We start from the raw sequence: 69,413 nt of genomic DNA on the forward strand, positions 1-69,413 counted from the left end.
TGAGACTCCATCAAAAAAAGAAAAGAAAGAAGAAAGAAAGAAAAAGAAAGAAAGAAAAAGAAAGAGAGAAAGAAAAGAAAGAAATGAATACACCTTAAACGCCACCAGCTTCATCATGAAGTTCTGTTGCTGAAGTCCCTGCCATGTGTCTCAGTTGTCCCCTCTGCCATCCAAATGCCCAGACAGGCTCTTTGGGCCTCTCAGTATCCACCCTCATTGCCTTCTCCCACATCTTCCTCTGCTCCAGTCCAGACAAACTGCTCACCATCCCTTCCCCAAGATGTGCATTTACCGCCTGCGGACCTCCTTCCCTCAAAGTCCTGCCTGAAGTTCCTTCCTTTTTGACCTCCCTTTAAAAAGCATGAGTGGGCCTCACACAGAGGCGCACGACTGACATCCTCGTGCTTTAGGAGGCTGAGGAAGGAGGTTTAAGGCCAGGAGTTTGAGACCAGCCTGGGCAACATAGCAAGACCTTATCTCTACAAAAAAAAATTAAAAATTAGCCTGGCATGGTACACACTTATAGTCCCAGCTGCTCAGGAGGCTGAGGTGGAAGGATCACTTGAGTTCAGGAGTTTGAGACTACAGTGAGCGATAATTATGCCACTGCACTCCAGCCTGTGTAACAGAGCAAGACCTTGTCTCTGAAAAAAATAAAAAAAAATAAAAAAGCATGAGAGTGTGTGTGTGTGTGTGTGTGTGGTGTGTGTGTATGAGAGAGAGAGTGATAGCACTTTGGACCTATGGAGGATTTCTATTTGGAAAGAAAAAGGCTTTTACATACACAATATTATTTAATAGTAAAATTGGCCATGCAGGTATTTTACAATTGTACATATTAGGAAACTTATGCTCAGAGAAGTTACATTTGTAATTTTCAAACTGGGGATTGTGACTTATGTGTGGACCCATGAAAGCAGTTTGATTCATTGACCTCTATTAAAAATAGAAAGAGGGCTGGGCATGGTGGCTCACATCTATAATCTCAACACTTTGTGAGGCCAAGGTGGGAGGACGGCTTAAGCCCTGGAGTTCGAGACCAACCTGAGCAACATAACAAGACCCCATCTCTACAGTAAACTTAAAAGTTAGTTTGGTGTAGTGATGCACAAGTGTAGTCCCAGCTACTCAGGAGGCTGAGGTGGGAGGATCACTTAAGCCTGGGAGGTGGAGGCTGCAGTGAGCCACGATTGTGCCACTGCACTGTAGCCTGGGTGACATAGTGAGACCCCCATCTCTACAAAAAAGAGAAGAAAGAGTGAGAGAAAGAAAGAGGGAAGGAAAGGAAGGAGGAAAGGAGGGAGGGAGGAAGAGTAGAAAATATGAGTATGCGGTCGGGCGGGGTGGCTCACGCCTGTAATCCCAGCACTTTGGGAGGCCGAGGCGGGTGGATCACCAGGTCATGAGATCGAGACCATCCTGGCTAACATGGTGAAACCCCGTCTCTACTAAAAAATACAAAAAAATTAGCCAGGCGTGGTGGCACACGCCTGTAGTCCCAGCTACTCAGGAGGCTGAGGCAGGAGAATGGCGTGAACCCGGGAGGCGGAGCTTGCAGTGAGCCAAGATCGCGCCACTGCACTCCAGCCTGGGCGACAGAACGAGACTCCGTCTCAAAAAAAAAAGAAAAAAAAAAAGAAGAAAATATGAGTATGCTACCCATACTAAGCAGTGTTTACAAAACTTGCTGTGTATTTGAGTGTATATGTTCATGCACACATGTCCAACTAGCTTGTGATATAAAATATATTTCTTCCTATGGGTCATGGTCAAAGTGACAGGATTATATGAAATGCTGAAAGCTAACTAGTAGAGCTCATGCATTACTTATTAGAGTAAAGCTGAGACCGACCAGAGAAATAGAGGTGCAACCCATCAGATCATGGGAGGCACCACAGAAATCTCAACGGTGCCAGGGTGGGGCCCAGGGAGGCCGGTGTTCTGGGAAAACCAACTGTTGTATGCTGGTTGTATGAGGTGCTGTGTTGTTGTTGTGGGTTGTGTGCTGGTTGTATGAGGTGCTGTGTTGTTGTTGTGGGTTGTGTGCTGGTTGTATGAGGTGCTGTGTTGTTGTTGTGGGTTGTGTGTTGGTTGTATGAGGTGCTGTGTCATTGTTGTTGATTGTGTTGGTTGTATGAGGTGCTGTGTCATTGTTGTTGATTGTGTGTTGGTTGTATGAGGTGCTGTGTTGCTCTGGAGACGTCAACTATGGCACCCTTTGTGTGGAGGAACTGAAGGCCCTGCTGGGTGGTTGGGAGCTCCAGGTTGGAAAATAAGCTGTGTGGGGACGAGTTTACCAATTGGTATATGGCTGTGTACCAGTCCTACGTGGCCTACAGCAGTCGTTCTAGGAGTGTAGTTCTCAGGCCAGCAGCACAGCGTCACCTGGACACTTGTTAGAAATGCACATTCTCAGGTCCCACCCCAGACTTCCTGAATCACACACTCTTGGGGTGGGGCCTGGCAATCTGGAGGTAGCAAGCCCTCCTGGTGACTCTGAGGCATAAAGTGTGAGGAGCACTCCCCTAGGGATGCCTGTTCGGCATTCCGTGTTTGGTGTGTCTTTGCACAAGCAGGCAGGGTCTGGTCTCAAAGCCGTCTTGCTGGGAAGCAGAAGTGCTGGGCCTCCGATGCAGCGTTTCTTCTGTCACCCACTCAGCCTCACAGCCTACCCAGCACATGCACCCACAGCACTTAAGTGTGAAAGAATGCTGCACGTTTCCCCCATTCCCTGTGCCTTCCACACTGCTGACTCCACCCATACTACATTAGCAACACGGTAGAGTTGTGTATACTCTTTGAAAATGTGCCCCGTTGCATGTGAATATGAGCGTGCCAACTTGCATGATGTGTCTGTTTTGCCTTCTCTGCTAGACAAGGTGCTCCTCCAGCAGAATCTCCCCTCTGGCTGCTGCAGTACTCAGTACACAAACACCTGATCCAAGCACTAGACTCACTCTAACCCTGGCCACACAACCCGCCCCAGGCTGACGTTCCCAAGCTCATTCGTGGCCCCCATAACCTTGTGGTAACCTTGATGTGCCTACCCAGCACCTGCAGCCCATTTCCTCCCTGCAGGACTCTACCTGTTTCCTAACGAGAGGGGAGCTGTGCGTGGGTGCAGGCTGCCGGCAATGACAGCGTTTACCACCCCACTTCCTGTGTTGACTTGTAATGGGGTGTTGGGTCCCTGCTGCCTGAGTGAGCTGTGAACATTCATGCTACTTCCCATTACTGTCTGAAGCTTGGTTTCCGCATCTGCAGTGTGGTAATAAAAATACCTAACACTTTGCCGGACGCGGCGGCTCATGCCTGTGATCCCAGCACTTTGGGAGGCCAAGGGAGGTGGATCACGAGGTCAGGAGATTGAGACCATCCTGGCCAACATGGTGAAACCCCGTCTCTACTAAAAATACAAAAAATTAGCTGGGCATAGCAGCACGTGCCTATAATCCCAGCTACTCAGGAGGCTGAGGCAGGAGAATTGCTTGAACCAGGGAGTCAGAGGTTGCAGTGAGCCGAGATAGCGCCACCACATTCCAGCCTGGCGACAGAGCGAGACTCCGTCTCAAAAACAAAACAAAACAAAAAACCCAACACTCAAAGACGGTTCAGGGGATGAAAAGAAATGATGTGTGAAAAACCTACCGTAGTTCATGGCACATAGAAAGTACCTGATGAGGAGCCCTTGCAGGATTTAGCCATAGTTTTCCCCTTAGCCAGCCGGGTAAGTGCCTGTCCTTTGCAAAATGGCACCTCTGAGAGAAGGGCCGTGTGGTCTTGTGGAGGGAGCCCTGGATTTGTTGCCTACAGGGCTCACTTCAGGCTCTGACTCTGCAATGAACCCTCCCTGCAATCACGAGCAAGAAAATGAGACTCTGTTTCCTTATCTCCCAAAATACAGCCAGGAGTGATGCCAATCCCTCCTGCACAAGCCGCTTCAAGGACTACATATAATTAAATGTGAAGATTAAGTGAAATATAAAGATTAAGTAACATTAAATTTAAACTTTCATGGGACTGTGTAGACCGGTGACTGCTGTGCAAGTCTGTGGCGAGTTTCCTTCAGTGCTGAGAGGTATACCCTACTCTTCCTGAGGCTGATGAGGTGGGGACCTGGGAGCTCTGTTCTCAGCTGTTGGAAAAGACCCAGAGAAAGAAGAGAACAAGGTCTTTGGCCAGGTCAGAGAGGGAGAGAGTCCCAGGTTAATAGAAGGGGAAACCCCAGCCTGTTCCCTGCAGCAGCACCCCAAAAATGTGTGGAACAGCTTACTTTTTCTGTGGAATATGGAAAATGAACTCCAAGACAAGTGATTGTATCTAATCTCTGGAACAAATAGAAATTTAATATAATCCATGGACTATAAGGTATAATTACTGAGAAAAATACACCTGAGCTGATGTAAGCAGACACCCTTGCCTAAACCAGACACAAACCCAGTCTTGGCGGATGCATCAGTAGTCTTTTTGTCTTTTTTTTTTTTTTTTTTTTGAGATAGGATCTTGCTTTGTCATCCAGGCTGGAGTGCAGTGGTGCAATCTCAGCTCGCTGCAACCTCAACCTCCCGGGCCCAAGCAATCCTCTCAACTCGACCTTCTGAGTAGCTAGAACCACTAGTGTGCACCACCAGCTAATATTTTTATTTTTTGTAGAGACGGGGTATCCTATGTTGCCCAGGCTGGTCTCGAACTCCTGGGCTCAAGTGATCCTCCCCTCTTGGCCTCCCAAAATGCTGGGATTACAGAAGTGAGCTACCATGTTCAGCCTCCAGTGGTCATTTTGACGAGAAGGCTAGAAAACAATTTAGCCTCAGTTAGACTGCCTGTGGGGTGGGGATTGGGATCCTGCATAGGTGAAATGTAAACAAGTTGCAAACTGAAATAAAACCTGGGCTGCCTGACCTGGAAGGGTCCTCTCCCATCTGATTGTCACACACAGATGGAACCTCTGACATCTCCTCTTCAAAGGCAAAGGATCACAGCTTAAGCATTGCCCTCTCTATCCTAGGGAGCTAGTCTGACTTTATGTGTGTGAAGATTGTAAGATCATGGTTTCTAGTAGAGTCAGTAACTCTCTGAGCCTTCTCAAAGCAATATTAGAACTCATGGTTGCTGGGCATGGTGGCTCACGCCTGTAATCCCAGCACTTTGGGAGTCTGAGGCAGGCGGATCGGTTGAGCCTACGAGTTCAAGACCAGCTTGGGCAACACGGTGAAACTCTGTCTTGACAAAAAACATAAAATTAGCCAGTTGAGGTGGCACATGCCTGTAGTCCCAGCAACTCGGGAGGCTGAGGCAGGAAGATGGCTTGAGCTCAGGAGGTCCAGGCTGCAGTGAGCCATGATCGTACCACTGCACTCCAGCCTGGGTGACGAAGTGAGATCCTGTCTCAAAAAAGAAAAAAAAACCTCAAGGTCAGAAGGTATTTACCACTGGGGGCAAACTGAGTTGACTATCAAAGGTCAGTGGCTAACACAAGTAGACCCTGGGAAGCTGTAGTGTGTTCACCATCTGGAGAGAAGGATGGGATCTCTGAATAGGCCCAAAAAGTCAAAGACTTCAGGTGACAGTCACAGATGTGTCTAATGTGTGACACCTGGGTCAGCCACAGAGAAGCTGGTAGGCTACCTCTCTGCTGCCCAAACCTTCATAGCTGAAACTACTGGCCAGAGCCTGCTGCTATGGCACCTGAGAAGCAGTCTTTTTTTTTTTTTTTTTTTTTTTTTTTTTTGAGATGGAGTCTCGCTCTGTCGCCCAGGCTGGAGTGCAGTGGCACGATCTCGGCTCACTGCAAGCTCCGCCTCCCAGGTTCACGCCATTCTCCTGCCTCAGCCTCTCCGAGTAGCTGGGACTACAGGCGCCCGCCACCACGCCCAGCTAATTTTTTTGTATTTTTAGTAGAGACGGGGTTTCACCGTGGTCTCGATCTCCTGACCTCGTGATCCGCCTGCCTCGGCCTCCCAAAGTGCTGGGATTACAAGCGTGAGCCACCGCACCCAGCCCTGAGAAGCAGTCTTACGCCTCCCCCAAAACTCTTCTTCTAGGCCTACAGCACATGTGGAAAATATAGAGAACTGTGGAAAGAGTAGGAGAGGAGAAGGCCATAAGAGCAGCTCCTACCTTGTCCAGTACATGCTCCAATCACCTCCTCGCTCCTCCCCCTGCCCTATCTCATCATCATCATCACCATCATCATCATTGCCATAGCCACACCACCATACACAGAGTGCCCATGATGTGCCAGGCACAAGGTAATTCTTTTTTTTTTTTTTTTTGAGACGGAGTCTCTGTCACCAGGCTGGAGTGCAGTGGTGCCGTCTCGGCTCACTATAGCCTCTGCCTCTCAGGTTCAAGCGACTCTTCTGCCTCAGCCTCCTGAGTAGCTGGGACTACAGGGGCCCACCACCACACCTGGCTAATTTCTGTATTTTTAGTAGAGACGGGGTTTCACCATGTTAGCCAGGATGGTCTCAATCCCTTGACCTCGTGATCTGCCCACCTCGGCCTCCCAAAGTGCTGGATTACAGGCGTGAGCCACCACACCCAGCCCCAGGTAATTCTTTCTTTATCTTATTTTATTTATTTATTTATTGAGATGGAGTCTCGCTCCGTCACCAAGCTGTAGTGCAGTGGCGCAATCTCTGCTCACTGCAAGCTCCGCCTCCCGGGTTCACGCCATTCTCCTGCCTCAGCCTCCTGAGTAGCTGGGACTACAGACGCCCGCCACCACGCCTGGCTAATATTTTGTGCATTTAGTAGAGACGGGGTTTCACCATGTTAGCCAGGATGGTCTCGATCTCCTGACCTCATGATCAACCCGCCTCGGCCTCCCAAAGTGCTGGGATTACAAGCGTGAGCCACCGCGTCCGGCCAGGTAATTCTTTCTACACATTTTTTCCAAGCAGTTCTCATCATGTCCCACACTGTCCACCCTGTCCCCGTCTCCAGGCACACCAAACCTTCACTCTCTCCAAGCCTCCAGTGGCCAAGACTTCCATGAAGTCTTTCCTGACCTTTGGGTATAGTAAGTCTCTAATGGCATGAAGCAGGGTTCTGGTTTTGGCTTCATCCTGTCAATATTTGCCACCAGGACTTGGATAGACCCAAGGATGACTTATCTGTGTTATTATCACATCACCAGATGACAGAATTGGGATCAGAAAAAATTCCCTTTATAGGTTGCAGCAATGGCCCAGAACCTTCAAAATGAAATCCATTAGGCACGTTATTAAGAGGAGTGGCACCCTGCAGGAAAGTCCAATTGTATTGTAGTTACATAGTTATAGAAGTATGGAACTTTTTTTTTTTTTTTTTTTTTTTTTAAGAGTGCCGGCTGGGCGCGGTGGCTCACGCTTGTAATCCCAGCACTTTGGGAGGCCGAGGCGGGCGGATCACGAGGTCAGGAGATCGAGACCACAGTGAAACCCCGTCTCTACTAAAAATACAAAAAAATTAGCCGGGCATGGTAGCGGGCGCCTGTAGTCCCAGCTACTCGGAGAGGCTGAGGCAGGAGAATGGCGTGAACCCGGGAGGCGGAGCTTGCAGTGAGCCGAGATTGCGCCACTGCACTCCAGCCTGGGCGACAGAGCGAGACTCCGTCTCAAAAAAAAAAAAAAAAAAAAAAAAAAAAGAATGTCACCAAGGCTAGAGGGCAGTGGTGTGATCACGGCTCATTGCAGCCTCAACCTCCTGGGCTCAAGCGATCCGCCTATCTCAGCCTCCTGAGTAACTGGGACTACAGGTGTGTGCCACCATGCCCAGCTAATTTTTGAATTTTTTGTAGAGACGGGGCTTCACCATGTTGCCCAGGCTAGTCTCAAACTCCTGGGCTCAAAGGATTCTCCCATCTTGACGTCCCAAAGTGCTGGGATTACAGGCATGAGCCACCACGCCCTGCCAAGTATGGAGTCTTGAACAAGGAAATGTATATTATCCTATATTTTTTCCTAGTCAGATAATATCTAGACCATTAACCAGAAATCACCGAGAGGTCAAAAAACAGGGAGTCAAAGGACCCACGAACCAAGTCTTTGAATAACGACTGAAGACACTGTGGAAGTGTGTTTTGGAGACAAGACTCTCGGGATGTGCTGGCTGTCTTCAGAGGATGCTTATTGGAAGAGGAGTTAGACAGTCCAGACAGAAGGCACAGCCAGGACCTCTGGGGAGGAGTTACAGGAAGACATATTTTGACTCATCATAAGGAATAAGTTTCTAATCATGAAACCATCCTCCACTGAAACATGATCTATTGAAAGGAGCAAATGTCTCACCTTCATTGATGTTTGTATTCATTGATTCTGGGTGATCATCTGATAACGATGCAGTGACAAGAATCTTGCATTTGCTGGGGGTGGGGGTGTGGTTGAGGATAGTCTGGTTTATCTTACAAAGTTCCTTTCAATTCCTCTAAGATTCTATACACTATACTCCTTCCTAATCAATGTCCCTAGCCAGGGTGGCCAAGGCTAAGTCAAGTATGCTAAGGGATTGGAGGGGCAGGGATATTGAGAATAGGGTGAATGGAAGGATGAGGAGTTCCCAGCAAGCTTGGGACACAGGAAACCTTGGGGCAGCTTCCTCCTGGAGGTTTCAGGACTGGAAGTGCTAGAGAAGAAGTGTGATGCCTTGTCCTGAAAGCCGTCTTCTTTGAAAGCAGCTTCTAAAGGCAGTGAATGGAGAAGAGCGAGGAAACGACCCCAATACCACCAACAGAGGCTGGAAACTCCTCAGGCTGTTTAATCCTAAGAATGATGCATCTGTTGGGCAGGCGTGGTGGTTCACATCTGTAATCCTAGCACTTTGGGAGGCCAAGGCAGGCAGATCACCTTAGGTCGGGAATTCAAGACCAGCCTGACCAACATGGAGAAACCCCATTTCTACTAAAAATACAAGATTAGCCGGGCGTGGTAGCGCATGCCTGTAATCCCAGCTACTCGGGAGGCTGAAGCAGGAGAATTGCTTGAACCCGGGAGGTGGAGGTTGTGGTGAGCTGAGATCTCACCATTGCACTCCAGCCTGGGCAACAAGAGCGAAATTCTGTCTCAAAATAAATAAATAAATAAAAATACAAAATTAGCCAGGCATGGTGGTGCATGCCTGTAATCCCAGATGCTCGGGAGGCTGAGGCAGGAGAATCGCTTGAACCTGGGAGGTGGAGGTTGTGGTGAGCCAAGATCATGCCATTGCACTCCAGCCTGGGCAAGAAGAGCAAAACTCTGTCTCAAAAAAAAAAAGAATGATGCATCTGTTGGGGATGCAGTGGGGTAAGCATCTTCAGTAAGCAAGGTGTGAAGAGGGGAAAGAGGGAAGGTGAATATGGAAGAGAGGGTGAAGGAGGGCACTGGAAAGGGTAGGATCCCAGCAAAGGGAGATTTGGCTGAAAGGGAGTGTGATAACAAGGGTGGGGGTGGGGCCAAGAAACAGCCACCATGTGTGGGTGCCTCTGTGTGTGCAGTCATTGTTTTCACATCATTGTGGATCAAGAGAGGAAATGCCCACTTGTGGAAGAAAAAGCCACAAAATGAGACTTGGAAGGGAAATTGATCAACATCTACAATAGGGCTTCTTAAAGGAAGCGGCCTTCAGACAGGACAGAGTTGAGGGAAAGGACAGAGGTTATGAGTGCCTGCAAGAGTGGCAGCCTGGAGTAGAGCAAACACTAAAGGTGGAATCAAAAGACCTGAGTTCAAGTCCCAGCTCTGCCACTGGTTAGCTGTGGGATCTTGGGTAAGTTGCTCTCCCTCTCGGCCTCACAGACCTCCTGAATAAAAATTGAGGGTTAGACTGGATGATTTCTGAAGTCCTCTCTAGCTTGGTAGTCTACGCGGTTAATAATTTATGAGCAAACCAAGTTAATTTATAGATAGAACATCATTATTTGTGAGTCAGAAAATGACTCTGTAACTATGTACTTTTCTTGGTGGTTTCACTTTTTTTTTTCTTTTAGAAACAGGGTCTTGCTATGTTGCCCAGGCTGGTATCCAACTTCTGGCCTCAAGCGGTCCTCCTGCTTCGGCCTTCCAAAGTTGATTTCACTTTTGTCTTCCAGTATTGTTTTCCTGCTGTTCCCTTTGAAAAATTCTAACCTATCTTTTCTGAACTTGAGCTGAGAAGGGAAGGGGTTTTGCCCCTGTTGGGCAAAAGGATGGTGGCAAGTAGTTTGACCAAGTGCCCTAATTTGCCAGGACTTAGGGGTTTCCCAAGTCAAGGGGCTTTTCAGTCCTGGGCAGACTGGAATGGTTGATCACCCTAGTGGTGAGGAAGATGAAGGTTTGGAGGTGGCTTGGAGGAGAGGTTGCTAGGAGAGCTCTTCTCCTGTTCTCTGTTGATCAGGAGTTTCCCTCATCAACCTGCTGACTTTGTATGGTGGTTTCATTACAAGTTGTGAGCCCCTTATTGGGGCTATAGGGAGGAGAAGTGAGGGCAGCCTTTAAACTAGTCATAGGCCCCAGTTGAGACAATTGTTGCCGGGAAAGAAGCTGAAATGCTTGACTAGCACTGATGCTGTGGGGGATTTTCCCTCTTTCTTCAAAAAAACAGAAAAGACCCAGTGGAAAAAAAAAAGTGATGAGTTGTGAGGCAGGTCGCGGCCCTACAGCCTCAGGAGACGATGCGCAGCTCATTTGCTTAAATTTGCAGCTGACGGCTGCCACCTCTCTAGAGGCACCTGGCGGGGAGCCTCTCAACATCAGACAGTGACCAGTCTGGTGACTCACAGCCGGCACAGCCATGAACTACCCGCTAATGCTGGAAATGGACCTCGAGAACCTGGAGGACCTGGTGAGTAGACACGGGTAGCTTCCTGTCGCCGAGGCCCTGTCTGGAATTCTAATATCCTCTGCCAGAGTCCGAGGGAGAGGGGACAGCGTGGGAATCCTCTCCCACTGTGGATCTGTAAAATCTAGACAGGTCAGTCAGCTCCTGCCCTTTAAGAGTTTATTTTCCATTCTGTGGAAGAAGCAGATAAGGAGAGCTGCTGTCCTTAGCAGACAACCTTTAGAGGAAGCTGGAAGACACGGGTTCAGGCCCTGCATCCTCCTCTGAGTTGCTATGTGACTGGGAACAGGATACTTCACCTCTCCATTCTTTCTCTCCTTTTCTCTTAGGGTCGGAATATGGAACTAGACAGGAAAGTACTTTGGAGGTTTTCTTACCGTAAGGAGGCTGGCATTGCTAATCAGTCAATGAATACATGGCTGTTCGTCTCTCACCATATGATTGTATCATCAGGGCACTACATTCTGTGTTGGGTGGAGAAGTTGAGGACCTGGTCTTTGCCCTCAAATAGCTTCTGCTCTGGCCAGAGAAAAAAATCACTCACGGGAAGCTATTAGACAACAACTATGTGCTAAACTGAGGAAATGTGAGACCAGATGGTAGCAAGGAAGAGGATCCCAGCAGGCTGGAGTCAGGGAGCAGGGTGAGAAAACTGTTAATCTGAAAAATGTCCTGGATCCTGTTGTAGAATCTCTAGAGATAAGGTATTCTTGGAAAGGCTTCTTGGGTGGGCTAAGAAAATGGTCTCCAGCACTACGCTGCCACCACTCAAGTCTCTCCAGTGAAGTGTAGTGGTGCAGTTGACTCGGTTGTCACTGGGCTCCCAAAAGATGTGTGTGTGTGTGGAGCAACTCACCCAGAGAAACACAGGGTTCCTTGTGAGCCGACGGCAGAGGCTGGTTGTAAGCGTTTCTTGGAAACTTCTTCACGGTCTTTTCTCCCCCTGGGGAGAAGACTGGTTTCGGGGCTGCATTCTGGGTTAGATCACGAAGGAGCCAAACCCTGGCTCTTACCAACTCTCCTGGCCCAAACTTACCCTGAGATATTGTCTGACTCCCTCCTGCTCCCCCGGCTGGAGTGGACTTTGTGGAGTGGACTTTGTAGTTCCACCAGCCATGTTCCCAGACTTGCTTGGAGAAGCCCACCTCTCGCTTGCCCAAATCCCAAGGCTGGGAAGTGTAAGTAGGACACGGGGAGAAAGTGGGCAGAAGGGCTGACTACCCAAAGCCTGGCCCCTCAGATCCAAACCACAGGTGGAATCAAAGCCGGACCATTCATCTAATCAGGACCTGCTTCATAATTTGTGGGACCCAATGCAAAATGAAAACATGGGGCCCCTTGTTGAAAAATTACTATAAGAAGGCAACAGCAGAGCACTAAACCACGTGGGGGGTTCCTGCTGGGTGCAGACCCCGTGTGAACGCACCAGTTGCAAGCCCACGAAGCTGCCCTGAGTCTAATCACAGAGTCTGGGCAATATCCCAAATCAGACTAAAAACCCGCGGCCCTAAAGGGGCAATGTGCTCCCACCCTGGCCCCCGGTCATGGCCACTGGCCTCGCCTGATTAGGTTACTGGGCGTCTTCCTCTGCCTGCAGCTTCAAACTGACCACGAGCCCTGACCCAGTTGGATATCTTAGTAACCGACTGGAGACCCGGCGGGTCCCAGCTTCTGAGAAACCTTAAGAGTTTCCCCTAACTGCACGCCTCACCTCACTGAGTGACCTACTAGAGACAGGTGGTGGCAGGGGGCAGGGGCAGCAGAGTATGTCCCAAGAAAACCTACATCTGGGGGAAAGGTACCCAGTGACTTGCTTCGTGTCACACCTCAAATGAGTGATCCTCAGCCAGGCATTCCAATATCTGGATCCCTGACTCAGGGTCTAGCCAGAAGCCCAGGAGTCCTAGGACCATCTGGGCTCTGGAGCTCTTCAGCCAGCCACCAGTGCCTTGTTCCCGCTTCACGAATCTCCTACATACCCTGTCTCCAGGTCCAATGTCCACTCAGAATACAGACCCTTTCCTCCACCCTCACCCATTCACTGAAGGGCCGTGAGCAGCTTGGCAGACTGTCCCTCAGTGTCACAGTACAAAAACCCCGGGCACAGTGGTACAGGCAGGAGAATCTTGCACGTAGCAGCTTCTCAATAAGTATTTATTGATTTGTGATGCAGTAAAGGTCTTAGCTCACCATTTTCCTCTGGAGTTAGTCCGGGTTCTTCTATTCCTTCTGCTTCCTATTCTCCTTGTCCTTGCCCATACCAAGTATTGGTTCACATTCCTTGAACACTGGGTTTTACACTCTAATGTTGAGCTAAGAACTGGGGCCTTTTGGTTACACAGACTTGCCAGAAAAAAAAAAAAAAAAGGAACTGGGGGCTCCTGGCCATAAGCCATGTTGGTCATTCTGTATTCCATTTGTCCTCTTGAACTCGAAGACCAACTCGAGCCGCTTAAAATGTCCACTTCTTTAAGGCAGGGGCCGGGGGGTGGGGAGGGGCTGCTAATTCTCATGAATGAATTGTCCAAATAGAAAAAAATTAGATGGCTAAAACCAGGAACAAGAAGATTCCAGGTCTTGGGGTGGGCATGCCAGGGACCCATCCTGCTGGAAAGGCAGATCCAGGCAGACCTAGAGCAGACCCTGTCTATGCGACCCTTGATCTGAGAGCCTCCTTCCAACAGAACCAGGGCCTGGGCTGGGGCATCCACAGAGGCTGGTCATAAACTATACCTCCAGCCCCACCCTGCACACCAGCCAGGAGGGGAAGCTGCTATAGCGCAGGGTGAAGCTGGCCCAAGCCCCAGAGCCTGGCTTTCTATGACCCCTCTCCATAGACAATTACCACACATCATGACTTCAGTGTGACCAGAGCATCACAGGGGACACAGCCTGTCCACGTGGACCATCTCATTTCATCATGGAGGTGTGAAGAAGAGGAACCAAAACCAGCTCAGGCTCTTTCTGGGCTTCATCTAGGGGAAAGGGAGGTTCTCCACCCGCCCCCCGCAACCAGGTCAAAAGTCCCAGAGGAACCCCAGCAGAGAAGGCCCAACTGGGGTGTAGTTGGAGGGGTCAGAGATGAAGGAGAGCCTCAAGGCCGGGCTGAGGATGGGTCAGGGTCGAAGTGAATCTGGGTTCAGGCATACAAACTGCAGAGTCTCCGCCAGGAACTCTTGCTTTCTCCACGGACGCAGGCTGCAGCTGATCCCACTCCTCTAGCAGAACGGCAGAAACGGTGGCCGCGTATGTGGACCTAAGAATCAGGACACAAGAATGAACATTCTTTCAAGAGTGGTGGGGAAAAATATTCCCAACCCAGGAGATGGTTTCAAGAGGCTGCCACACACACCTGGGAGGCCTGTCTGCCTGCACCTTGGATTGTGTGACTCTGTATCCAAAGGGCAAAGAGACGCTGTGGTGCCAGGTGGGGCCCCTTTAAGCCTAAAGACTTGCTGCAGAGGCTTGGAGTAGCTTGAACTCTCCCCCTAAAACCACATCCAGCACAGTACCTGCTTCTAATGGCCAAAACCCACGGGTAGAGATGGAAGACTTGTCCCTGAAGGCTGTGGGTGCAGCAAGGGAGATGTGACAAATGGCAAGCCAGAGTCTCAGATGGTCTTTAGGGGCTGTGGGCCTCCTGAAGAAAGATGGGGTAAGGGGTACAGACCTACACCCTCACCCACAGCCCAGTCTCATTCCTCCAGACCCCTGCTCCCCTTAAGCCACTGAAGGCTGGAATGACAGATACCCTGGCCAGCCCCACTCACAGCTCCTGACCCTTGGCTGGGAATATCCACACAGGGACATAAAAGGATATGGAGCTTGTGTGCTCCCCCTGGCCACAGCAATGACTGGCGTCTGTGTGCAGACACCTCCCGCGGCCAGCATGACTCAGGCCTTGGAGTCCTGGGGTTCGGCCTGAGTAAGCCACGCATGCAGGCAGCCCTGCCCCCTCCTCGGGGCTGAGAAGCAAGGTCAGGCTGGGGCATTCACTGGCGGCAGAATGGACTAGAAAAACAAAGTCTCCGGCTACTGAGCTAGATGGAGATCATGCTGAGAACCAGCTCAGCCCCAGGCAGGGCAGGACAGACAGAGAATCTGGGAGTGGGAGCGAGGGGCATTTGAAGGCAGAGTCCAGCCTCCTTCTTCCCAGGGCAGGAATCTCTTCCCACACACTTGGGCTCAAACGTTCCTCTCCTTCCTAAAGGTACCATCTCATTGCTGGACAGTTCTGCCTGTTAGAAAGTTCTCCCTCCTTTGACTGAAACGCTACCCCCTCAGCTTCTGCCCAGTACTTCTAGACTGCCCCCTGGAAGCTCACAGTGAGAGTCCATTGCCGCCCTCTTGCCCATGGAGCTTCTTTCCAAGCCTTGACATCAGCCCTCAGGGACTCAAGTCTTCTCTGTCCCAGACACTACACCCCTAGTACCTGAAAATTTCCTCTACTGGCAGGGTTTTCCAAGCCCCTCAACAAAGTGGTCGTCCTTGTCCAGACCAACCAAACTGGGCTGGTGTCAGCTGCCCACTTACAGGCCTCTGTTCACCTAGATGAAGGTAACAATGGCCCTTCTGCTGGCCACGTCACTCCCACGACTCATCTTAAGCTTGTAGGCAACAAACTCCCAAGTCTTTCTCACGAACTGTTGTTACCTGGTCCTCCCTAACTTATCCCTGGACGGGTAATGTTTTAAACCTGAGTCCTGGCTTGTGTATTTTTCCCCATGCAATTTCATCTGGTTAGGTTGGACCCATGGTTCCAGCTTGTAAAGAACTCTATGTTGCCTGAGAGTGCCCCCAAAGCTGGATTGAGAGTGCTGAAGAGGAGGGGACCCCCAGGATAGATCCCTGAGGCATGCTAGACACCCCTGCCCAATGCACCTGCTGACATAGAATCCCCATTAGCAAATGTGAGCTGAGCTCCATGCTGGCCAATGCTGGGCAGTGGGGCAGTCTCATTATTTGGAGAAGTCAGGTGGGGCTTGGAGACTTAATTATCCAGGGAGGAGCCTGCATCCTACAGTGGAGTGAAGGAGAAGAGTAACATTTTAGGCCCTACCACAGGCCAAGCACTTTGCATCTCCTTACACCCCCCACTTCCCCCTAAGCCCCTCAATACTGGACACTGTTACAGCCCCTGCTCCTCCCCAGTGCTTACAGCAATTTTCTAACTAGATTCTAGCTCCACTCTCAGCCTCATTCTGGTCATTGTGTTTCTTGCCTTCTTTGGGGCATGCGGCCCTGGCCTATGACCAGGCTGTTGTCTGCTTGCTGGGTGCCTGTCTAGGCCACATGCTGCTGTGGCCCATCTTGGCACCTGTGTCTATGCAAGGTACGTGTTGCTGTCAAGAGTGTGTGTGTGCATGAGGGCCTTGGGTTTCTGCAGCTTTTCATGTCAAAGAATGGGCACACCACTCATGCAAATGGTCTGCCCTGTGCTCCCTCTGGGTGTGGGATTGGAGGGCTTCCTTCAGCAGCACATGCCCCACGGTATTCAGGATTCCTGATTCCTCAACTTCCCATGAGGCCAGAGCCAACCTTGCTTTATTGCCTCTCTCCATAGTTTGGGGGAGATTGGGGGAGCTAGAACTCCTATGTGTGGGAAGTGGCTTTAACATGTGCCACTCCCGAACCCCCAAAACATCTGTTTGACACCTCCTGCTGAGATGTGCTGTCAATTCCCAGCACCCCTCAAACCAGCTTCCTCCCATCTTACCCTCTCTGAACGCTGCCAGACAAATACCTCCTGGCAAGGAGGAAGACACAGGCCCCTCCCAAGCCCCCTCTAAATCTGGTTCTCAGGAGATGGGAGCCCTAGGGAGATGTCCCACTGCATTGACTTTAGATGAGCAATAACTCAGTCAGCCTGGAACCTTTGAAGGGCAAGAACTTGAGTGGAGGACAAGCCCAGAAACCCAGGGCTTTCTGGGTCAGATAGGCTGGCTGGACCTAAGCCCTCACCCAGGCACAGCCAAGGTAGGTGGAGTCCAACCCTGCTGACCACCCCAGGCCCTGCTTCCCTCTCCCTGTCTGACGGCTTGGCTCTGCGTGAAGACTGCTGAATTCCAGTATTAGTCAAGTGGGTGTGCTCAATGACAATATTGGAAATAGCTCCCAATAGAGTGAGAGCACTCAAGATAGGATCTAGGATCAAGGCCGTCAAGGTTATTGGGAGAAGGCAGAATGCAGAAGATTATGGAGTGAGTCCCTGCAGAGGCACTTGCCTAAGTCTCAGATTATAAGGTCTCCTGGCCTTCTCTGGGAAACTGCTTTCAGAGCAGGCCAGCATACATCTGTCCTATGTAAAACACATGGCCTTGGGAGGGGGACACAGAAGGCCTGCTTCTAAGACCTCGCCATCTGGTTAGAAAGTGGTCATCCCAACCCTGGGTGCTGTAATAAATGCACACGCATCATAAGGAGAAGAGAGAATTACAAGAGGGGAGCCGGGAAGGATGTCTGAAGATGGGATTGAATCAGCTTTGGAGGAAGGGTAGAAATTAGATAGGCAAATTTGGAAAGAAAGACCTGCTAGGCAGAAGGAAAAGGCCAAGCAGAGGTTTGGAGACAGGAATGTGTTGGGGTGTTGGGGAAAGGCTGGGAGGTGGTCTAGAGCAATAATATATTAATAGAAGACAAAGTTTGAAAGGTCAGAGGAATATACATTCGGGAAGAACATAAAGGCTCTGTTGGGAGGTTAGACTTCATCCCACAGGTCCATGGTTTTCAAATGAAAGTAGAACCATTTTCTTCAACGAAAGCTTATGTGTGAAGCACTACACAAGTCAAAAGTGGAGAGCTCTAGTTTAAAGTCAAGGAGGGGAGCCTGGAGCCCCAGCACCACTCCCCACTCCAGGGGAACCCTGTGACACACACACAGTCATGGATACTCTAAAGAAAGTCCTTGGAGCTGGGCACTGTTTTCACACACCTGCAGTCCTAGCTACCCAGAAGGCTGGGGCAGGAGGAGGATCACTTGGGCCAGGAGGTCAAGGCTGTAGTGTGCTATGATCACACGTATTAATAGCCACTGCTCTCCAGCCTGGGCAACATAGCAAGACACTATCAATCAAAAAACAAAAACAAAGGTGTGTGTCTGGCGGAGAAATTCCATGGAATCCTACTGCATGGGATGTTCTGCAATGAGTTCTAAACTTTATTTAAAAAAAAAATATTTTGTAGAGATGGGGTCTCGCTATGTCGTGCAGGCTGGTCTTGAATTCCTGGCTTCAAGCAATCCTCCCACCTAAGCCTCCCAAAGTGCTGGGAGCCACTGTGCCCAGCAGTTCTGAAATTTAGCAATGTGTGAATCGCACTAAGTTTGGCTTACTCCAATCTTTTTCTTTTTTATTTTTTTGAGACTGGGTCTTGGTCTGTTACCCACGCTGGAGCGTAGTGGCATGATCATAGTTCACTGCAGTCCCAAATTCCCTGGCTCAAGTGATCCTCCTGCCTTGTCTTCCCAAAGTGCTGGGATTACAGGCCTGAGCCACCATGCTCAGACTCGAATCAATCTTCTGTTGATGAACATTATCACAAATATGACTTTTTCTCATAGCTGACTTTGCTATTAAATGTGAAATTGAGGCCAGGTATGGTAGCTCATGCCTGTAATCCCACCACTTTGGGAGGCCGAGGCGGGGGTATCACTTGAGGTCAGGAGTTTGAGATCAGCTGGCCAACATGGTGAAACCCTGTCTCTACTAAAAATACAAAAAAATTACCTGGGCATGGTGGCAGATGCCTGGAATCCCAACTACTTGGGAGGCTGAGGCAGGAGAATTGCTTGAATCCAGGAGGCAGAGGTTGCAGTGGGCCGAGATCGTGCCACTGCACTCCAGCCTGGGCAACAAGAGCAAAACTCCACCTCAAAAAAAAAAAAAAAAAAAAAAGTGAAATTGAAAAAATAAGATAAAGACAAAAAGCAAAAGGAAACCACTGCTTATAGGTGATGGGGAACCAGTAAAGGACTTTAAGCAGAACATTGATGCGATGGGATTTGTGTTTCAGAAAACTTACCCTGTCCTCTGTGCAGGAGGTGGACAGGAGTAGAGAAGCTGGTGGGGATGGGACCCATGGAGAGATGGTCTCCTGAGCATTAGAGTGAAGAGAAGGAAGACTAGACTGAGGCAATGGCAGAGGGATGCTGCAGGAAGGGTTGGCAGATGGCTCTACCCTTGCACTGATGTATCTCCCACACCTCCTTCTCATAGACCCCCATTCCCGCAGAGCCAGAAGGAAAGACCCAGGTTGGAGAATGGGTCTTCTCAGCATTAGGAGTGAGTGTGTGACCCACAACTGTGGCTCCTGAGAGGCAAGAAAGCCCTGTGGCACCCAGTGTGACCATCCCCTCCTTGTGGGGGTGCCTTGCTCTCCTGAAATGGGGGCACCATTAAGCCACCCGGAGCCTGGTGGACAGCGTACCCCATCCCATCCTCTGCCTCCCTGGGGCTCATCATTCATAGTATTGCCATTTTGAACCCACATAGGTTGGTTATAACTGGTTTTGAATTGCCTGGGGAGGGGCTTGGGTAGGGAGGGTGGGAAGAACAGAGCTGGGAGGTGAGGAGGAACAGGTGCAGGGGACAGCTGTGAGTGAAAGGTGTGAAAACAGGCACATGTCTTCCTTTGTGGTTAGCTGGGTAAACAACCTGAGTGCTGGGGTGATGGAGGGGGGGTGATGGGGAGAGGAAGAGGAGGATGGGGAGGAGGGAACTTCCGGAGACATCACAGGCACGCCCCCTGCACTTGGAGCAGGCTCTCTCTTTCTCTCCTGCCAGTCTCCCCCCTTCTCTCCTGCCAGTCTCCCCGTGTTGCCCTCACTTTCTCCTGCCTCTCTCTGCCGCTGGGCTTTCTGCTTCTGAGTACTTCCAGCTGCAGGGAGGTTGCCAGTGATGGGAAGTAGCAGGGAGCCTGCATCTGCTGCCCCTAGAAGGAAAGCCCAGGCAGGGTTGTTCAGTGGGAGGTATTGGCTTTGGAAGTAGATAAACGTCGGTTCACACAAACCTGATCTTTAGCAAGACACATCTGTGAAATAGGAATTATATTACATACCTTGAGCGGGTTGTGCATATTGAACCAGATGGGAGGCTATTACTGCCATTTCAGTGATAACAGTGACAGTCAGGAACAGGGAGACCCATAAGGAGGGAGCCTGCAGCCCACGTCAGCATCTGCCCGCCCCCAGCCCCCAGCACAATGCTAAGTTGCAGTGTCCGACTGTTCTGCTCAGAACTGGAACAGATGTGTCCTTGTACCAAGCAGGTCCACTCCCCAAATTGAAGTCCTGTGACTCCAGCCCCCAAGGCTGCAGGCTTCCATACATGAGGACCCAAAAACACAAGCTGACTTATGGGGTCCAACCCTTCAGCACTTACAAAGCTCGGCCACCCGCACGCCTCTCTTCATCTGCACCACCACTCTAAGGAATGCGGTCCCTTTGACAGGCGAAAAACTGAAGTTGGAAAAGACAAAGTGATTTGTTCAAAATTGAAATTTGAAACTTGACATTTAGTCAGTGGGCCCTACGTAGGAAAAAACCTCCAAGAGAGCTAGAGTTCCTCTCAGAAAGGAAAGACAGGTCCTCAGGTCCTCACCCTCCCGTCTCCTTGCCTTTGCAGTTCTGGGAATTGGACAGATTGGACAACTATAACGACACCTCCCTGGTGGAAAATCATCTCTGCCCTGCCACAGAGGGGCCCCTCATGGCCTCCTTCAAGGCCGTGTTCGTGCCCGTGGCCTACAGCCTCATCTTCCTCCTGGGCGTGATCGGCAACGTCCTGGTGCTGGTGATCCTAGAGCGGCACCGGCAGACACGCAGCTCCACGGAGACCTTCCTGTTCCACCTGGCTGTGGCCGACCTCCTGCTGGTCTTCATCTTGCCCTTTGCCGTGGCGGAGGGCTCTGTGGGCTGGGTCCTGGGGAACTTCCTCTGCAAAACTGTGATTGCCTTGCACAAAGTCAACTTCTACTGCAGCAGCCTGCTCCTGGCCTGCATCGCCGTGGACCGCTACCTGGCCATTGTCCATGCCGTCCATGCCTACCGCCACCGCCGCCTCCTCTCCATCCACATCACCTGTGGGACCATCTGGCTGGTGGGCTTCCTGTTTGCCTTGCCAGAGATTCTCTTCGCCAAAGTCAGCCAAGCCCATCACAACAACTCCCTGCCACGTTGCACCTTCTCCCAAGAGAACCAAGCCGAAACGCATGCCTGGTTCACCTCCCGATTCCTCTACCATGTGGCGGGATTCCTGCTGCCCATGCTGGTGATGGGCTGGTGCTACGTGGGGGTAGTGCACAGGTTGCGCCAGGCCCAGCGGCGCCCTCAGCGGCAGAAGGCAGTCAGGGTGGCCATCCTGGTGACAAGCATCTTCTTCCTCTGCTGGTCACCCTACCACATCGTCATCTTCCTGGACACCCTGGCGAGGCTGAAGGCCGTGGACAATACCTGCAAGCTGAATGGCTCTCTCCCCGTGGCCATCACCATGTGTGAGTTCTTGGGCCTGGCCCACTGCTGCCTCAACCCCATGCTCTACACTTTCGCTGGCGTGAAGTTCCGCAGTGACCTGTCGCGGCTCCTGACCAAGCTGGGCTGTACCGGCCCTGCCTCCCTGTGCCATCTCTTCCCTAGCTGGCGCAAGAGCAGTCTCTCTGAGTCAGAGAATGCCACCTCCCTCACCACGTTCTAGGTCCCAGTGTCCCCCTTTATTGCTGCTTTTCCTTGGGGCATGCAGTGATGCTAGATGCTCCTTCCAACAGGAGCTGGGATCCTAAGGGCTCACCATGGCTAAGAGTGTCCTAGGAGTATCCTCAGCTGGGGTAGCTAGAGGAACCAACCCCCATTTCTAGAATGTCCCTGCCAGCTCTTCTGCCAGCCCTGGGGCTAGGCTGGAGCCCAGGGAGCGGAAAGCAGCTCGAAGGCACAGTGAAGGCTGTCTCTATCCATCTGCACCCCCTTGGGCTGAGAGAACCTCACGCACCTCCCATCCTAATCATCCAATGCTCAAGAAACAACTTCTACTTCTGCCCTTGCCAACGGAGAGCGCCTGCCCCTCCCAGAACACACTCCATCAGCTTAGGGGCTGCTGACCTCCACAGCTTCCCCTCTCTCCTCCTGCCCACCTGTCAAACCAAGCCAGAAGCTGAGCACTAGGGGATGAGTGGGGGTTAAGGCTGAGGAAAGGCCAGCTGGCAGCAGAGTGTGGCCTTCAGAAACTCAGTCCCTAAAAACACAGACATTCTGCCAGGCCCCCAAGCCTGCAGTCATCTTGACCAAGCAGAAGGCTCAGACTGGTTGAGTTCAGGTAGCTGCCCCTGGCTCTGACCGAAACAGCGCTGGGTCCACCCCATGTCACCAGATCCTGGGTGGTCTGCAGGCAGGGCCGACTCTAGGTGCCTTGGAGGCCAGTCAGTGACCTGAGGAAGCGTGAAGGCCAAGAAGCAAGAAAGAAACCCGACAGAGGAAAGAAAAGAGCTTTCTTCCTGAACCCCAAGGAGGGAGACAGATCAATCAAACCCGGCGGTCCCCTCCACCAGGCGAGATGGAGTGGGGTGGAGAACTCCTAGGGTGGCTGGGTCCAGGGGATGGGAGGTTGTGGGCACTGATGGGGAAGGAGGCTGGCTTGTCCCCTCCTCACTCCCTTCCCATAAGCTACAGACCCGAGGAAACTCAGAGTCGGAATGGAGAAAGGTGGACTGGAAGGGGCCTGTGGGAGTCATCTCAACCATCTCCTCCGTGGCATCACCTTAGGCAGGGAAGTTTAAGAAACACATTGAGGCAGGGAAGTCCCCAGGCCCCAGGAAGCCGTGCCCTGCCCGTGAGGATGTCACTCAGATGGAACCGCAGGAAGCTGCTCCGTGCTTGTTTGCTCACCTGGGGTGTAGGAGGCCCGTCCGGCAGTTCTGGGCGCTCCCTCCCACCTCCCCAGCCTTTGATCGGGTGGGGAGTCAGGGACCCTGCCCTTGTCCCACTGCAGCCAAGCAGCCAAGCTCCTTGGGAGGCCCCACTGGGGAAGTAACAGCTGTGGCTCAGGGGAGCGTGTCTTCACGGCAGAACAACGAGGAAGCCCTAAGAGGCCCCTTTTTTCTCTGAGTATCTCCTAGCAAGCTGGGTAATCGATGGAGGAGTCTGAAGCAGAGGCAAGGAGGCAAGAGGCTGGATTTTGAATTTTCTTTTTAATAAAAAGGCACCTATAAAACAGGTCAATACAGTACAGGCAGCACAGAGACCCCCGGAACAAGCCTAAAAATTGTTTCAAAATAAAAACCAAGAAGATGTCTTCACATATTGTATTTATATATTTATATTTATATATATATTTATATAATGGTACAAAATGGCTGGGGGTATGGCCATGGATGGAGGGAAGAGTAGGCTGGCCTGTGGCACGGGTGGGAGGAGAGGGGACGGAGAGGGCACTCGGCCCGCTGTGATCTGACCCCTCTCTCCTCAGGGCAGGAAACACAGAGTCAGACAGTTTGGGGGGTCTTGGGCCAGGGGTGGAGGGCTCAAGGGCACAGGGCCCAGGCTGAGGCAGGGCGGGCAAAGCGCCTGGCAGGATGAAGGGCAAGTGGCCCCCCAAACACAGAGGCCCTGGCCATGGCCCCTGGGAGGTGACCTGGGTGAGTCAGGGGCCTGTTGTCAGCCCCAGAGGAAGCGCTGGACCTGGCCGATGGTGGGCCGAGAGGACAGCACCAGGCTGGGAGAAGTGGGGAGAGTTCCCTTTGTATTACAGCTGCCAGTGCGAGACCAGGCCCTCCAGGCCAGGAAGGCTAGGGACGGGTCCTGGTAGAAGACACCCTGTCTAGAATGGCCCTTGGTCCTGGAGGTGGGGCGCAAAAGGCCTCAGCCAGGGAACTGCCCTGCCACCTCCCGAGGCAGGAAAGGAAGTGAGAAAAGGAGAAGTTTTGTACTCCTGGGGCCAAAGTAGGGGACAAACACCCAGTCGTATATGGCTTCAGCTCTGACCAAAGGCGGATAGGGAGCTCTCCTGGGGAGGAGCAGGGAGCCGAGGGGGAGGCAGTGGCTGTGCCTGGGTGGGCACAGACAGATCTGGTACATGGCCCTGAGCCCTGGGCAGAGGGACAACCTTGCCGGTGAGTGGGCAGGCAGAGAGGAGGCGGCAGGATGCTGTTTCCCCGATTCCATCCTCAGGGAGTGGAGACTGGAGGGGAGGTGCACTGACTCAGACGAACTGTTCTCCCCCTTCTTTGAAAAGAAGTAGGTGGCAGCAGCCTCTGGAAAAGTCAGGGCCCTGGAGGTTACCTGGTCCAGGGCTACTGCAACCACAGGCCCCAGTGGCACCATGCCACCCCTTCCATGGCTCCACTCAAGGGGGCCACACAGCCACCGCCTCTTCCTCCTTTCCTTCATCCCAAACTGGGACAAAAGACTTCAAGTTCTGGCTAAGATGTAGCAGCAGCGGATGCCCGGGCATCCAAAGTGGGAAGCCAGGGCCCCGTGTCACCGGTGTGGGCAAACATACATGCACGTGCACACATGTTCTCCCTGAATCACTCAGCAGCGGACAGGCTGCCGCCCTGGGGATCTCAGCCCTGCTGGGGCTCACCAGGTGGAAGCCTAGGTGGTCTGACCTCAGTTTAGGAGTGGGTCATTTACGTCATTTTACCATTTGGGGAGGGGACAGGAATGGTATCCCTTAGGGACCCAGAGACACTGCAAACAGTGGGTGGCCGTGTAGGGCTGCACATCCCTGGGTCCAGGGGAATGGAGGGAGCAATAACTTGAAGAAGGGGGAAGGGTTTCTTTTATCCTTTTTTTTTTTTGTGTGACTTCTATCAAAACACAGAAATACAGCACACGCACAAACCAGCACAAAAGCGCAGCGCTCTATTTACAGCTCCGGCTGGCACCTGCCCACCTGGCCAGCCGCCTGCAGGGAGGGGTGGGAGAGGGGTCAGCCACATCAGCAGGGAAAGGATACGAAGCAGGTAAAGACAGAAGGAAAATGGGCGGGTACAGAGAAACCAAGAGGGAGGTGGAGCTCCAGCAATGTGAACACGAGGAGACAGGAGCAGAAGGGGCTGGGGGAGACCTGACCTGTCCTTCCTCTCTCCCCCCAGATTCCCATCCAGGACTCCAAAGCATAGCTGAAGGGGGCGTGGTGGGTGCAGGGATGCAGGGAAAGAGGTAAAATAGAGAGGCTCCATAGGAATTGGGAGGAGTAGGGGAGGGGCAGTCCTGGTGGCCGAAATGGAACCAACCCCAATCCAAAATTCCCCACCCCACTCTGCCACTTCCCCCTAAGCTGCCAGCACATCTGGTTTCCACAAATGCCACTCCCTACACAAGCCCCCTCCCACCCCCTCCACCCCACCCCACGACCCAGGCCATCCCAACATTGAGGGGAAGAACTTTGTTAAGGTTATCGTATTTGCAACATTGCCCCGGCTCCAGCCCCGGCAGCGACTTCTAGAAGGGCAAGTTGGCCATGCCGCCTGGCGCCGGGAGGTAGCCCATCTGGCTGTCCAGGGACACACTGCGCTGCCGAAGGGGGTGGGACACCATGAGGTTCTGCTGGGGCGGGGGGCCCATAAGGGAGCCCTGTGGGGAGAGCATGTGGGGCGGCTGGCTGTAGACCTCGCCCCCCACGCCCCGCTGCTTCATCAGCATGAAATTCTGCTGGGTCATGAGGCCTTGTGGAGGGGACATGACCCCCTGGTGCAGGCCATGGGGCACCATCCCCTGCTGTGGGGGCACGCCTGTCCTGCCCAGCAAGGACATCTGTCCGGGGTGGCACATGGACATGTTGAGCCCCCGCTGGACGCCCTGCTGGCCTGGGAGGTTGGGAGGCCGAGAGGGAGTCTGCTCCGCCATCATGTTCTGCAGGTTCATGAGATGCAGATTGGGGGGCTGAGCCTTGGGGGGCTGGTTCTCGCTCTTGGGGAAGTACTGGAGGGTGCTGCTTGGCTTCTCAGAGGGGATGATCCTCGACAAGTCGAACTCGGGGATCCCCGTTGGGGTGGGCCGGATCACCTCGCTCAGCTCGGGGTCGTTCAGCACTGATGCCACCCCAGGGAGCACACCCGGTGGGTATGTGTCGCCCATGCGCCCAGCCATGGCTTTGCCCATCAGGTGCTGCTGGGGAGGCATGGGGCCTGGCGGCTGGTTGGGCAGGTCCTCGGGAGGCAGGGGCATGCCTGACGGGTAGTGCTGCTGCAGGCCAGGCCCCCCGCCCCCACCCCCAGTGGGGGCCATGGCACCATGGGGCTGCTGCAGTCGAGGGGGGAAGGGCATCATCTGGGAGGAGCTGGGCACCGGGCCACAGGGGGCATTCAGGGAGTCGGGGCCCCCTGGGGCCATCATCATGGAGTTTTGAGGGGGCCCCCCTGTCCCCTGTGCGTTGGGATGCAGTGGAATGTTGGAGCCCAGAGGGGTAGGGGAGGGCAGCATGGCGGGCGGGGGCTCATGGGACAGGGGCTGCTGGCCTGGCAGGTTCATGCCCATAGGGCTCTGGGCAGCGGCTGAGTTCAGGTGCATCTGGCTGGGCTGGCTGTTGCTGATCCCTGTAGGGAATAGAAGACAGGGGGTCAGGCATGGTGCGCCCAGCTCGGGGAGGGTACAGGGTTCAGGCCTTCCCCACTCCCAAGCCAGGGGGTGCCAGGGGTCGGAGTTTTCACCACTGGCTTCCCCTGGCTGGGAGGGAAGGGACTGGAGGCATTGAAGCTAGAAGCCAAGAGATCAAGTTCTGGCCCAGTTCGCCAGACACGCTACCAGGTGTTGGAAAGACCACTCGAGTGCTCTGGGCTGGGTTTCACTAATGACTCCAGTGAGTGGGAACAGCATCCCTGAGCCTCCACCCCCACGCCCAGGGCCTTCAGAGGCACAAAAAAGCCAGCACAACCACAGCTGTGCTCCCCACTCCCAGTGCCCACACCAGCTGGCCTCCCTGGGGCCCTGGCCTGTCCTCGCACCTGGCCCGGAGCCCTGCGGTGGTGGTGGGGGGGGCAGCAGGGGACGGTCGGGCAGCAGCTCGTCGTCTGAGGTGGCGATGGTCTTGATGGCATTGTGGTAGAGCGGGGTAGAGCTGGGCATGGCGTACTTGGACATCTGGGTCATCATCAGTGACAGGGGGTTCTGGGAAGGTGTGGGGTCTGGGGAGGAAGTGAATGGTAGGCTGGGGTTCATGAGGCCGCTGGGAGGGTTGGCGGGAGGTGCTGAGGAGCTGCTCCGGGGGCCGCTAGGCGGGAGGGTACCTACAGAAATGGGGAGACAAAGAGAGCAGGGGTGACTGGGGAGGGGCAGATGAGTTCGGCTGTGGATATCAGGGAGGTTTAGGAAGAGGTCAGTTCCCCAAATCACCTGGTCCTTCAGACACACCCACAGGCCCCCCCTATCTCCAGAGCCCACCAGTCTTCAAGCAATCCCTGCAGCCTCAGGGCCCCAGGCAAGGGGAAGATCCCAGGCCCCAAGTTCGATCACTCAAAATGCCTGGGAGACTCACATGGTACCCCCTGAGAAAGCCTACAAATGTCATCATCTGCCCTGTGAGCAGACCCAGCCACCTCTGGTCCCCTGGTACAGAGGCCATTACTCACGCACTGCCCAGCCCCAGCATAGACACACTGCTCAGCACCTGCCTGCCTGCGCCATTCACTCACCCTGTTCCATGTTGCTCATGGTGGTGGAAGAGTTCATGTTGAGAGGCGGCTGCTTGTTCTGGGAGACCCCAGGGCTGGGCATGGCCGTCTTGGGTGAGGCAACCCAGCCTGGAGAAGGCACCGCCATGGAAGGAGACTTGAGCCTGCTGGGCGAGCCAGTGGGCGAACGGACGCTGAGGGAGGAGCTGAGGACCTGGGGCGACTTGAGAGGTCCTGGCGGGTTGGCAGAAGGCAAGGGCACCATCTGTGAGGGAGTCTGGGGTGACTTGAGGTTGGCAGAGGGCGAGGTGACCAGGGGTGAGTGCACCTGGCTAAGAGTGGGCGACTTCAAGTGCCCCATGCCCGGTGAGCCCATCTGATTAATACTGATGGTGAGGTCCGAAGGCCGCCTGCCTAGCCCCCGGTTTGGGGCTGAATGCACGGTCCCAGGAGGATTGGACGCAGGGGGCAGAGGCATGTGGCTGAGCCGGGTGGTGCCCACGTTGCTCATGGGCATTGAGCTCTGATCAGGGCTGAACATGTCTTGGGTATTGCCCATGTCCTGGGACATGGCTTGGTAGGGTCCCTGGCCCCCAGAGAATCCCTGCTGGCCCTGGTTGGGAAACTGTGAAGGCATCAGCATCTTCTGCGGGCCGCCCATCACGCCACTGCTGTTCTGGGCCCGAACCCGGGCCATCTCCTCAGGACTGAGGCCCTGGGGCCCCATCATGTCCCCAGGGCCCCGCATCTTCTGCGACATCAGCATCTGCTGCTGCGGGGTCATCTGCACGTTCAGGTTCATGTTCATGTTCATGTTCACATTCATGTTCATGTTGAGGTTGCCTGGCCCCATGGGGGGGTCCACCTCCCTCAGCCCAGACTGTCCCATGGGAGGGCTCAGGAGGCCCCGGCCTCCACCAAACTCCATGCCCATGGGAGTGCCTGCCAGGCCCTCACCACCAGCCATCTGCCCAGGAAACATGGCAGGATCCATCTGCCGGTGCGCCTGCATCATCCGCTCCATCTCCATGCTCTGTCCCATGCCACTGCCTGCCATGCCCAGGGGGCGCTGCATGCCCATCGACCGCTTCTCCAGCAGCTGGTGCCGCAGCAGCTCCTCACGGACCCGGGGGGTCATGAATCGCTCCGCCTCGCCCTGCCCACCTGGGTAGGGCATGGTGTTCTGGGCAAAACTGCTGGGTCCCCCCATAGGGGGCAAGTCTTCGGTCCAGCCCATGCCTGGCCTCACGGGCCTCTGCATGGCATTCATGGGCATCTCCATGGGCATACTCTGCATGCCCCCAAACCCAGGCACCCGTTGTATCTGGTTGCCTGGGAAACGGGGCCCAGGAAAGGGAGGTCCGCCCCGGAGCTGCATGGGATCTTGAACATCCATGGGCCCCCGCAGCTGCGCACCCATTCCAGGCGGCCACTGATCCCCAGGCTTGCTGTGGTAAGGAGGCGGGGGCCCCCTCACTATCATGCCCCCCATGCCAATCATGTCCTGCAGAGGGCGGCCCCCATGCAGCCCAATCTGTTCCTCTTTCCGCCGTTTCTCCTCGTAGTACTCCTCCTGCAGCTTGCGCCAGGCCACCTGCTCGGGCGTGAGGCTGTCCTGGCCCAGCCTCTGTATCATCATGTTCATCTGCTGCCCCATGTCCCCACCCGGGGGGTGCCCAGGCACTTCATGCTCCAGCGGGGGGCCCCCTAGGCTCTGTGTCTGTGAAATCATGGACTGCAAGGGTTCCTCGTACTTCTTCAGCCCGCTGGGAGGGGCCGTGGGTGGCTGCTGGGGGGGAGGGGGGGCTTGTGCTGGTGGGCCCCCCTCACCCGCTCCTCCTGGGGGCCCCTTGAGGAAGGGCTCAGTCTCTCCGCTGCGGAGCAGCAGTCGCTCAATGTCTCGCAGCGTCTGGAGGGACCGTTCCCGATGCTCCAGCTGCTCTTTGGACAAGCCTTCTGAGCCCACCAGGCTGCGCTGCCCATTTCCAGGGGGGGCTGCCTCCCCCAGCAGGGCAGGGCCGGGAGTACTGCTGGGGTCTCCTCCAGGAGGCAGAGGGTTGTTGGCGGTGGTAGCCGTCGGGGTGTTAGGGTGGGTGCCCCCAGTCCCACCACCTGTGCTGGCAGCTCCCACCGAGTTGGGGGCCAGGTCCTGACTGCTGTCCTCAGGAGGCCCCTCTGGGGGCAGAGCAGGTGGGGCACTGCCAGGGGCCGGGGGTGGTGGTGGCAGTGGAGGTGGCTGGGACTGCGGGGTGCCCGCTGATGGTGTGCTCAGGGGTAGCGGTTCTGGGGTGGGGGGCACTTTAGGGGCCTGCAGAAGGACAAAGAGAGCATAAGACAGGTAAGGGGATATTCCGCCCAGTCCTGCTGCTCACAGAGGCGCCACGCTTACCTGGTCAAGCTTGGCCCGGGGCACGTTCTGCTGGTGGTAGGCGAGGATGGAGTCGGCCCGGCCCTGCAGCACTGCCTCCGCAGCCCTGCACAGAGCGGGGGCACCGCCAGCTCAGAGAGGTGAGCGGGAGGGAGCCCCACCCTCACCCACCCCACCCTGCCCCTGCATGGGGCTCCCTCGGAACCCCAGGCTGAGAGGTGCTGGGCAGAGAGAGAGAGAGACTTGGCCTGCCCACCAGGCACTTACGTGTTGGCCAGGTGGGTGGTGAAGACATATACGAACTGCGAGGGAGGCTTTCCGGGGACGCCCCCGCCCCCGCCCCCGCCCCCAGGGGCATCAGGCCGAAGGCCAGGAGGAGGGCCGTGCGGGGCGCCTGGCACGCTGCTCTCGCTGAGGGGCAGTTGGGTGGTTTGGCCGGGACCCAGCTGTGGGGCCGCCATGGCTGGGTCTGCTACATTACAATCTGCAGGAGGAGAGAGGAGAGGGAAAGGGGCTAAGCGGTCCAGACGCAAGAAGGACCAGCTGATGCCCCCTCCCACTGATGCTCACAGCCTTACAGCTCATGCCCACAGGGACATTTGATGTCACTATCTGGTGTTCTCACCAGGCTGGTTTCCACGATGGCAAGAGTGGTGACCATGTGGAGAGCAGGGACAGAGAAAATGTGTCCTTTCCATAGGCTCCCATGGGCCTGGCATTCTGCTGGGGACTTAACAGGTGTGATTTCATCTCATCAACACACCCTGGGAGGCACGTGTCACACACTCCACTTAACAAAGGAGGAAATAAGTTCCTCACCCACGGTTACACAGCCAGTTAGTGCAGAGCCAGAACTGAACCCAGGGCAGGGACTCTGAAGCTCTGCTCTGAGCTCTGCTGCTGCCCCTCACACTGGGTAAGTGTATGTGCACAGTCTAGTGACCCAGTTGGGGAGAAGGCAGAGAGGGTGCACAAGCTGATGATTCAAATGATGGATGGTTTTTCACTCTAGCCCCACCACTAACTGACTTTGTGATTTTATGAACCAGACATCTCTCTAAGCCTCGGTTTCTTCATCTATAAAATGTAAAATACTAACCTCCTCCTTGCACAGGGGGCAGGTCAAAGAAATATATTTTTAACCGTAAGTTTAAATTAATGTCACAGACTAAAAAAATCCATTTGAAAAACAGAGAGCCGGGAGCGGTATCTCACGCCTATAATCCCAGCACTTTAGGAGGTAGAGGCGAGAGGATCACCTGAGGTCAGGAGTTCAAGACCAGCCTGGCCAACATGGTGAAACCCTGCCTCTACTAAAAATACAAAAATTAACTGGGCATGGTGGCGCATGCCTGTAATCCCAGCTACTCAGGAGGCTGAGGCAGGAGAGTTGCTTGAACTTAGGAGGTAGAAGTTGCAGTGAGCCGAGATCACGCCACTGCACTCTAGCCAGGGTGACAGAGCAAGACTGTCTCAAAAAAATAAAAATAAAAATAAGAAAGAAAAAAGAAACAGAAAAAGCTGACATACTGGAAACACTCTCAAGACAGACCAGCTACCCTCAGCACCAAGGGAAGTTTTGTTCCATGGTTATACACTTGACTGTAAGTCTTAGCATAGAAAAAAATCTACAACGGGTCTAGGTGAGTGGGTAGGCCCATTCGCATGCCAAGAAAAGCAAGTCACAGCGCCTGGCCCGCAGACAGTAAGTACCAGCATTCTCAGTTAATGGGAGACAAATTGCCTGAAGCTGTCTCCACCCAGCCAGGGCAGTGACCACTTTCACTGGGCTCAGTGTCAGGCTGCCCTCTTTGGAAAAAGTTTCTTCTCCACCTTCTTCTCTGATGGACCCATCCCAAAACGGCCCTGCTCTGGACCCTATCTATCCAATTTTACATAGAAGAGCAGAGCCAGAAATTTTCAGGGGAGCTTGAGAGCTGACCTCAATGTGTGAAGGCTGCTGAGGGGCTCTTGGATACAAGCTATGGGGAGAAAGGCAGGGCTTAGTCCAACAAGGAACTTTCTAGTACAATAACAATGATAAAAGCTAATATGTTACATGTATAACCTCATTTACTCCTCGTACCAACCTTATGAGATAAATAATATTTTTACAGATGAGGAAACTGAGGCCCTTTCCCAAATTTACAGAAATAACCTGAGTTGCAAACCAAGGCACCCTAATGGCAGAACTAGTCCTGTCAATGTCTATGTTCTATCGCCCCTCAGTAAGAACTCTTTAAGAATCTAAGGGCAGGCCGGGCACGGTCGCTTATGCCTATAATCCCAACACTTTGGGAGGCCGAGGTGAGCGGATCACTTGAGGTCAGGAGTTCAAGACCAGCCTGGCCATAATGGTGAAACTCCATCTCTACTAAAAATACAAAAATTAGCCAGGCGTGGTGACGCATGCCTGTAATACCAGCTACTTGGGAGGCTGACGCAGGAGAATTACTTGAACCCAGGAGGTGGAGGTTGCAGTGAGCCGATATTGTGCCACTGCACTCCAGCCTGGGCAACAGAGTGAGTGAGTGAGACTCTGTCTCAAAAAAAAAAGAATCAGGCTGGATGGCTCACACCTGTAATCCCAGCACTTTGAGGGGCTGAGGCAGGTGTATCACCTGAGGTCAGGAGTTCAAGACCAGTCTGGCCAACATGCTAAAACTCTGCCTCTGCTAAAAATACAAAAATTAGCCAGGCATGGTGGTGGGTGCCTGTAATCCCAGCTACTCGGGAGGCTGAGGCAGGAGAATTGCTTGAACTCAGGAGGCAGAGGTTGCAGTAAGCCAAGATCGCGCCATTGCACTCCAGCCTGGGCAACAAGAGTGAAACTCCGATTCATAAATAAATAAATAAATAAATAAATAAAAGACTCTAAGGGCAGTACGACTAAAATAGTCACAATGGTCGCCTTGAGTATGGGATGTTAGCAATTTCTACTTTGTATTTCCCTATGTTTGCCAGGCACGGTGGCTCACTCCTGTGATTCCAGCACTTTGGGAGGCCAAGGCAAGAGGATCGCTTGAGACCAGGAGTTCAAGATCAGCCTGGGCAACATGGCAAGACTGTTTCTACAAAAAATACAAAAATTAGCCAGGTGTGATACATGCCTGAGCCCCAACTACTTGAGGGTCTGAGGTGGGAAGATCACTTGAGCTCAGGAGTTTGAGGTTGCAGTGAGCTGTGATCACACCACTGCACTCCAGCCTGGGTGTCAGAAAGAGACCCTGTCTCTAAACAGTAAATATATAAAACTCACAAAGTTTCTACAATGGTGCAGTCTGATGTGACATAAGTGAACTGGAGGTGATGGCTACGGCAGGAGGTGTCTGGTCTGGGAGGCAGTAAAGGGTTCTGTCATCAAAGGGTTCAGCCAGAGGCTTGGCGACCACCAGGTTAGTCCCACAGAGGAGAGAGAACTGATACAGGATGGTCCGTGAGGTTCCAGCTAGCTGTAGAGGTTTGGTATTTGACCCTCCGCACCCCTGTCACAGACATAGTCTGCTCACTTCATAACATTTGCTGACTCTTTCCTCCTCTGTAATTGGCATCATGATAACACTGACCTCACAGGGCTGTTGTGAGGATTAAATAAAACAGAGTAGCAAAGTAGCCAACGTACTCTTTTCTTTCTTCTTTCTATGGTCCCTGCCTTCAAGGAGTTCACAATTTAATAGTCTCTGGCTAGTTTCTTTTTCTTCTTTCTTTACTTCTTTCCTTTCTTTCTCTCTCTCTCTCTGTTTTTAGAGATGGGGTCTCCCTATGTTGGCCAGGCTGTTCTTGAACTCCTGGGCTCAAGCAATCCTCCTGTCTCAGCTCCCCAAATTCTGGGGATTACAGGTGAGAGCCACCACACCCAGCCTCTCTGGCTAGTTTCTTATGTCTCTCTCCTCAAAAAGATGTAAACTTTGAGGGAAAAAAAATGTGTACAAGCTTCCCAGGGGCAGGGGTTACGTCTGGCTCTCCCCCATCACTCATGGAAGGCCAAAATATAGGCGGATCCATAAAAGAATCAGAGCATCCCTCCACACCCACTTCTTGTCCTGGTGACACACCCTGGGTACTTGCCAGGAGTCAATTAGAGGTTAGGGAAGGGCACCCGAGACACAGCCAAGTGGCAGCTCACACCCAGGCTTAGCAGGGCTTTGCACAGCAGAGTCAACTGTCCGACTCCCAGGGACACTGGGAGCCGGACGCTTCACAGCCCTCCCTCCACTAACCAGTAGGTGGCAGCATAGGCCAGGAATTCACAGGTAGAGGTGTAGGTGATGTGACCAGGAAGGAGGCCACTCCACTCTGCCCCACCTAGGGTCCCTAGGGAGAGGGAGCCACTGAGCACCTGGAAGGCAGAGGTGAGGCTGTTGCAGTGTAGGGAGGGACAGAGTCTGAGAGGTAGGATGGGAGAGAAAAATCCAGGGCTCCCGGTCCTCACTTCTTTCCCAGGCTCAGTCCTCTCAAGTCCATCCCCCAGGAACATCACGGGCTACAGCACCCTGGCATCGACAGGCACTCACTGTGGGTGGCCCCAATGGGCTTGTCATCCTCCTCACTGTCCGGTCCAGAGCACCATTCGTCCCCACTGTATGGCTGCTTCCGCTCCAGCACACAGCGCCGCTTACTCCGTGGCGCCACCTCTGCCCAGGCAGGACGGAGGAAAGGGTGAGTGCCCAGAGGCCCCATTATTCTCCCACACCCAGGGTCCCTCCCAGACCTATTCTCTAAGATGCCCCACCCTAGAGGGCACTGCCCAGGCCATGGTGGGCACTTCACCAGCCCTTGGCCCCCACCACACCACCATTTGTTTCTGATTTCTCTCTATAGCCCCATGCCTGTCTCCCCTCCCCCCAACACCAAGTACAGCATAATCCCCAACCACAACTGGTTCTAATTAGGGCTGGAGGGGAGGGGGAGCTGCTGCTACTCTTCCAGGCCCCGGTGCCTGCTCCCAAAGGGTTCCCACCAGCGGGGATATGGAGGCTCCTGGAAGTGTGTGGGTCTGGGGTCTGCTCCTCACTCCATGGCACCTCCCTCTCCCCCTCTGGAGCACTGGTGGGAAAGCAGGAGGGGAAGGAGTCCAGAAGTCCGACCACTCTCTGTGGCCCCTCCATGGGTGGCACCATGGCCAACCCCAATCCCAAATGATCTGGTTGGTGGGTGTTGAAAGGTACCCATGCAGAAACACTGAAGAACGTGGGATGAGGACTGGACAAGCAGGGGGCAGAGCGGTGATCTCCCAGAACATCTGAGCCTGGGACTATCGGAGATGCTAGGGTCTTAGGGATGAAGAAATGGGGTACCTTTGGCCTCTGAATCCAGGGATGGGGTCCCAGCCTCTCGCTGCTCTCCAGAGTCCACAGACACACTCCGTTCCCTCTTCACCTTGCCCTTGAGCGAGCTGAAAGGGGGCACCCCTGCCTGGGGGTTCTTCAGACTTGAGTTGCTAGGCGAGATCTGGTTGGCCTTGGCCCCATGGTTCCCCGCCCCCACGCCCTTCGAGCCCAAGTTGCAGGTGGGTCCTTGGTTCACATTCTGGTGCTGAGATTGGGCCCCGCCATTCCCTGTCTTGCCATGATTGGTCAATTTATTTTCTGGGTGCATTGGCTTGGCTGGGGCAGGGGGGCAATGGCCGCGGGGGGACAGCGGCGGGCTCCCTGGAGCTTCTCTCCTCCTGGGGTGGGGTAACCTGGGAGAAGGTAGGAGAGATGTGAAAAGTTAACCTTGCTAGGGGCTAGGCATGCCTGGAACTTAATTACCCCATCCTGCCTCCCCTAATTAATGGAGGAGGGTGGGGGGAAGGGGTGGCATCTCAAGACCACCACCAGCTATTCTCTACCTCCCTCCATGGCTTCCTCAGACAAGGGCTGAAGCCCTCATCCACCTTGGGGAGTGGAGATGGGGAAACCCTCCACCCCCCAGCCTCCACAATTTGAAGGAAACCAGGGCCTAGAGTTGGCAGAACTCGCCCACCTCAGCCCCAAAACATCCATCAGCCTGCAAGCTTCTGTGGCGGCCCTGTCCTCTGTATCAGACTTAAGCATCCTCTCTTCTAAGATCTGCTGTCTTCAGACTCCTTCCAAGGCCTCAGACCTCAACTCCCATATGTCCCAACACCAGCAGAGAAGGGCCACAGGACCTGGGGTCACTGCACATGCCCCGGTCTCATTCCCCAGGGACAGTGGGGAAATGCACACCAGGGAGTGGTACCCACTGGTCCAGACAGCTGGAGGGGAAGGCCTGAGGAGGGGGGCCTGGCAGGCCAGGCCGGCAGGCAGAAGCAGGAGGAAAGGGGGAGGGGAGCGGTGTGTCAAGCAGATGGGGAGTGCAGCTTGAAGCCAAGGATTCCTGCAGCCTAGGCTGCGGGCCCTTTAAGCTCCAGCCCGCTCCCCCCGCCGCCTCCCCCTCCCCGGAGACCTATTAATAGCCGCTGGAAAGATCACATCACGGGAGAGGATATTTATCCCCCCTCATTCCACACCAGCTCAGATTTATTTCAGCTCTGCTGTCCTGCTGCTGCCGCCTGGCCCTGTCTGCCGGCTTCTCCGGGGAGGGGGGAGGGAGGCAGGCACCGCCCCCTACTCTAGCTCCCACCTCCAGCTAGACTGAGGCCAGAGGCGGCCTTCGGACCCCACAGTAGGGTGGGAGGGGGTCTGCTCAAACCATTTTAAGGAGGGAAGAACTAGAAGAGACCAGAAGCCGCAAGCATAGCTGGCTGCCAGTCCCCTCTGCCCCCCACCCAGGCCCAGGCACTAAGGCTGGCTGCGCCTCCTGCCTCAAGCCAGGCCTTCCCATGCTAACCCCCCTTTAGCCCACTGGTGGCCTGGGAGCCAGGTGCCCAGGGCGGCTCCTCTCCTGGCCAGCACAGCTTGGGCCCCATCACCACTGGGCCCTTCCCTTCCCGCACGCCACACACACACATCCCGCCCGCCACGACACCCACACACCTTGTCTTGTTAGCCAGGATCCTCATGGCTCCCACACACAGTGGGGCTACGGCCCCTGTGCGTGCCCAGGGCCCAGCCAGGTACTCGGTACTGGAGCACGGACTGCAGCAACAAGCCCCAAAGAGAAAACTCGTGACTTGGGGAGGGGGTGTCAGAGGGGAGGGGAGAAGGGAGGACCCAACAGCTCTGGGACTAGGGAGCTGGATAGGGTGGGATGGCACTGGAAAAAGAGGATTACGAGATGGGGTCTCGATCCTGGAGGCCAGCCCTGTCCCCATCCCTCCCGCACCTTGCCCTCAGGGGGCTTGCAGTCTCCAGCAAGCCTACGCCCCGACGGGGCGGCAGAGACAGAATTCACTAAAAGGCTAGGTAGCAAAGGTGCCGCGTGGGGCGGCTGTGAGGTCTGCCATGGCCCCCTGAGGGATTCCTGCTCCCAGACGCGCCCCTCACCCAGGGTGGGGTACCCCTCTCGCCCCACCCCCAGAGCGCTCCAGCCGTGGAGGGGGCCCGGGGTGGGGGCCACGCCCCGCCCCGTCCCCAGCTCGAGGCCTAGCCCGTGCCCATCCCAGCAGGCCCGGGCGGGCAGCGAGAGGCCTGGCGGGGCCCCGGGGCTGCAGCTGGGCTCTTCTGGAGACCAGTAACGCTGGCTCGGATTCCTCCTCGACCGCAAGAATGCAGGAGCCTCCCCTCCCCCCGCCCTGCACCCCCACCCCGCCCCCTTCGGCAGAGCCCGGGCGGAGAGGCAGAGCGAGCGAGCGACAGCCAGCGAGGCAGCGAGCGGGAGGCGGACAGGACTGCAGCGTGCTTCTCCAGGCCCCGCGCGCGGACAGACACACGGACAAGTCCCGTCAGGGGCTGGGCGCGCGCCAACAGGCAAGAGCTTGGCGAGCCCCGGGTGCTGCCGGCAGAGGCTCAGAGACCCACAGACACCCGAACTCTGACTCACACACACTCACAGCTCACACGTGGACAGGGAGACAAAGACACGCACGGAGCCCAGGAAGCTAGAGGCGCGCCGGAGGCCAGGGAAGCGCCGGCCGGAGCGGGAGCCGCGGAGACAGCCTGGGGCACGCGCAGACACTGGGGCTGCCCGAGGGCTGAGTGGGAGCGCCGGACTCATTGAACAGATGAAAAGACTGAGGCCGGCCACAAGAGAGCCGAAGAAAGTTGAGCCTGGTAGTCACAAAGAAACACGCACAGGGCGATAGATACAGCAACAGACTTACACAAACACAGAGGCCTCACCCAACCGCCCCCAGCCCTGGCTCCCCCCTCGCCTCCCCTACCCGCCCTCCAGCAGCCCTCCAGCAGCCGATCCCGGTCAAAGGGGAGGAGTCTTGGGCCCAGGAGCTTCGTCCCGGTGACAGGCCCGGCCAGACACCGGTGCACACTCCTGATGCTCCCTGCGGGGCTGCTGGAGGCTGGGCGGGGACCTCGGGGTGGGGGGGCCCCACCTGCCACCCTGCGGGAGTCTAACCCCAACTTAACCCTAGGGCACATCGGCCTTCGCCACTCCAGCCGTGTCTCTGGGGAGGAAGGCTCCTAGGAAGGCTCCTGGGGGAAGGTTCCAAAGTCCAGGACCTGCCTGGGAAGCAGCCCGCCACCCCCAGCTTCTCCATCACAACCAGGGAAGAGCAGAGGCAGAGGCTGGAGTCACTGAGACACCAGGGCTCTGAGCAGGCTCCTGGCTGGCATGCATCTCAGGCTCTCCCTTCACCAACTCGCTGATTCTCAAAAGGATCGACCCCATTTCAACGAGGAAACTGAGGACTGGGAAAAGGAATTGATGTGACCTTGAGTCACATATCCAGTACGTGGCAGTGTGGGGACCCTCATTCCAGACACTGCAGTGACCCCACCTCGCCACCCCAGCCATGACTGCTCCTCTGAGCCTGCATTAGATAGGTGGGCTTCCCACATTCCAGCCACAGTGCCCAGGACCCCCATAAGGGGGGAGGGGCAGGGCAAGGGCCACTCACTACCTATGTTCACAGCCTCAAAAATTGAGAACCTGCGAGAATTTGGGAAGGGGCTATTAGAAAATCAGTCCTCTCCAGTGGCCGTTCAGGCCTAGGCTCCTCCCCAGAAGACTCTCCCAGTCACCCTCCCCTCCGGGACTCCACCCCCTCTCTCCCACCCCGCCGCAGGGCGAGCTGAGTCAAGCGTGGATGAGTCAGGACTTTCCCATCTCACACCTCCCCCCTTTGCCCCTCAAGAGTCTGCCCCAGCTCCCAAAGACCCCTCCTCCTCCACACACTCACAGTCTCCGAAGACACCTGGAAGGCCTGGTGATGGGAAGCCAAGAGGGCTGATCCCAGCCCAATGCAATTTTAAAGTACCCAATGAAGGGGGCTTCCTAGTACCAGGCCAGGGGCCCCTGAGGTACGAGAAAGCAAAGGGATGGGGCTCTGGGAACACATCGCCGTGCCTCCCTCTTAGGGGGTTAGGGGAGGGGTAGCAAGCTCACAAACAGGGAGCAGGTGCGAGTCACCTGAGTGGAAGGCCAGGCGCATACCAGGAGGATGAATGTGCCCGGAGGAGCGGAGGAGGCGGCTTGACAAAGGGCCTGAGATATCCATCCGCTCCCCCATCCGCCACCCCCACCCCGAGTGACGCGAGGGTAGGAGCCAGCAGCCTAAGGGTTGCTAAGGGTTAAAGTGGACTTGATCTTAGCTGGGGGAAGGAGCTGAGGAAGGCTCAGATGCCCAGAGCCTCCAGGTATCACACACCGGCTCTGCTCCACACACAACTACCACAGGTAGGGCAGGCGTTCACACATCCAGTGGCAACCTGCCTGCTCCCAGCTGCCCCCACGTTGGGAGCCTCTGCCTGGCTCACCAGCTGGCCCACCAGTGTCACTGTCTAGCTCAAAACCACCCCAAAGAGGCAGTAAGAAAATGTTTTGGAGGGTCCATGTTCCTGTGCTGCCAGGGCCCCCTGTGATGACGTGAGCGCTCAGGACCCTGCTGGGGACAACAGGGCCAAAGAAATCCTCGGCCTCTGGCTCAGGGAGATACAGCGCCCGAGACGACAGGGTCCCAAATCCCCTTTCTCCTGGGTGTCAGGACCCCTCAGTCCTCACAAGCTCTCTCCACCACTCAGGTCACTTCCTCTTCCTGAGGTGGTGACTCAGCGGGTGGGGAGGTCAAGGATTCCTAGCCCAGCAGGAAATCTGCTCAAGGACCAAGGTGCTGCTCTGGGACCCTCGATGTGGGGACTTCCAGGCTTAGGGGGCCTTCCCATGGCCCTAGTTCCTAGTAGCTCTCCCCACTTCCCCCCACCCTGTGCCAAAGGAGACCATGCAAATCAGCCATTTTTGCTTGGGAGGTTTTCCCTGGGAGTTTCCAGCCCCGCCCCACCTGCAGCCCTAGGGTAATGTCAGACAACCCCAGCTCCACAGGACCATGGAAACTCCTGGTCCCAGACCTTTCTAGTCTGGGATCGTTGAACAGGGTACTGGGGGGCCATCAGCGGTTTTGCCCATTCTGGCCCACTGTCCCTTCTGGAGCCTGAACGGACAAGTGGCATTGCTTGGACAGGCCTGAGGTCACCTCACTTCTCTTGGCTCCTACGGTCGGTCCTTGTCAGTGTGGCCGGGCCTTGGGAAGCAATCATGGCCTGGCAGTGGGGTGCCCCCAAAGACAGCTACCCAATCCCCAGTTGCTCCCTCCCACAGGAGGAGGGGTGGAGAGGGGGTGGGGGGCACAAGGAAACAAGACAGGGCAGGAAGCCCAGGCAGGCGGCGGGCACTCTGGGCCAGGCACAAACAACCAACACAGGAAACCACAGCCCACCCCCGCCCACCCCACCCGCCCAAGGCTCTGGGAGAGAGGAGTGCCAAAAGCCTGGTACCCCAACAGAGGCAAGGGCCAGGGGTTAGCCCAGGGCAAGGGAGGAGCAAGAAGCTCTCCAGTCCTCTCTCTGCCCTAGACCCTACCTGGGGAGGGTGGAGGGAGCCAGGCTGGCAGGGATGGTGCTGCCTCTTTAAATCCACCGAAATCCTGAGCTAGGCCCAACCTAGCTCTGGTTTCACAGGAAGGAAAGGAGCTCAGGAGCCAGTAGGGCAGGCAGTGGTGGCTGGAATTAGCCCCACCGGCCCAAATATATCTGGTCTCTGCCCGCCGCCCCACTGGTACTTCCTGTCCCCTGGCACCTGCACCAGGGTGGGGGTAGGAGACGATCCAGGTGCCACTCTCTACCCTGTGGAGACTCCCATCTCAGGAGGTGGTGTGGTGCTGGGTTCACGTGGGTAGAAGGTTAACTTCTCAAGCCTGGGTTCCCAGAACAGGCAGAGATGGGCAAGACAGCTCCCTGTGGGCCCTCACCTGGCCTCAGTCCTCCAAGGGGTTAATCTGGCCCGTATTTAGGGGGGTAGGGGTGGCCGAGGAACCTCCTCCAAACTGCCTGGCTGCTGGGAACAATGGGGCCATTGTGGGAGGATGGAGTGCAGCAGACTGCTGGCACAGCCAAGAGCACCACGGTGGGACCTCACCCAGCGCCCGCCCGCCTGCCTGCCTGCTCTGCTCTCTCCCCAGGTACAGCCAGAGGCAGAGGCATCCTCCTGGCCCCTCACCTTGCCTGATGGCCCACACTCTTGGCACCAGCAGCACCTGCAGGCCCACGAGCTCTGCCCACATTGACATCCAGACTGTCATGACCCTCCAGGATGCAGGGGCACGTGGGCCAGGCCGGGAGGGGTGGGGGTGATGAGACAGGATGTATGCCTGTGATCCTCTGCAGGGGAGACAGGAAGGCCACATGGGGTTTCTGGTGTCAGTCCTGGCACCCTCAGGCAAGAAAGGCTTAGGGGATTGTGAGAGCAGTGACAGGCAGGGTCCCCTGTCCCCAGGCCTCCTCTCCCACACCCATTCAGTAAAGCTGCTCCCAGAGGAGGTCTGGTGCCTGGTGGCCTCACCCTCTGGGGCTGGGGCCCTGGCAGGCAGTATGATGCAGTGGAATAAGAACTGAGTTTGAGGGCCAGGCGCGGTGGCTCACGCCTGTAATCCCAGCACTTTAGGAGGTCAAGGCAGGTGGATCACGAGGTCAGGAGTTCAAGACCCGCCTGGCCATGATGGTGAAACCCTGTCTCTACTACAAATACAAAAATTATCCGGGCATGGTGGTGGGCGCCTGTAATCCTAGCTACTCAGGAGGCTGAGGCAGAGAATTGCTTGAACCCAGGAGGCGGAGGTTGCAGTGAGCTGAGATGCACAACTGCACTCCAGCCTGGGCAACAGAGCGAGACTCTGTCTCAAAAAACTGAGTTTGTAGTCAGACAGTGTCAATCACACCCTGCCCCTTCTCATCTGTGGGGCCTTGTCCTTCCCTATATCCTCTGAGCCTCAGCTTCCTCATCTGCAAAAGGAGAATAATTTTATAGAGTGAGGTAACAGTAGTGAAACTAACAGAATGCCTAAAACACACCAGCCCTCAACAAACCACTTCTGGCCTTGATGTCCTTATCTTTACCTCCTGCCATGGCACCCAAATATGTGGGCATTTGGTAAAGGCAGGCACTGTCCAGATATTTTCCCTGTGAGTGTCCAAGAGAACAGGGCCCGTGGGTGTCATATTAGTGGTACCAAGTACAAAGACTCGGCTCCTCCCCTGCCCTCCTCTCAGAGGCCAGCTCCCTCCGCTGGCACACTCCTGGGCATCCTGGGCTCACCGACACAAATCCAGAGCATGAACCCAGAGAGGGGCTGGGCAGCTGTCCACTCTCTTAGCCTCAGGACCATGTCTCAAAAGTCCAGGAGGCAAGTGAAGGGGGATTTCCCTTCAAGAGAGCCAGCCTCCCCTCTGCGAGGTCCCCTTCTCCCTGCCTGCCCCTTGGCAGTCACCCTGTAGTACTTGGGCTGGGAGAAAGCTTAAGCCTACTCTCCTGCCATGGATCTCAAAGGAAGGGTCCGGGAGAGAAAGAACAACTGACAAGCAGTTCTGGAAAGTAGGGGGCCCAGGGAGAAAACCTGTTCTCTTCTCAACTAGAGAGGGCTGTATCTCTCAGGGTGGCCCCAGAAGCCCCCAAAGGGTTAACAAGGCCCTAAAAATAACCTGCGCCCAGCAGGACCCACTGATCGGAACCCTCCAGCCATCTGTTCCCATTTTCTCCTGTTCACATTGGAACATCTGAAACCGGCCCCAGAGCCCCAGCCCGATCCCAAAAATAGCCCCAGCCTGCCCAAGGAACAGGCCCCAGGGGCTGGGCACAGGAGGCATAGCCAGCCCAGTAGTGAGGCATGGCCCAGGCAGACCCTGAGCCCTCATCCCCCAGGCCCATGGATGGGAGGTGTCCTCTCTGGATCCAGAGGAACATGGTAAGCAGAGCTAGGGGCTCCAGCCCACCCCTCTTGCTACCAAGCCAGACAGAGCACCTGCTAGCTAAGTCCAGGCCTCAGACCCAGGGGCCCTGGGATCCTAGGCACTTCTACCACATCTTAGTCCCCAGAAGATTTTACCCACCTTGTCTGCATAGCTTCCCCACCTCATTGTGGGCACCCCATCCCTGCCACCCACTCCTGGGCTCCTCATCCAGAAGTTCCCAAGCCTCAGCCCCTCCACCATCCCACTCTCACCCCAGGGCCTATAGGAGCCCTGGCCGCCTGGCCCCACTCAGCATTCTCCCTTGCCAGCACACAGGGTTAAGGCAGAACTTTTCCTAGCACTGTCCACACTCCCCCTTGCAGCTCAGGGAAGGATTCTGGAGGTGTCCCTTGGACGCCGTGGATGCTGATATTACCCCACTCCCCTTCTGGGCTTCAGGATGCCCCCCTCCCTGACCATCTGTGTCCAGCAGGTGACAGACAGGCCCATCAGGGCTCCCCAACATTATCATAGGCCTGGGCACTGCCCCTCAGAGAAATGCCCAGGCAGGGCACAGGGAATCCGGGGGGTCTAGGGCCCTGAGGCGTTCCTAACAGCTGCCATCCAGGTCACAGCTCCACATTGACACTTCTCTCCCCAAGCCAGGTCCCTGACCCCTAGGCCAGGAAGGAGAGGAGGCGGCCATTTAAGCCATTTAAGGACGGAATGTCTTGTTTGCCTGGTGAGAGCAGAGCAGCAGGGGATGGGGCAGTGGGAGGAGTGCTGGAGCTGAACTGAGCAAACAGCCTCAGGGAGGAGGGCTGGCCCTGAGAAGCCTGAAGATAGCGAGGGAGACGTGTTCTAAACTCCCTGGGCCTTCTCCAGGCCCCTGGCTACCTGGCAAACTTGCAATCAAGAAGTCAGCAGGCACCAACGATGGGGAAACGGAAGCAGCAAACAGTGGATCTGGAGGGGTATTAGAATCCAGGAATCTGGAGTGTGGAAAGGCTGTCTCTTCCCCACCCCCACACTCCCTCTTCTCACTATCAATTCTTTCCTTGCTAAAACCCCTGGGAGGATCAAAAGTTCCTGTGAAGAGTTCTGACTAATAAAATGAGGAGGATCACCAACACTTATTGAGCATTTACTTTGTAACTTCACCAGTCCTAAATGCTTCACGTGCATCATCTAATTTAATCGTCAGAACAATCTGCTAAGAAAGTATTCTTATTATCCCCACTTTCCCAATAAGAAAAGGGAGGTGCCGAGAAGTTAAATAACTCGCCTAAGGCCCATAATTTCAGAAGAAGCAGGATTTGAATTCAGACACCCTGGCATCTGGGTTCTGGGCCATTTCACAATACTCCAGATGCACCACAGTATCAGTCCTCTGAATGATGACAAAAGAAAACATGGGTGTCCAGACCCCACCCTTTCACTCCTCACATCCTCCCTCCATGCCTGATGTGCCCGGGGCTTGCCCAGGGAAGATCAGAGAGACAGCACCGCTCCCCACTCCCTCAACCCAGGTACCCGCCTGGCCTGGCCTGTGCTGCCAGGACAGAGCAAAGTTCTCCGGCCTCCCCCAACCCCGCCCAACTCCAGTCCGTTACTTCCTCACCCATCCTTGTCCCTGCTGGTCAGAGGAGGGCACAAGGCTAGTCACCGAGACAACAGCACAGAGCCCCTGCCAAGAGTTACTACGGCTCGTGAGAGGCCCCAGGTGGGGGTCAAAGGTCAAGTGGGACTCACCCGTGAGGGTGAAGTCCCAGCCCTGCCCCCCACCCACCTGCTCAGCCACACCTGGCCAATGCTGCCCATCTCTTTCATTCCTCAGTAGAGAGCAGGACCACTTCCTCGGTGTCCCTTGGGGGGTGGCTTCAGTGGAGAGGTTGGGGGTTGAGGTGAGGGGATGAGAAGCCCCTCCCTCCTGGGAATGGTCTAGGAGAAGCGCCTCCTCCCAGTCCCCAGCTTCCTCCAGCTTTCCCTAGTCGGACCAGGAGCCCTCAGGCGTGTTTGTTGTGAATTCAGGGAGTTGTTGCTAAGTAAGAAAGGGGGGCTGGCGGAGGGAAAGAGGATGGCGTGCATGTGTGTGTGTGTGTCTGTGTGTGTACACGCACGCATGGGTACGCTAGGGGACCAGGGCAGAAACCACGCTACTGTGGCTGGTAGCCACCCTGGCTTTGACTGAGCAAGGACTTGGGATAACCAGGAAATCGTACCTTGCCCTCCAGGGCGATTGGGCGGAATCTCCTCGCCTCCCGCAGGGTGGGGCGGGTGGGGGGTGAGATCTGCTGAGATAGAGAAGGGCTGGACTCTCACTGGAGCCCGGCTCTAACCCCTCCCGGCCTGGCCCCACTCCCCACCCGACTGCGTCTAGGGTTCTGGTCAGACTGCTTGCCCACCAGGAGCCAGAGGAGACCTCCCTCTTCTGGAGGGAGGGGAATGAAAGGAGAGATGGGGGCAGAAAGCCAAGAGGAGGGAGCCCAAAAGACAAAACGCCAAGCAGGAGGCTAAGCCAGGGTGACGCGGCCGCCGCGGACAGAAATCAGGGAGGCTGAGAGGGACACACAGGGGCACACAGACCTCTCACCTCAGGAATAATGTCGGGCTCAGGCTCAAGGGTGTGGTCTGGGTTGGGGGCTCCCTGTGGAGAGAGGGTCAAAGCTAGAAGCCCCCTTCCAGCAATCTATGTCCCCGCTCCTCCCATCACCCCAGCACCCCCCCACCAACACACCACAGAAACATGTACACACAGTCCACACAGCCTGCAGCTCCAGGAAGTCTCTGAGCTACTCATTTGCCACCCCCTACCCCCACCAGGACTTCTGTGGATTGGCTGGGAGCCAAGCCTGACCCAGCTGCATCGCCCCCCCCCCCGCACCCCCACCCCCTGCCCACCACACCACCCCCCTCCCTAGCCTGGAAGCAGGAGAGGAGGAGGCACTGGAAGACCTTAGAGCTCCCTTAGAGCTTGGCCCCACGGGGAGGAGGAGAGGCAGAGGACTCCCACGACCTGGCCTGAGGACCTGGGGGAGGAGAGGGATGGGGAGGCTGGAGGACTCCAGATTCTAGCACCAGCCACCTCCAGGTTATCCTATGTCAGGGAAAAGAATGGCTGTGTATTCTATGTCCCTGTGTGGTCTCCCTGGCTATATCCCTGGTCCCCTGAAGACGCCAAGTCCTGAGGACCTGGTCTGGTTGGGAGGACCTGGGGCGAGGGAGTCGGTTTAGCAATTCAGTAGGACGGGGCTGGGCGAAGCTCCCACAGCAGGCGGGAGGGAGGCTGGTGGCTGGGCTCAGTTTGTACTGGGGGGTCAAAGGGGAGTTCTTTTCCGAAGAATTCTGGGAGAGACGCCAACTAGAGCAAGCTGCTAACCACCCCTCCCTCTCTCTCACTGCACTGGGCGGGGGGTGTCCCTACCAACCAGACTTAACCCTCTCCAGCCTGTGTTCCTCCCAGACCTGAGATGGGGTCTGCTGGGGAGGAGACCTTTGGCTGGGCTCAACTTTCCATTCTAAGGCTCATACAGAGCAGGGCATCTACCAGCATAAGGCTGGTTCCACATGGCCCCGTCTGGCAATGCCCTGCCCTGCCGCCACCTAGGTGACTTTTCTGAGCTCATCTCCTAAAGGTGTCTGCAGTGACGTGTGTGCGTGTCTCAGAGACAGAGATTGAGAAACAAACTGAAAATTCCTTGCCAAGGCCCTCCCCCTGCTGGGTCACTGAGCACTGTACCAACCTGTACCCCTCCCTTCCTCCCACTGTGCTCTGGGACCAGAGGCCACTGGGGGTGGGGATGTAAAAGGGACAGCTTATCCTTATGTCCACCTCCTGCTGCTGTCTCCATAGGTCTCTGACTCACACAATCAGCCCTGGCCCCAGCACTCTGCCTCCTCACTGATTTGTCACAAGTGCTTCTGGAGAAATGCATTCCATTCTAGCCTGAGATCTCAGGATGGGAAACTGAGATACAGCAAGGTTATGGGGGTTCTAGTGCCTGCATCCCATGCACTAACTCTGCTATCACCGATGATAGCATCTAACTCTGCTATCACCATCCTTGCTTTGACCCTAAATTGAAAAACCCTAGGAACCTCCTCTAATGTAGAATACTAAGTGCAGTAGGAGGGAATGAGATTAAACATCAAGAAGGACTTCCCACGATCGATCAAGGCTACAAGGGCAGCTGGCCCCACCCCAGATACCTGGATTCCAGACCCCTCCGTCTTCTGCTCAGGCTGGAAATACGAGTGTATTCTCTTGTTCAGCTATTTGACCCTAGCTGGAGAAGTTAACTTTTCTGAACCTTAAATTTGCCACCAAGCTCCCAAGTTCGATGTGATTGGCTGTTCCTTGCCCTCAATGAACAAGTTACCCCAGAGTGGGGGTTTAGCTCCCTTTCCCCACCCCTTTTCCTTTAGAACACCAGGCCTCTCTGTAACAACCACCAGTGTATAATCAAGACAAGAAGAGGGTGGACAGGTGGTACGAGGACCCTACAAGGTGCTAGGTGTCCATGAGGGGTAGAGGGAGAGAACCCAGTCCCCAGGGAGAGTTTATCACAAAGTCTCCACTGCACCACTCTCTCTCCAAGGACCACGGAACTGCCAGAAGCCTTGGCCCCACTCCAGGAAACTTCCCTATCAAAGGGCAGAGGACTGCATGTCCCAGGGAGCTGTGGGGAGACCTGTGACTACATACCCCAGACATGTTCCCAGGGAGGAGAGAGGAGGGAAGAGAAGTGAAGGGCATGTGTGTGCCCGCACACGCACATACACGTGGATGAGACACGCCCCCAGCACACACACTCTCCAGAGGTACCCCGGACACTTACAACACAGACACAACTCCCAAAGATGCACATCCAAAGACATTCCCTAAAAAGCACTCCAAATTCTCCAAAAGTGGCCCCTTCAGACCCACAGAGGCTCCCGTATTCATAGAGACAGCCTAGAGGAGCTCAGGAAACACACATGACATCGGCCAATCACACAGAACTGCCAAACAGAACTGCCGACAGAAGATACACCCACACTGAGACACACACACACACACACAAACTTACACACACACACAAAGTAGTACGCAGCCATGTGCTAGCACACAAACTCAAACACACAAACTTGCAGCACACAGTGTGTGAAGTCGGATTAGAAGGCAATGCTTAGGGGAGGAGGGGAGCCTGCGGGGGGTGGAGAACCACTCAGGGATTTCAAAACAATCCTGGTTTCGAAATGCTGGAAATGCTGGATTCAGGGCCATTCCGAGTTGCGGCTGGGGGTGGGGAAGTGGAGAGTGAGGAGGACGGGAAGACGGGCCAGCCCAGGGCTACCAGTCCATTGGAGGAGAAACGGGAATGGACAGAGGGAGTCCCAGCCCTGGTGGCAGGGGGCCTAGAATAAAACACCAAGGTTAGGAGGGGGGCCGGTCCAGGGCCAAGCAGGGAGGGCCTGGGCTGCAAAGGAGAGGCCTCTGCTTTTGCCACTGACAGGAAAAGTGAGAAGGCCGGGGAAGCCGCCCCTCACCCTCGGCATGGAGAATCAGAGGGAACCTGTCTGTGTCCTTTCCCCTACTCCTGGGCAGTGGTGACCACCTTCTCCCCTCCAGAGTGGCACGCTGGCTCTCCTTCCCCACCAGCTAGCACAGCCCCAAGGTGGGTGGAAAGCTAAGAGGTCACAGGGGATTGGGGGACGGCAAGGGCCTGCAGGAGTCAGGGGTCTTCCACAGGTTCCAGGACCCCCCACACTCAGAGCAGGCTGTGGGCATCCCCCTGGGAACCCAAGGCTTTCTTCCTCTCCACAAGGATGCAGGACCCTTGGGGAGACTGAGGCAGTGTAACACATGCCCACACCCAGGAAGTCGCCCCTCCCACGGCAGCCAGAATGCCCTTACTGCCCCTCCCCCAGCCTCCAGGGAAAGTCAGGCTGAGTTCTCCCAGGAGGGGAGGGAGGGGAGGTCAGGCCAGGCTGGGGGTGGGGCTCAGAGGCCTGGCCCTGGCACCAGGCAGAGGAAATTCCAGGCTGTAAGTCCAGGCAGCCTTCAGGGCCGCCGAGCCAAGTGACATGCACCAGCTCAGGAGCTGCAGTGCTCTGGCCTTCCTCTCCTAGCCCTGGCCTTCCAGCCCTCCAACTGGCTCCAGCCCCAGCTCTGGGACTCAGATGGGCTCCTCAGCCCTGGCAGGAGCTCCCACCAGCCCCATCCCGGCTCCTCTGGCCAGTTAGAGCCTCCCTTCCTCAGTTCCCTGAGGGCAGCCCCCACGGTGTGGCTATGGGTGGGCAGCTGTCGGGGCTGGCAGGCAGGGGCACACATGCGGAGTTAGAGCAGCCAGGCGCTCAACAGGTTGAGCCAGTCCATGGAACAACCGCCCCACCCCAGGGAGAGCAGGCCTGGCAGAGGCTCCCTGCCCGCGGCACCCAGCTTGTACCCGCTTGGCTCCCACGGCTGCCCACTTTCCCACGGTGCCATCCCCCTTCTGCCCCCTCCCTCCATCAGAGGTCAGCACCCGGGCAGTGCCCAGGGCTCTGGCACAAGGAAGGAAGAGATGCCATTCCCGTCACCCCTGGGTGCCCAGGCTCTTGAGCTACCTCAGTGTCAGCACCCAAGGAGCCCCAGAAACAGCCAGCATGGCAGCAGGACCACAAGAACCCCAAAGGACCTCCCAGGCACCTCCTTGTGGGCCTCTTCTGATCCTGGGAAGACTGGACACTTGAACACCCCAGCTCTCCAGAGCTGTCCCAGGGTCCTGGGACAGAACTTCAGCGTGTGGTGCCAGAGGCAGTGTGGGGGTGCCCCCAGCTCCTCCTATTGGACTCCCTGGAGGAGGGGCTGCAGAGCTGGGTGACAGTGGCTCTCAGACTCCCTGGAGGAGGGCTGCAGAGCTGGGTGACAGTGGCTATCAGACTCCCTGGAGGAGGGCTGCAGAGCTGGGTGACAGTGGCTCCCTCCACTCCTGCGCGGGCTGCTGCTGCTGCAACCCTGGTCCTTTCCTCCCACTCCACTCCTGGGCTCCACGGAGCTCCATCCCAGTCACTCCCCTGACAGGCAGGTAGCTCCCCTTTGCTCGGCATCTCCTTTAATCTAAAGCAGGTGCCAGGCATTCCAGCCCTTGCTGAGCCGACACTGCCACCCCCTAGGCCTCTGCCCAGAGGCTACTGTCCTGCCTGGTCTGGAATTTGAGACCCCAGCCTAGGGCTCCCGCTTAACCCAGGTACCAGGACTCCAAAGGCAGGAACTAGCTAAGCAGGGTCATGGGTACCCAACACAGATTCAACAGGCAAGATCAATAGAACCCAAATTGCCACTGAGGCGCTAGATTACTGTGGACTGCCAATTCCTCTCTAGGACCCTGTAGTATCTCTTCAGTCCCATGACTCCCCATCCTAGTAGAGACTCATTCTGAACCTCCATATGGGCCTCCAGAACCCATCACCAGTCATAGGACCCCTTCTACTCCAGGCACAAGAGTCACTCTGGATCCAAGATTTTAGGTATTCTACCTGCCCCTCAGCACCCTTCCTGCTGTGAAGCATCACCCCATCCCACTCAGGAGCAACATGGGTAAGCAGGGAACCCCTAGAGGGAGGTGGCCAGAAGGCTGGCCTTCCAGACCTGGCTCTCCAAGGCCAAGGAGGCAAATCACCTGGGGGAAGCGGCACCTTCCTCCCTGGCACCAGCCTCCCAGTCTCTCTCCCTGCTCCTCACCTGCCTCACCCATTCTCTCCCTGTCCTGTCCTGAGGCCTGTATCAGCAGGGCCTCAGAGCTGACACCAGGAAGACAGGGCCTGAGCATGCTCTTCCTCTGGGGTCATGAAATTGTGGTCCTGACCCGGAGAAGGTAGCCAGGCCCATGCTGAGAGGCAGCAGAAGAGCAAGGCAGCCCCTGCCCGGAAGTGGCTGCTCCCTGGAGAGGCTGAGAAGAGAGGGAGAAGACAGTGGAAGCCCACTCACTGTGGCGGTCTCATCCAGAGAGCTGTTCAGAGGCAGCAGCAGAGTTGGAGCAGATACAGTGCACAGTCAGCTTTCACACTAAACCAAGGCTGGGAGTGAGGGCAAAAGATCCAGGGAGCCTTGGAACCCCTTTCTGAGGGCTCAAACACACGCCCAGGTCACCTCTTTCAGAGCAACACTTTTTCTCCTCGAAGCAGAGGTCCCCCCAGACACAGACACACACCCCAAGCAGTAGACAGAAAGAGGAGGGAGGGAGGGGGTGTCAGAAAAACCCGGAAGGAAGGAAGCTGGACAGACAGACAGAAGCTGATCCTAGCTTCATTGCTGCAGAGAGACACCCTCCAGACTCCTAGACTTCAAGGGACACTCTCCTTCTCAAGAGAGGGCAGCCCTCTGTCTCTTCTGAAACCAAATTCCAGCAGCCCTGGAATAGGACCTACCCCAGCGCAACAAGAAGCCTAAGCTCACTCTTCTTCCTACATTCTTCCCCGAGGGTTCCTTTGGATCAAGACAGGGGCCACCTCCCCTTAGCAGCGCAGGGACACCTCCAAGGAACTGTATGACTGCCCCACCCCCCAGCCAAGCCCACATCACTCAGAAGCCTTGGAAGAAGAGACTCCTCGGTCACAGCCCCCGCTACTCACAGGCAGTGCCTGGGAGAAAAGGGTGACCCCCAGCTCTCCCCAGTCCCAACCCACCTCCTTCTGGAGGCTCCTATCAGCCAGAGGAGGAGGGCTGGGGTGCTGAGACCCACGGGGTTGGTGAGCCTGGGAGGGGGACTACATCTCCCAGAAGCCCCCAGGGCAAGGTTCGCTGCTCCAGCTGGCCCAAGGCCGGCCTTGTTCTCTGCGCTAGGGTGGCAGGGTCCCCTGGCTGCCCCTAAGCCCTCCCCAAGGTGTTCTGGAGCTGCCAACCTGACTGGGGGCTTAAGAGTAGCCTCCACTAACCCTGGGGGAGTCCCCCACACCTTAAACAGCCTGGGGGTACGTGCCAGAGAGCAAGAGACAATCAGACTGTGTTTCCCCTCCCCGATTCAAACTGGATCTCCCTCCTCGCGCCAGCGCCTGGCATGACTTTCGCCTTGCCCCCAGCCCACCCCTCACCTCACGCGGATTGGGAGGTCCTCACGCCAGGCCGGAGCTGGACGCCATGACCAGGTCAGGGTCGTTGTGTGGATGGGGGTCCTCCTGCTCGCCAGTTGGAGATGCAGAGAGGGCGGGCAGGCGGTGATCTTTTGATCCTGGACGCCTTGATCTCAATACCAGCCCGGCCCGGGAGAGGCTATCCGGGAATCGCTGGGTGCCTGGGTTCCTGCCTCCCAACCGCGGAGCATGGTCGTGGGCGCCGGGCAGCGGCGGGAGAGCGCGCACACCCGCCGGGGCCGGGGCGCGGGGCTGGGGTCTCGGCCCCGAACCTCAGGGCTCCGGCTCCTGCTCCTGCTCCTCCTCCCTTGCTTGCTTGCTTGCTTCCTTCCTTCCTTCCTTCCTTCGCCTCCTCCTTTCACTTTCCCCAAAGCCCGCGGGGATGGCGGGCACTGGGTGGGGAGGGGGCTGTCTGGGCGCTTATTGTTGGTCGGACGCCGAGGGTCCGGGTCGCAGCCCCCGGGCGGCGCGGCGCCGGGGGACCCAGGCGTGCGGGCGTCCGGCCGGCTGGCTCCGGGCGGCGGCGGTGGTGCAGCGGCCCCGGGTCCGGGGCATGTCCAGCCACTGGCTCCGCCGCGCGCCGCCGCCTCCCCGGGCTCCCCTGCGCTGCCGGAGCCTCGCTTGCCCCTCCACTCGGCTCCACTCCCCAGCCTGAATAAGCATCGGGGCTCTCTGGCTGCCTCCTTCTGCCTTCATACCAGAGCCCGGAGAGGCCCCTGTCAAAATAAGAGCTCCCCCATCTCGCTTGCCTCCTCGCCCAACCCGGCTCCCCCAGCCTCCCAGTGGTCTGACTCGGTAAGGCGCCCGGCCGGCTAGCGGGAGGCAGGTTGGCCCGGGGGCGGGGAGGGGGGTTTCTTCTCTCCTCCTCGCTCCTGAGGATTGGGGAGGAGACGCGCCAACAACATCCCAGGCTAGGGAAAGGTTTGACAAACCTACCTTCCTATCTGCACTGATTGGAAGGAGTGGAAGTTGCCTGGCCACACAGACACACACACACACACACACACACACACACACACACACACCACTGGGTCCCCTCTTCGTTGTACCCACCCACATCCATAATGCACTGAGCATCTCTTTATTCATGTCTCTCCTAGTAGACCATGAGGTCCTTGAGGACACAGACTGAGTTTTTTCATTTCAATCCTCAGCAGCACAAAGTGGATGGTAAGAAAATGTTTGTGGAAGTGAAACCTTTGTCTTCTCAAAAGAACTCTCCTAACCTAACCTTAAAGTGCTTCTCTCTCTCTCTCTCTCTCTCTCTCTCTCTCACACACACGCACACGCACACGCACACACACTCTCACCACCCTATAGGACGAGGCAATGAAAAAGAAATTGTAAATCCCTTTTTTTTTTGAGATGGAGTTTCGCTCCTGTTGCCCAGGCTGGAGTGCAATGGCGCGGTCTCAGCTCACTGCAGCCTCTCCCTCCTGGGTTCAAGCGATTCTCCTGCCTGAGCCTCCCAAGTAGCTGGGATTACAGGCACCTGCCACCATGCCCGGCTAATTTTGTATTTTTAGTAGAGACAGAGTTTCACCGTGTCCCCCAGGCTGGTCTCGAACTACTGACCTCAGGTGACGAACTACTGACCTCAGGTGATCGGCCTGCCTTGGCCTCCCAAAGTGCTGGGATTATAGGCGTGAGCCACCGCACCCGGCCCAAAGCACTTTTTAAAAACATTTCACATGTTTCAATGTTCACCACAAACCTGCAAGAAAGATGTTATGGTCCCATTAGTGAGGTGAGGAAATTGAGGTTTGCATTACCTGAGGACTTACCCAGAGCTACCCAGCTAGAAAGTGGTAAGCCCAGGACTAGAATTTGGGTCTCCTTATCCCAGGGCACTTTCCCTGTTTCCTATTGTCCCCACCCACCCAGAATTAATACCAAGTGACAAGCATCGACTGTGTCTGATAGGAAGAACACTAGCCAGCCTGCTTGCTCCTGCTGTTTCCTCGGCCCTCTCCCCTGCCCCTCCTCACAGATGGTCCCCAGATAGTTCTAGCCTCACTGACCTCCCTCTCTTCTGACCACCTATCCCATCATAGCATCTGAGTACTTTTGATGTGTTTTATCTTATTTGTCACATATATATATACACACACACCTATATATGTATAGGTGTATGCACACACACACATATATATGTGTGTGTATATATATATATATATATATATATATATATGTGTGTGTGTGTGTCTGATTTCCCCCAAAAGATTCCTAAGGGCCCAGACCATGCCTCCTAGCCTCTCCATTCCCCACAATACTCAAGCGCTGGCTGGGTTTGTAGTAGGACTTCAGTAAATACTGACTTGAGGGGTTGACGGTGCCAACAGCTGGGCACTGGACAAGGTTTAGGGAGGCACGGTGGAAGGAAGCAAAAACCTGAAAGAAGATAACATAGTAACCCCCCCCATGTGTCCCATCACTGCTTACAAAGCATTTTCATGCACGTTGTCTCATGATGATGCTTTGATCCAATAACCAACACTTTTCCAAGTGCCAGCCTGCTGTGCCAAGCACTGTCCTGGGTTAGGGGGTTGAATCACCACAGTCCTGAGAAGTCGATTTTATCCCCACTTAAAAGAAAAGAAAACCAAAGCCCAGAGAGGCTTCTAATGTGAAAGATTCCAGCACCTAGGCTAATACCTGACCCATGGAAATAAGGTTTAATTTCTTATCTCCTCTCCAGAAAGACATAATATAGGCCCCCACTTCTCGAACAGGGTGCTTCTTAGAGGGGACCACTGCATTTATGTGGATCAGTCTCCCCTTACATATATGACAAGCCAAAGGGGCTTGTTATGATCCCTTTGGCACAATTCCTGGTTCATAGTAGGTCCAAAACAGTGTTTGCAGGGGCAAGTGAGTCTGTGTTGCCAGGGGTCTCTTAAATGGTGCACAATACATGTCCTATGGAGCAGCCATGCGGAGCGCTCCCCTGGGTGGGGCTGTGACTCATTCCCCCAGCGGAGGTTCCAGGTTGGGATTCGGAGCTGAGCTCTGAGCCACAAGTTCTGGGTGGAACCCTGGAGAGGGCCAGGAGGAAAGGAGAGAGGCAGGGGGCCCTTGCTGGAATCGAGCGGCTCCCTCTACTGGCCAACTTGGGGAACCTCTGTCTTTCCGTGTATCTGTGTGTCACTGTGTCACGAGGGGTGTCACAGGTGTGTCAGCGTTGGCGTTCGTTGGTGGAAGTGCCCGCATGGGTATGGGTGCGTGAGGGTGCCCTTTCGTGACGCAGTGTGGGTGTGCCAGCGCCACGAGGGGCTGTTTCTGGAAGCACAGTGTGTACACACAACCGTATCTTGTAATACAATTTACTTTGGGGCTGCCGGGGGTTGGCGCGAGGGCTGCTGATGATCTGAGATTAGGCATCCCGTTGCCGGGGTTACTAGGACAAAAGGATTCTCCAGCTGGTACTCTGCACCGGCTGGAGCACTAGCCCGAGAAGGTGGGAGGAGTCCAGACCAAACAGTTCCTGGAAAGGACTCTATCCCCTAAAGCAAATAGGGACCCAAGAAAGAGTTAACGCAGAGCCCCACAGTGACTTCAATCATTGGCTCGGGACACTGTCAGTCAGATGTCTGGGGGCGGGGTTTGTGGGGCCTCCGTCTGACTGCCCAGCGCCCCTCACTTGCCCCTCGACCCCCACATCATCTCACTGCTGGGCTGCGCCCGCACCCCCATCTTGGTGGCGACACCGTCCTGGGCCCTGGAGGAAGAGCTGATCCGGGCATCCTGGCTTCCCCACTCACTCCAGCTGCCTGGCTTCCTGATAGATGGTGATTATTATATAATAGACTTGCTGGACAGAACCGTGCCAGCGCTCGGAACACTTTGCCCCCTCTTCGAAGCCTGCCCCAGGGCCTGGCACCTGCCACACAGAGCCTGCTGCCGGGTTCTGCCGGCGCCCCCCAGCAACGCCTCCATTTCGGAGTAGGAGACCCCAGGACCAGGTCCTGGGATGGGGCGGGCGCCAAGCGGAGAGAAACAGGGCGGGTGCCCCGCGGGTCTCAGGGTCGGCCTGAGGAGTGTGGCTTCACAAGCGCCTCTCAGGATGGTGGGACCCGCCTGGCCCCTTCCAACCAGAGTTTGCAACTTGGGAGCCGATAGAGGAGGTGCTAGGGGGCGCAGGGGCCAGGGTGGGAACGGCAAGGAGTTTGGAAAAGGTGTGGGGGCAGGAAAGAGAGACTGAGAGAGGGGGCCGGCTGGGGCAGGGGGGAGGGACTCTTATCCTGACAGGGCTCCCGCCTTCCCCGACTGGAGGGTTTGGAAAAACTGAGCAGGCAGCCAAGGCTTGGCTGGAAATCCTGCAGCCCACCCTCCTGGGGACACAAAGCTGGAGGGCGGGGGCAGGGCGGGGGGAGAGAGCACGACCCCGGGGAGGACAGGGCCTCTTTTGGGGCTAGGGGCCCAGGGGCCAGGACCCTGGGGAGGGGGTTCCTGGCGCTGTCTCCCTGCAGTCTGCTTCCCCCTTCTCCTCTACCCCCTCCGCTTCCACCTCCTCCCCCTCCGCGGCTCCAGTCTTGCAGATTGCGGGCAGACTTAACTCCTTGAGTGCCAGCCTGGTGGACTCGGTGGTGGTGACGCTGTGAGGGAGGGAAGAAGGAGGGACTCCGGACCCCACTCCCACCCACAGTTTAACGCCTTGTGCCCCGGAACGCAATCCCGGAACTGGTCGGGTTCCAGTGCCCTGAAAGGCTGCTTGGTTCTGGAGTCGCCACACGCAAAACAAGGCACCTGAGAGTTGCAGAATCGCCCGCTCTCTTGCCTAATCTTCCCTGCCTCCCCTCCCCACCGCCGCCCTCTGGGACTCTCCCTCCACTTTTTGGCTACCCTTCCCCCACCCCACCCCCATCTCCAAGTTGCAGCCGACAGCCGAGGTCCCTGCCAGATTGAAGCAGGGGAGTCCGGAAGTCTGGGTTCTGTAGCTGCCTCAGCGCTCTCCTCTACATCCCACCTCTGCAGGTGACCGCAGCCCATGCCTCTCTTGCCCCCAGAGGGGCTGCTTCACCCATCTGGGGGGCTAACTACCCAACGGAGGCAGGTAACGCTAGCCTCCCCTAGCTCCAACGACGACTGAGGACCTGAGTAGCTGGAAACCTGACTTCACCTCTACCCTAGCCCCTCCCCTAGCGAACAGCCCCTCCCCCGTCCTCTGTGCCCCTCAACTCTGATGTGGATGCCTCTGCCGAGGGAATACCGCAGACTAGGCAGGAAGGGGTTAACGCAGCTACTACGCTCGACTGGAGCGCCAGGTGAGGCACCACCCATCTTGGCCTTCAGGTGTGTGGGTGGGGAAAGAGGAGGGACACTGACCTTAAGGGCTGCTTTTTTGCCCCCTGGTGGCTAAATCTGTCTTAGCAGCCGCTGGAAAAAATACGCTCACATGGGTATTCGCGGAAGAACATTGGCGACCACAGTAGAGTGCTCCTCTTGCGGGAACAGCACCTTCCTAGGGAAAGAGATCGTTCTGGGAAGGCTGATGGAAGGAGGGAGCTCCCACAGTCCCTGCCACACCATCCCGCTCAGTAGGCTGCCTCAGCCACTTCCAGATCCTTGCCCTAGGGGCTATACTTGTGGGTCCCAAACACCTGGAGGAGGGTAGGAAAAAAAGAGAAGATATAGGCCCTGTCCTCCCAGGGTCTCCATCTAATAGAAAGGGTCCGTAGGAGGAAGTTGCTCCTACCTTTTCTTTCTGTGCCTCAGGCCTTCCCAGAGCACCCATTCCCTCCAGACCCCAGCATCAAATACAAACCAGCCAGGCTTCAAAGCTCCTACCAGCTACCCCAACCCCCTTCAGCTTCCCTCCCCTCCAGCCAAGCTGCTTTCTAGGTCCCTCCCCGTAAAAAGACTCCACTTGAGGGATTCTAGGTGTTCTTATCCCCAGCATGGCTGAGACCCTTCCTCCCATCTACCCAAAGCCCTCCCTGATTAGCAAAGCCAATCATCTTGAAGGGCTCCTTCCCCTCCCCCTTTCAATTGCCTTACTTTTCTCCCTCTCCTTATTTCCCACTACTTTCAAGACTTCTTTTTGCATGGGCAGTTCACCCAATTGGAGACAATTCTGTCCTCCTTGAACCCTGTGATACCTCAATATTTGCCTTTTCTCCTAGCTCGGTGGCAAGCCCTGTAGTCCCAGCTAGCAGGCAGGAGGATCACTTGACCCCAGGAGTTCTGGGCTGTAATGCATTATGCTGATGGGTGTCCACACCAAGTTCAGCATTGATATGGTGACCTCCTAGGAGTGGGAGACCGCCAGGTTGACTAAGGAAGGGTGAACTGGCCCAGGTCAGAATGGAACAGACTGAAACTCTGGTGCTGATCATGGTGGGATTGGGCACACAAGCCTGACAACACCAGGACACCCTGTCTCTTTATTTTTATTTTTTTCAAACACCAACTCAAACCAGATGAGACCTTGTCTCTTAAAAAAAAAAAGTCTTTTCCTTCAGGAATCCTTCTCTGACCAACCCCACTTACTTATTCATCCAACAGATATTTATTGAGGACCTGCTAGGTGCCTGGCACTTGACTAGACACTAGGTTGGTACATGTTGGTGACATAGATGTTTGTCCTTGTCCTCACACAGCCTGCAGCCTAGTGGGGGTCAGACAACAAGTAAGCAGGTGATTTCAATTCAGTGTGGTCACACTTAGGGGAAGTGGACACCAATCCCAGACTTGAGAGTTTGGGGAAGCTTCCTGCAAGGACCAACTGTCTGAGCTGGAACTTCCAGCATCAGGTATGGTTCTGTCCAGGCAAACAGTACATCTCACTAGAGCTCTAAAGATAGAATAGGAGGCTGGGTGTGGAGGCTCATGCCTGTAATCCTAGCACTTTGAGAGGCTGGGGTGGGTGGATTGCTTGAGTCTGGGAGTTCAAAATCAGCCTGGGCAACATGGCAAAACTCTGTCTCTACTGAAAGTACAAAAAAAAAAAAAAAAAAAAAATTGGCCAAGCATGGTGGTGCATTCCTGTAGTCCCAGCTACTCGGGAGGCTGAGGTGGGAGAATCATCTGAGTCCGGGGTGGTCGAGGCTGCAGTGAGCCGAGATCGTGCCACTGCACTCCAGCCTGGGCAATCGGAGTTAGACCCTATCTCAAAAAAAAAAAAAAAAAAAAAAAAAAATAGCATCCCACCAAAGGCTCTCCAGCAGTTGTTATGAGAGGCCTCTAAGGCGGCGTTCCCAAACAACGCTTTTTTTTGTTGTTTTTTTTCCAAGACAGAGTCTTGCTCTATTGTCCAGGCTGGAGTGCAGTGGCGTGATTTCTTCTCACTGCAACCCCCGCCTCCCAGGTTCAAGCAATTCTCCTGCCTCAGCCTCCCAAGTAGCTGGTAGCTGGTAGCTGGGATTACAGGCATGCACCACTACACCTGGCTAATTTTTGTATTACTAGTAGTGACGGGGTTTCACCATGTTGGCCAGGCTAGTCTCAAACTTTTGACCTTGTGATCTGCCCACCTCAGCCTCCCAAAGTGCTGGGATTACAGGCATGAGCCACCACGCCTGACCCAAACAACCCATTTCTGTTTTTTGTTTGTTTGTTTTTTGTTTTTTTTTTTTGAGATAGAGTCTCGCTCTGTCGCCCAGGTTGGAGTGCAGTGGCGTGGTCTCGGCTCACTGCAAGCTCTGCCTCCTGGGTTCACGCCATTCGCCTGCCTCAGCCTCCCGAGTAGCTGGGATTACAAGCGCCCACCACCATGCCCAGCTAATTTTTTTTTGTATTTTTAGTAGAGATGGGGTTTCACCGTTTTAGGCAGGATGGTCTCGAACTCCTGACCTTGTGATCCGCCCGCCTTGGCCTCCCAACGAGCTGGGATTACAGGCATGAGCCACCGCACCCAGCCCCAAACAACCCATTTCTAATTCTCCAAGTCCCAAAACAACTTTGGTCTGAGAGTCCAAAGTACAAGACCTTGGCCTAGTCACTTCCTGTCTCTGGGTTGCAGCTTCTTCAGATATAAAAGAAGAGGCTTAGGTGCCTTTATCTTCATGCCCTTCTTTATCCTATAGATAGCGATTAAATAGTTGGCTTGTTGAGAGAAAAACACTCACTTAGCTCTCATCTGCATGGGGCTACCAGAGCTCATAAAACCAGGAGAAGCTATCAGAGGCAGGACCTCAGAGAAAGCCAGTCGGTCAGTCACCTGTGTCTCGCCCACTGCCCCCTTGGTCTGGCAGTTCTGTGTCCTGGGAACATTTCATTCTTGCTGCTAATGGAAGGCAAGAGGCTTTCCGAGATTGTGCTGGAGGGGAGAGCATGCCCACAATATATTTAGTTACTGCATTAATCTGCTCTAATATGTAGCACTATAGGACTGTTATTTTTGAGAGAGGGAATGTTCTCAGGTGAGGAAACTGCTTGGTGAAGGTCTAGAGTGGTGAAACGACTCGCCTAAAAGCATAGGGCTGGTGCTGATAGCTGGAACAGGTACCCAGGCCTCTTGATTCCGTGTCCAGACTCTTTCCACGACACCACGGCAGCACTTGATCCAACTTTCCATTGGACTTCTTCCTGTGTCTGGCTCATTTCCCTGTGAGGCCATGTGATCTGGGAAGGCAGGCTTGGCCTCCTTATCTGGACATCCCCCAGAGCCTGGAGGGGTGCTCAGAACCTGCCATCTCCCAGGCCCCCCTTTTCTCTCTCATCATGACCCTGTTTATATTTATGTAGCTCTCTTACTCATTCTAAAAAGGCTTCCCTGGATTGTGGACAAAGCCCTGGGCCAGGCATTGTCCCAATGCCAGCCAGACCTAAAACCTGCCCTGTGACTTAAAACAAACTGATTCACTTCCCTGGGCCTTGTGCTCTCCATCTGTCAAGACCTATAACCTGGCGGGGCACAGTGGCTCACGCCTGTAATCCCAACACTTTAGGAGGCCGAGGTGGGTGGATCACTTGAAGTCAGGAGTTTGAGCCCAGCCTGGCCAATATGATGAAACCCCGTCTCTACTAAAAATACAAAAATTAGGCCAGGCGTGGTGGCTCATGCCTGTAATCTCAGCACTTTGGGAGGCCGAGGCAGGCAGATCATGAGGTCAGGAGATTGAGACCATTCTGGCCAACATGGCGAAACGCTGTCTCTACTAAAAATACCAAAAAAAAAATTAGCTGGGTGGGACCCAGCTACTCGGGAGGCTGAGGCAGGAGAATCACTTGAACCCGGGAGGCAGAGGTTGCAGTGAACCAAGATCGTGCCACTGCACTCCAACCTGGGCTACAGAATGAGACTCCATCTCAAAAATAGGCCAACCTATTCTAACTCCTAAGGCATTTGTAATCTCAGCTCTGAAATCCCAAATCAGGAAGTGTTTTTAAAACACATAGCTCTGCCGGGTGTGGTGGCTCATGCCTGTAATCCCAGCACTTTGGGAGGCCTAGGCGGGTGGATCACGAGGTGAGGAGTTTGAGACCAGCCTGGCCACTATGGTGAAACCCTGTCTCTACTAAAAATACAAAAATTAGCCAGGCATGGTGGCATGCACCTGGGAGGCTGAGGCAGGAGAATTGCTTGAACCTGGGAGGCAGAGGTTGCAGTGAGCCAAGATCGCACCATTGCACTCCAGCCTGAGTTACAGAGCGAGACTCCGTCTCAAAAAAAAAAAAAAAAAAAAAAGACATAGCTCTGAGGTAAGGGAATAAGCCCAATGCTTCTGTCTTCCTGCAGGATCTCACAACCTCAGGAATACATCTGCTTTATCTGCAGGGACTAGGGTGCTGCTTTTTTTTTTTTTTTTTTTTTCCCAGAGGTGGTTGTCTCACTATATTGCCCAGCCCCAAGTTCTTATTCTCACTAGTCATTGTACAAATAATACAGGTACCTGCCTTCAAGGGGCTTTTAAGATGGGGACAGTGAGAGAACAATAAAAGATGCTGAATAGGCCGGGCGCGGTGGCTCACACCTGTAATCCCAGCACTCTGGGAACCCTAGGCAGGCAAATCACCTGAGGTCAGGAGTTCGAGGCCAGCCTGGCCAACATGGTGAAACCCCATCTCTACATAAAATACAAAAAAATTAGCCTGGCGTGGTGATGCACGTCTGTAATCCCAGCTACTTGCGAGGCTGAGGCAGGAGAATCACTTGAACCAGGGAGGCGAAGATTGCAGTGAGCCGAGATCATGCCACTGCACTCCAGCCTGGGAAACAGAGCAAGACTCCATCTCAAAAAAAAAAAAAAAAAAAAAAAGGATGCTGAGTAATTAAATGATATGAAGTTTATGCAGTCAGTGCAAATTGCATCCTCAGGTAGACCTGGTGGAGAAAGAGAAAACTGACCTGAAGCTGGAAAGACAGGCCAGGGACAGAGGCACACAGAGGGCTCGGCGAAGGGCAGGGAAAGAGCAAAAGCAGGACCAATGTCAATGGGAAGGGAGTAAATCTCAAAGACCAACTACCTGGTTCAAGTTCTCTTTTTTTTTTTTTTCCTGAAGCGGGGTCTCACTTCATTGCCCAAGCTAGAGTGCAGTTGCATGATCACGGCTCACTGCAGCCTCAGCCTCCCTGGGCTTGGGTGGTCCTCTCACCTCAGCCTCCTGCGTAGCTGGGACTACTGGCATGTACCACGACACCTGGCTAATTTTTGTATTTTTTGTAGAGCTGGGGTTTTGCCATGTTGCCCAGGCTTGTCTCTAACTGCTGGGCTCAAGCAACCCTCCCTCCTCAGCCTCCGAAAGTGCTGGGCTTATAGGTGTGAGCCACTGTACCCAGCCTTCAAACTCTTTCTGATGGTTACCTCCCTGCCAACATCTCTGGCCAGTAGTGTATTAGCATCTTCTTTTTTTTTTTTTTCTTGAGATGGAGTTTTGCTCTGTCACCAGGCTGGATTGCAGTGGGGTGGTCTCAGCTCACTGCAACCTCGACCTCCTAGGTTCAAGCGATTCCTTGCCTCAGCCTCCCTAGTAGCTGGGACTACAGGCGTGTGCCACCATGCCCAGCTAATTTTTGTACTTTTAGTAGAGACGAGATTTCACCATGTTGGCCAGGATTGTCTTGATCTCTTGATCTCGTGATCCACCCGCCTGGGCCTCCAAAGTGCTGAGATTACAGGCGTGAGCCACGGCCCCTGGTCATCAGCATCTTCTTGAACACCTTCAGTAACAGGGAGCTTACTGTTACTCCCAAGACAGCTCACTCCGTTTATGGACATCTGTTTTTCCTTCCTCAAAGCTGAACTTCATCTCCCAGTGGTCTCCATGGAACTGAACTTCATTTTGAGCTGATCTCTTATCTCCTGGTGGTCCGTGCACTACCTTTTGGGGGTGCAAACTGTAAATCTAATTCTTCTTCCCCATGATAGCCCTTCAGGTATTTGAGCTTTAGTGGTCCCTACTCCTTCTTTTTTTTTTTTTTTTTCTGAGACAGAGTCTTGCTCTTGTCACCCAGGCTGGAGTGCTGTGGCGCAATCTCAGCTCACTGCAATCTCCACTTCCTGGGTTCAAGGGATTCTCCTGCCTCACCCTCCCAAGTAGCTGGGATTACAGGCGCCTGCCACCACGCCCAGCTAATTTTTATATTTATAGTAGAGACAGGGTTTCGGCATGTTGGCCAGGTTGGTCTCGAACTCCTGACCTCATGATCCACTCTTTTGCCTAAACATTCCCAGGTCACAAAACAATGGCTCCCATTATAACACCTGGCCAACTTACAATAAAGCAAGATTATCTGTCTTCTCCTTTATTCCAAATACTGTATCTCCAGTAACATGACTTAACATTGGATTTGCTCCTGGCAGCCATGCTATGCTGATGTCCCTTTTTCTTTTTTTTTCTTTTCTTTTTTTTTTTTTGAGACAGAGTTTTGCTCTTGTTCCCCAAGCTGGAGTGCAATGGCGCAAACTTGGCTCCACTGCAACCTCTGCCTCCCAGGTTCAAGCAATTCTTCTACCTCAGCCTCCCGAGTAGCTGGGATTGCAGGTGCACGCCACCACGCCTGGCTGATTTTTTGTATTTTTAGTAGGAACAGGGTTTCACCATGTTAGCCAGGCTGGTCTTGAACTCCTGATCTCAGGTGATCCGCCCGCCTCAGCCTCCCAAAGTGCTGGGATTACGGGCGTGAGACACCGCGCCCGGCCGGATGTCCCTTTTTCTTTTCTTTTTTTGAGACAGAGTTTCACTTTTGTTGCCCAGGCTGGAGTGCAATGGCAGTCAGTCTCAGCTCACCACAACCTCAGCCTCCCAGGTTCAAGCGATTCTCCTGCCTCAGCCTCCCAAGTAGCTGGGATTACAGGCGTCTGCCACCGTGCTCAGCTAATTTTTATATTTTTAGTAGAGATGGGGTTTCACTATGTTGGCCAAGCTGGTCTGGAACTCCTGACCTCAAGTTATCTGCTCACCTCAGCTTCCCAAAGTGGTGGGATTACAGGCATGAGCCACCGCACCCAGCTTGATGTCCCTTTTTCTTTCTCCCTATCCCCTCTCCCCCACCAATGCTGATGTCTCAGACTGAACTTACTAAACCCCTGATTCTTTTTCACCTAAACTTCTTCTAAGCCATGTCTGGCCCACTGTGTGTTGCTGAGGTCTTAAATGGATCTCTGATCACTTTATTCTGTTAGGTTTACCTGGAGATGATTCTTGGATCCTTATCTTTCAATATTTACTATCCCTCAAGGGTTATATCTGTGAAATGTGATACTATATTTTCGTATAAGCTGTTAATAAAAATATTTAACAGGAAAGAGATGGAGACAAAACCCTAAAGTATGCAAATGTTCTTCCGGTTGGTACCAATCCATGTCACACTAAGAAGTAGCAAGAATAAATGGTTTTGTAGGTGGGATGGAGTCAGATCAAAATGAGCCTCAAAAGAAGAAAATAGAAAGGCTCAGAAGGTTTTTGAGTGAAGAGTGATACGAGGAACAATCTGGTATAGCAAAAAAAACAAAACACTAACCCTGGAACTCAACAGATCTGGATCTGATCCACAATTCCAGCTCTATTGCTTATTAGCTGTAGAACTTGGGGCAAATTGGATCTGATCTACAATTCCAGCTCTATTGCTTATTAGCTGTAGAACTTGGGGCAAATTAACCGCTCTGAGCATCTGTTTCTTCTCCTGTAAAATGCGATAACAACTACCTTAGGATTTATTGTGAAGATTAAGAGATAGCATATATGACAAGCCTAGTACATAACAGGTGCTCAATAAATGAAGAAGAAAAATGAGAGGGTGAGGAGGAGGAGAAGAAAGTCATGCTCAGGACAGGCCCAGGTCTAGTAGTGTCTCACTCTATTGCCCAGGCTAGAGTGCAGTGGCATGATCTCAGCTCACTGGAACCTCCACCTCCTGGGTTCAAGTGATTCTCCTGCCTCAGCCTCCTGAATAGCAGGGATTACAGGCATGTGCCACCATGTCCAGGTAATTTTGTATTTTTAGTGGGGTTTCACCATGTTGACCAGGCTGGTCTTGAACTTCTGACCTCAGGTGATCCACCTGCCTTGGCCTCCCAAAGTGCTAGGATTACAGGCATGAGCCATGGCGCCTGGCCAGGTCTGGTTTCTGAAGAAGGACTACATTTGTAGTAAACCCAAGTGGGAAGTCCACCTCTGAGGCTACTGTGAGGGCCTAAGATGACTCACTGGGGCTGGGGCTTGGTCTAGGATAATATGTATGAGAATGGCAAAGGGAAGGAAGCAGATCCGAATGACATTTCCAAAGGAGAATTGATCCACCTTGGACTCGAGTGAGGTGTGGAGGATGACAGAGGAGTCACAGGTAGCACCAAGGTTTTTACTGTGGGTAGTGACAGGGAAGTACGAAGGGGGTGATGGCTTGGGGAAGATGGTTCATGTTTAGTCACTGCATTAGGCATGGCAGTAGCATACCAAGTGGACATGACCAGTGAGGAGGTGAAGAGATTTGATTAGAACTTCAGAGAAAGGGAAGTCAGAGCCAAAGTTAGGTTCCTGGGAAGCACCGCATGCCAGTGGTAACTGCAGGCATTGGGCGAGGTTTCTGAGGGTGAGCTGGGAAGCGAACACATCCAGAGCCATGACTTAGGGCTGGAGAAGAAACTGCCCAACACTGCTTTCCCTCCCCAGCATTCTCTGCCTCCTGGTCAGAGGTGCAAAGATCAACCCAAGCTGACACCCACCCACCCACTGCATCACTGCAAACAGAAATCTGTGCAGAGCCCACTGGAATCGAAACCCTCCAGGACTCTGCTTTTCTGTCCTGATATCAGAAAGGACACAAGTTCTTGTCTAATCAACAGACCCCAGCTTGTTGCTGCAATCGTGCACTTGAAAAGGGAGAGGCAGGAGGGATGCCATAGAGAGAGATGTGGACAGAGGCAGGCAGGGACACCTTCATGAAGAGCAGGAGAGAAACAGAAGCTGAGGGACAGAGGGGAGGGGAGCGCTGTGAGTACCTCGAAAGGCCGACTGACAGAGGAGGAGAAAAAGATGTAAGGAGGGGGCAGGAGAAAAGATTTGCTGGGAAGCTGATGAAGTGCAACTGAGAAAACTGTTGCCATGGTGATGGGTCCAGAGGAGGGAGTAGGAATATAAATCGGATTATGAGTTGGGGGAGTCTGTATGTGCCGGGGGTGTTCAAAACCCAGATGCTGTCCCCCCACACCAGGCCCTCCCCACGAGACCTTCCACTGCAAGGAGCCTTTCCCAGAAGTCCTCCCCAGGCCAGGCCAAGGAATGTAGTCAGCAGAGGCACTGGAGTGGCACAGGGCTCAGCATTCCCTCCCCTCCTCCCCCAAAGGCCCCTCAGTGATACAGAAGAGCCCTGCACCCCCACACCAGGTGCCCCTAGCCTCTTGGAGAGTCCTCTGCACGGACCCTCTTCATCAGCGCCCCAAGGAGGAGAGGAGGATGTTGTTTTAAGCACCTACTTACTATGTGGCAAGCAGTGTGTGGGGCACTTCATTCCTTGTTCATTTGGTCCCCACCAGGGCTCTGTGGGGTGGTATTATCACCTCCATTCATAGACAGGAAGCGGGTCCAGGACACAAGCTGGAAGGCCGCAGGCAGAGGGCGTGTAGTCCTGGCCCATCCGCTCCAAAGCCCATTCTTTTTCTCCTAGCCCTGGCCTGCCTCACATGGCCTGCTTCCCATCCCCTGCTGCCAACCCCTGTACCCTTAGGGCACGGTGGGCATCTTGGGAGCTGCTCAGGGGATAGACTAGGGTGAGGCTCTAACTCCATTCTTGGAGATGAAGGGAACTGGGGAGGCTTGAGGCAAATATGCCACAGCCAGCAAGACTCCAGGCTGGGGAGGAGGTGCAGGGCAGCGCTGAGCTCAGGGCTGGGGAAATGGGGAGGAAGGGCTGAGGTTGAGAGGCCCCGGGTGGGTGGGGGGAAGCTCCAAGGCCCAGCCATTTCTGGCAGAGCAGAAACTCCCAGCATGGGCCACATGGGGAGCTGGGGAAGCTGCAAGTCTCGGAGTGGTGAGGGAGAGTGCTGGGGGTGGGCATTTTCCTGCAGGTCCCTGCAAGTGGAAGTGGCTGGAGGGAGGAAAGAGAGGGGAGAAGTTTCCCTCCTTCGTCTTCCCTCAGGTTTCTGTACAAATAACAGTTTTGCAAAGGGCACCGGTATCTGATGTGCATATCAAACAGGGCCTGGGGAGGCGAGAGAAGTCCAATTTCAGAGCTGTGGCCTGGGCAGCTGTGCCAAGACCACCCCCCAACCCCAGGAGGATGGGATAGGATTCCAAAGCATTCCCACCCCTTCCCATCATACCTGGCTGTTCCTTCCGGTGACCATGAGACATCCTCCACTGTTCTCTCAGGGGACCAGCCTGAGCCACACTCCAACTTGGAAGTCCTTGTTGGGGTGGGAGCGGGGTCAGAAATGCCTGGACTCCAAGAGGGGTTAAAGGTCACAATTCTGTTGGGTCCCTTGGTCACTGGGTTGGAGAGTCCAGGTCTCTGCCCCACCTCTCCAAAGGAGGACAGGGCTCCTTCTTCCGAAGGCCTGGAGGGAAGGGCATCCTGGGATCGGCTTGCTTTGGTGCTTCATTCATACCTTCTCCTCCACCCTCCACCCTCCACTAGCATCCCAGGGAGGCCCTCCTAACCCTATTTCCCTGTGTCCATCAGAGGTTCTTTCAGACAACTAAGAAGGGGGCCCAGCAGAAGCCAAAAAGATCTAAGGAAGTGCATGGAGGGAGCGGGGTGGGGGATCCTTCCCTTTCCTTCTCCTGCCCTCCCGAGGCCCTCTGGTCTCTTAGCCTTTCACTAAGTCCTAGACCCTCCACACAGCCATTTAGTCCTTCAGCATCCTCTTGCCCAGCTTAGTCCCTCTCATTCGCGTGCCCTCCAGTTTGAAGAGATTTCCAGTGACTCCTCCGACTCACCAAATCCAAGGAGCACATTTCAGCACATCTCTTCAGTTCCCCGTGGTGCTGATGCTGCTCGCTGTGCCTCCCACAAGCATCTTCCTTGGGCACCTGGGATACTGCTCCCTCCTGGCTATTCTTTTTTCTTTTAGGGAAGTTTCTCGGTTTCCTTTGCAGTCTCCTCTTTTCCTTTGCGCATAAATGTTGGGGCTCCCCAGGCTCTGTCCTTGACCTTGTCTTCTCATTCAGCAGCCACTTGCTCCTCTCCAAGGCTTCAGCTGCCGCGCCTGTGCTGACAACCTTTCCTGTGCTCCAGACCACACATCCAACCACCTTCAACATACCTCCATTTGCGTGTCCTTCAGGCACGTAAACTGGCAAGTTCAAGACCCAAATATCTCCACCCAGCCCCTCGCCACAGCCTGCCCCTCCCACCCCTCACTGTGTTCTCTAGCTCCTGACGGTTCTGTCATCCACCCTGCTGCCCAAACCAGGACCTGGGAGCATCCTCCTTAACTCTGCTCCCCAAACCACACACAACTGTCCCTGTCAAACCATCACTAGACCCTGTCAATTTTGCCCTCTGCCTAGAGCAGTAGCCTATGCCTATAATCTCAGCACTTTGGAAGGCTGAGGCGGAAGGATCTCTTGAGCTCAGGAGTTCAAGACCAGCCTGGGAAACATATTGACACCCCGTCTCTACAAATAAAAAGTTTAAAAAAATAGCCGGGCGCGGTGGCTCATGCCTGTAATCCCAGCACTTTGGGAGGCAAATGCGGGTGGATCACGAGGTCAGGAGTTCAAGACCAGCCTGGCCAACATGGTGAAACTCTGTCTCTACTTAAAAAAAAAAAAAAAAATTAGCTAGGCGTGGTGGTGTGTGCCTGTAGTCCCAGCTACTTGGGAGGCTGAGGCAGGAGAATTGCTTGAACCTGGGAGGTGGAGGTTGCAGTGAGCCGAGATCATGCCACTGCACTCTAGCCTGGGTGACAAAGCAAGACTCTGTCTCAAAAAAAAAAAAGTTTAAAAAATTA

General features: G+C 54.8%; 2 protein-coding genes across 10 annotated transcripts; one reads left to right on the forward strand and one right to left on the reverse strand.

The window, feature by feature from the left end:
- Nucleotides 1-9,862: 9,862 nt before the first annotated feature.
- Nucleotides 9,863-23,063, forward strand: CXCR5 (C-X-C motif chemokine receptor 5). 2 transcript variants are annotated; one of them, XM_055273407.2, is made up of 2 exons: nucleotides 9,863-10,782; nucleotides 20,400-23,063. In XM_055273407.2, exons 1-2 carry the CDS (start codon nucleotides 10,732-10,734, stop codon nucleotides 21,465-21,467), a joined length of 1,119 nt encoding a protein of 372 aa, XP_055129382.1. In that variant the 5' UTR covers nucleotides 9,863-10,731; the 3' UTR covers nucleotides 21,468-23,063. The 2 variants fall into 2 exon arrangements, with proteins under 2 accessions (XP_055129382.1, XP_063492652.1); XM_063636582.1 differs by lacking the exon at nucleotides 9,863-10,782 and adding an exon at nucleotides 10,800-10,911.
- On the reverse strand, nucleotides 22,935-52,182 carry BCL9L (BCL9 like). 8 transcript variants are annotated; one of them, XM_063636559.1, is made up of 10 exons: nucleotides 52,042-52,182; nucleotides 45,574-45,634; nucleotides 36,688-36,789; nucleotides 35,044-35,429; nucleotides 34,261-34,380; nucleotides 30,014-30,230; nucleotides 29,768-29,852; nucleotides 27,400-29,686; nucleotides 26,713-26,994; nucleotides 22,935-26,304 (listed from the first exon to the last, which is right to left on the reverse strand). In XM_063636559.1, the coding sequence occupies exons 3-10, from the start codon at nucleotides 36,711-36,713 to the stop codon at nucleotides 25,211-25,213; spliced, it is 4,497 nt and encodes a 1,498-aa protein (XP_063492629.1). In that variant the 5' UTR covers nucleotides 36,714-36,789; nucleotides 45,574-45,634; nucleotides 52,042-52,182; the 3' UTR covers nucleotides 22,935-25,210. The 8 variants fall into 8 exon arrangements, with proteins under 8 accessions (XP_063492629.1, XP_055129366.1, XP_063492631.1 ...); XM_055273391.2 differs by having other exon boundaries at nucleotides 45,581-45,634; nucleotides 52,042-52,176; XM_063636561.1 differs by lacking the exon at nucleotides 36,688-36,789 and adding an exon at nucleotides 45,210-45,278 and having other exon boundaries at nucleotides 45,581-45,634; nucleotides 52,042-52,176.
- Between the last annotated feature and the right edge of the window lie 17,231 nt (nucleotides 52,183-69,413).

The sequence above is a fragment of the Symphalangus syndactylus genome, chromosome 3, assembly GCF_028878055.3.
Source record: "Symphalangus syndactylus isolate Jambi chromosome 3, NHGRI_mSymSyn1-v2.1_pri, whole genome shotgun sequence".
Taxonomy (NCBI): Eukaryota; Metazoa; Chordata; class Mammalia; order Primates; family Hylobatidae; genus Symphalangus; species Symphalangus syndactylus.

Bases quoted from the DNA above. Each gene is read 5' to 3' on its own strand.
- CXCR5 (XM_055273407.2), top strand. From the start codon at position 10,732: ATGAACTACCCGCTAATGCTGGAAATGGACCTCGAGAACCTGGAGGAC. The intron at 10,783-20,399 runs GTGAGTAGACAC...TTGCCTTTGCAG, and splicing joins TCGAGAACCTGGAGGACCTG to TTCTGGGAATTGGACAGATT.
- BCL9L (XM_063636557.1), bottom strand. The intron at 29,853-30,013 runs GTAAGTGCCTGG...CGCTCTGTGCAG, and splicing joins ACCACCCACCTGGCCAACAC to GGCTGCGGAGGCAGTGCTGC. The intron at 29,687-29,767 runs GTAAGCGTGGCG...GTCCTTCTGCAG, and splicing joins CCCGGGCCAAGCTTGACCAG to GCCCCTAAAGTGCCCCCCAC.